We start from the raw sequence: 50,616 nt of genomic DNA, 5'->3' as shown, positions 1-50,616 counted from the left end.
TAAAACCATAGCCGGAGAGAATTTTCTCTGTTCCACTCATCCTTCATCATAATATGATGACGCAGAATTTCTGCACGGAAATATCATATGTACTTCGGTACATCATAATAATATATGATATGCGAAAAATAATCACTTAGTGATTTAAGACGGCGCTTATTCCGTCGGATCCCGGCCACTTAGTCACTCATGACGAGTGCACCTCTGCACATGTGTGGACATTGTGCCACTGTCATACATCTATGACGCAGTGCATGAGGGCAGGCCACTAGAGGGAACCCGAGAGGTGGAACTTAAACTGAGAGGATTCGATCCGACATCGGGATGGGAATCCGGTGTGGCTTAGTGGATAGAGCGTCAGCACGTAGAGCTGAAAACTCGGGTTCAAATCCCGGTGCCGGAGAGAATTTTTCTCCGTTCCACTCATCCTTCATCATATGATGACGCAGAATTTCTACACGGAAATATCATATGTACATTATAATAATACATAATATTTAAGCTTCTGTAAAAGAGTTGCATGTGAAACTGTGTCGAAAGTCTTTGAGAAATCATAAAAACTACTATTAACATGATAACCATTTCACTGCCCACAAAACATCGTTTCACAAAGGACAAGGAACGAAAGTTACTGGTACCATTTGCTTGGGACAAATCGTCGTACATTCTTAAAACTTACACATAGCAGAAATTCTTATAATGCATTTGTTTATTTCGCTCCACTTGTCGCCATACTTTTAAAATATCATATTTCTCTTCACACGTCAAATCGTATGTTCCGGCAGAAGGTGAAGCCGTCATCTGCGTGGTGCTTTTCTCTTTTCTTGTGCAAAGTCCACACCCCATCGTTAGCGTTACATTCTGTTTTGAGGAAACGCAAAAACCTATATTAATATAACTTGCTTTGACAAACACTTTAAAATAATTGTACAAAACGTTGAAAACAAGGTAATATATATAGTTTATTATTCGGTAATTTATCCACTGATTGAGACTGACTGATACGTACAGTAGTGGAAAAGAAAAAAAAAACCGGACCGACCCTTGTAGCTGATTTCAGAGCCTTGTTCACTCCAGAGCACGATAGACTGGTAACTAAGACTTTCGTGGTTCGAATCCTGCCTGGGAAGGAAACTTTTTTTTTTCCTTATTCAAATTTATTCCCAGTAGTTTTCGATAGCTAGTAAAATTCATGTTCTAGGAATAATAAGTTAATTAAGTAGTAAAATATCGCTGCAATTGAAAATTATTGGGAATAAATTTGAATAAGAAACAAAAAAAAGTTTCCTTCCCAGGCAGGATTCGAACCACGAAAGTCTTAGTTACCAGTCTATCGTGCTCTGGAGTGAACAAGGCTCTGAACTCAGCTACAAGGGTCGGTCCGGTTTTTTTGTCACTACTGTACATCTATTATGAGGCAGTACATCTCACTTGACGATATGCGTCAGAGGAAGAACAATTGTTTGTATGCATCTGAAGTCTGACTAGTGTAATAGCCCTATGTAGCTAGTGGGCGGTGTATGCAATGGACGGGGAAAGGAACTGGCCAACCTAACTCATTATCTCCTGGCTTAGTTGCCTCATAAATGGCGCATTCTTGGTATCACTTATGAGGTTCAGACCTGTCTTCGGACAGTTGACTAAACAACAATTCGGTAATTAAATAATTAGTCATGATTTCGGATCATAACATTTGACAGACATCCTCAAATAATTAATTGTACAAAACATTGAAGGTTGCGTGTATATTTTTCTTAAGCCGCGTATCTACAAAGCGAGGCCGCCTCATGATGTTTGCTTCGCTCAGTGGATATCTTACCTCACAATAGTGCGCGGCTATCCCACCCGTAAGCCAATTCCAGTAGGTTTTTGGACCCGATCAAAGGTGCCTCGCAATCATTAACTCGCCCTATGTTGATTGGTAAAGATACCATCATGCAAACAGATGTTATTGCCACAATTGCCGCGCACTAACTGGTGGCTCACGTTGCTTTGCGTTCTTGCCTCGCAACCGAAAGAACAAAACCGCGAGGCAAACAACAAGCGAGGCTGCTGCGCGTGGCAGTCTCGCTTCGTGGATACGTGGCTTAGTAACCATTATTTCTTACTGTAAACCACAATCTCTTCAGCATAAAATGAATTACTGTACGGGGTGATATCTAGGGAATTCATCATGAGTTCGTACCATAACATTAGAACTCAGAACGACCTTTGCCGTATTTCTGATCAGTGAAGCATGTTAAGATTCTATATCAACGTCAATAATTAAGTTCTTCTAATTTCTTTTATTGTAGAAGAAAATAAAATTCAGAACTAAATAATCTATAATTTTAAATTACTTGTAGATATCTTAAATACTGTGATCTAGTTATTCTACGTAGTCTGGCAGTTAGCATGGATCACCGAATTTCGTAAGTTAGAACTCGGCTGATGGCATTGGAATTTAAAGAGCGGTTAATTTCTTAGGATGGCTTCCTCCGAGAGGGAAGTGACTCTGGTACACATCCTTGTTACAAATTCATGGCATGTAAGGAAATCCCGGCCCTAAGAGAGCATTGCAGGTAATATCTATCTGCCATTTCGTGGCTAAATTATTACGTGAGGACTATTCCATCCTTAACTTCCATTAGCCACCGGCGTAGCTCAGTCGGGTCAGACGCTTGCCTGCCGATCCGGAGTTGCGCTCGGGCGCGGTTTCGATTCCCGTTTAGGCTGTTTACCTGGTTGGTTTTTTCCGAGGATTTTCCCAACCGTAAGTGAATGTCAAGTAATATATGGCGAATCCTCGATCTTATCTCTCCAAATATCATTCCGCTATCACCAATCCCATCGACGCTAAATAACGTAGTAGTTGATACAGCGTCGTTAAATAACCAAGTAAAAAGCTTTTATTATATGCCACACCATACTATACCATACCATACATTGTAGTATTAGAAAGGCATGTTGCGTCCTATTGCTTCTAATTTGCTAAATAACGTAGTAGTTGATACAGCGTCGTTAAATAACCAAGTAAAAAGCTTTTATTATATGCCACACCATACTATACCATACCATACATTGTAGTATTAGAAAGGCATGTTGCGTCCTATTGCTTCTAATTTGCTCTTATTTCGTGCATTAACGACTTCTGTGGTCTCACGAAACTCTGTAGAGACATTTTCAATCGATAATATATTGGCATGCATTAAAAAACATTGACAAAAGAAAAAAAATATTCAAACTAGTAATTTTGCCTTCATCAGAATATTTTTACAATCCGTAAATAAGAGATGTTTTCTTCCTAACGGAAATAATCCATGCTAAGAAATAGTAAAGGTTATGTCCAACCATGTGTGGATTCCAGAACCCCACCTCTAATGAAAAGTATGATTCCATTTTAATTCTAAAAGTGCTGTTCATTTCTTTTTATTATACTGTAGATGTTCGCCAGAATCCTCATTCAAACAATTTATTTGCTTGATACGTTATCTGTTGTGAACTTAAAGGAGAGTTTATGTTATCAGCATTAGGAATTACGTGCTGCATATCATTCGAAAAACTAACTGCAAATGCTACTTCCTGCTTTTAGTGTCATAAATTCTTTTCACGATGTACCTATAATTTATAATGCACTATTATTATTATTATTACTATTATTATCATTATTATTATTATTATTATTATTATTATTATTATTATCATCATCATCATCATCATCATCATCTTATTCACTGTCAAGTATTAGATCCTTGTGGATCAGTCACGATCTCAAGCCAGCAGTTTTTCTTCTTCTTCTTCTTTGGCACTACGGCCCTTGTAGTCTAGCCTTGGCCTCCCTTAGGATCTTGGTCCATTCCTGTCCAACCAGAGCCTTCTGCCTCCATCTTCTCACGCCTAGAGTCCTCAAATCTTCCTCCACTCCATCCAACCATCTTAGTTTCTGTCTGCCAATATTGCGCCTGCCTTCTGGTTTTGTGTTTAGAATCTTTTTTGGTATTCTCTGATCATTCATCCTGATTACATGTCCTAACCATTCCAACCTACGGGCTTTGATTTCAGCAACAATATCTGGAGATTTATATTGAGTTTTCAGTTCTGTATTATATCTAATTCTCCAGTGCCCATTCTCATATTTAGGACCATAGATTTTCCTTAGAATTTTCCTTTCCCATGTCATCAGTTGTTGTTCCATTTTCTTCGACAGAGTCCAAGTTTCACTGCCATAAAGCACAATTGGTCTTACGACTGTTTTATATAATGTAAGTTTTGCTTCTTTACTTATGCATCTTGCTCTCAAAGTTTTGTTAAGGGCTCTCAGGCATCTATTTCCCCCAGCAATTTTTTGCCTCATATCCGCATCTGCAGTGTTTTCTTGGGTAATTATAACTCCTAGATATTTAAAAGAATCTACTTCCTCATATTTCTGTCCATTTATTATAATATCTTTATTACAAACGCCACTTGGTCTTACGTTTCTCATATATTTAGTTTTCTCTTTATTAATTTTTAACCCCATGTGCGCCTTCAGTTTTTAGGTCTTCCTAAATTTCGGCGTCCTTTTGGAACACACAACAGAATTTGTTTTGGCCATCTATCAGGGTTCATCCGCAAACAATTAGGTCATAACAGACTGAACATCTACTAGGTACTAGAAGATAAATCTGAAATTATTTATAAACTATCAATATTTAATATACTGTATAAATAAATATATATCTCGTAACACAAAAGAAAAAATAACAGTAACACTAGCACACAAGAAAAAAACTTCTGCCAACCTAAAACAAAACTTCCACACACAGAGAGAAAACTAACAATACATGACGCGATTTTCTAAAGCCAGGGAGAAAGAAAGAGAGAGAGTTTGCCAATACAGCAGAACATGGCCGAAAGCAGTCGAGACTAGCACTTCACTTGTCAGCGGTGAGTAGGATTTCTCCAAATTCGCCTCCTCTCATGGGTTCTAGTTAGGTTTAAAAACTCCACTAACCAGCTATCTTATTGGTTGAACTGCTGTTGTCATGGTTACCAGGAAGAAGAATCACATAGTTGTCTCCGCTGTCTTCCCTTGATGTCAATTGTAAAGGTTACAGTTCTATCTGTTTTTTTTTTCGGTACGAATTATTTGTACTGGCTATAGCGATCGGGCATCACCAGCCGGATGTGGTCGGCGTCATGTAATTTAAATATTATTCATATTGAATAATAAAATTAATATAAAAGGTAAAATGTCCGTCATATGCTATAACTTGTCTATGATCTTAATTCAGCTGCAATTAATACTGTCATATTGTATTCTGATAAAATATTACGGAAGGCATGACCTCCCTTGCCTCTCCTGAAAATCTGTCGCTGATAGTGTCTTTGCGTTTTCAAATATTATTTTTAAAAACTTTCCTTCAAATCTCACATTGTTTCGTCTTCTATACATGTGATAATTAACCTTGTAGTATTCAGATATCATAATTAAATCTATTCTTGTATTTATTGTTACAGTCTTGCACCTGTTTCGTGGTACATGCGTCGTTGTATGGCAGTGTTCGTACATTTCAGCACAAAATACGAAACACTATCGGAAATATTGAATTATGTAAGTTACAAAAATAAATTCTATTTACAGTATGTCTTAAAATCAAATTTAATTTTCTAGTTACAAATGCACTGTCGTCTGATGTATAAATTTGTCTGACAAATAAATAAAAATTATCTTAAAGGATTCTTGTGACTAACAGATTTTAACGCAGATGTAGCATATTTTTGTTAATTTTTGTATTGGTATTAAAAATTATATTCTGAAATGATATATTTCATATTATTAAATCTACTTACCCATTCTGAAATGATATATTTCTTAGTATTAAATCTACTTACCGGTACATTGTCAGTATAGAGATAACAAATACACTCTTCTCTTGCACTGCCACGTCTTGACAAAAAAAATTACATTTTCTAGACCATACAAGTTAATTAAACTTTAAAATAATATTTTTCATCATTCAGAAGCCATAATGTTATTAAAGCCCAAAGCTTCTATACTCTAAAGCCTATCATTGTAAACAAATGAATGAAAACTTCATAGAAGGCTTTGACTTAACACAGAAATGACCATTGCTTACATAACTTTAACAAAGTTAGGAAATCTGACAGTAAATGCACATCAAAACATATCTCCAAGCATTGCAGCAAATACCTATAGTAAAGTAGTAAGGCAGTTTTGTAATGCCTGCTCGGTTCCATAATTCTGTCAATTTAACTGAGTGAGTAGAAACCAAATAACCTCACTTTTGAAATTAGCCCCTTAAGTTCAGTTTTAATTTACAATGGCAACTTAACATGCTGAATTTTATCTTTACCTTTTATAATTAAGATTTTTATTGTTTGATTAAAATAAGACTCAACATACATTAATTTGCTCACCTTGTCCCTCTAGGTAAATCATCAAATCTAACACCATTATTCTTAAGACAATCAGAAATATACAGGGGTGGGCATAAGTCGGTATACAGTCGTTAATATATATATATATATATATATATATATATATATATATATATATTAGATGGACTGAGATGAGTATTTTGACCATATGTTTGTGGCTACAGAAAAATTTCTCTATATTAAGTTTCCCAGCTTTGCTCAGTTTGTCTTTGTTTACTAATTGTTAATGTTTAATTTCCATGAACAACGAGGTCAATTGACTGGCCTACAAGATCTCCAGTTTTTACTCCTATGGATTTCTTTTTCTGGGGTGTTGTTAAAGATACAGTAAGGTATTTGCAAGAAGACCACGTACTGTTGATATGATTCTGTTCATAAGAGAGGCATGCCAAGAAATTGATGGAAATAAAGATCTGTGTTGTCAAGTGTGTGAGAGTGTCAAATCTAGACTACAAGAGTGTGTAAATGCCGAAGGCCAACAATTTGAACCTTTCTAGATAGTAATAGTAATATTCAGTGTTACATGTTTCTTCATAAAACTATATACTATAGTGGAATTTACCGGTAATTCAGTTTTCCTTTGTCTCCATACTGTACACTTATGCCCACCCCAGTAATTTGAATTGTAGCATTAGCATCAATTTACATTTAGTACATTTTCTATTGTATGTTGAGTTACTTTTTCTGATGAAAGAGTAATGGAACGGAGAAAAATTCCCTCCGGCGCCGGGATTTGAACCCGGGTTTTCAGCTCTACATGCTGATGCTTTATCCACTAAGCCACACCGGATACCCACCCCGGCGTCGGACAGAATCGTCTCAGTTTAAGTTCCAACTCTTGGGTTCCCTCTAGTGGCCGCCCTCTGCACTACGTCATAGATGTCTATGAACATAGGACTGAAGTCCACACATGTGCTGAGGTGCACTCGTTATGAGTGACTGGTTGCACCTCAGCACATGTGTGGACTTCAGTCCTACGTTCATAGACATCTATGACGTAGTGCAGAGGGCGGCCACTAGAGGGAACCCAAGAGTTGGAACTTAAACTGAGACGATTCTGTCCGACGCTGGGGTGGGTATCCGGTGTGGCTTAGTGGATAAAGCATCAGCACGTAGAGCTGAAAACCCGGGTTCAAATCCCGGCACCGGAGGGAATTTTTCTCCATTCCATTACTCTTTCATCATATGATGACGCAGAATATCTGCATGGAAATATCATATGTACTTTGGTACATTAAAATAATATACTTTTTCTGAGACAAATAATTCCTCATTCATTTCTCAATGTTTAACATTGTAATATTTTTTTTCTGCCATGATTGTTTAATAATGAGAACAATTGAGAATGGAATGGGAATAGTACATAGAAAAATTAGTAAACAATAGAAGAAAGAACCTGCAGGAACTAAAAAGATTGACACAATCCTACAAGTAGCCTTCTTACCTTTAGACTTCTAGTCATAGATTTTTAAACATACAAGTTTCATGAAATAATGAGTTAAAAAAATAATAGTAAAGTATTGTTCTTGTTGTTAATGTCCAATGACATTGGAATTAGGTAATTTGCATTATTTTCCCTCTAACTTACCAGCTATGTTGTCACTTCCAAGTTCTTTGCACATCTTCAGGTAGTTCTTGTTCTGCACTGCATCTTGCATTTCATACATTTATCAGCTGGAGCACATTTTATACTGTACAGGTGTTAAGTCAGACATTTCCAACCTGAAGGGAGTAACTTCTGTCTTTCTTGGCAAACTTCGTATATCATTCCTAATTTTTCTGTTGACATATTATTGTTTTTTTTTTTTTGTAGTAAGTTAACCTTATGCTCTCTTACATAATGTTGTTTTATGTTATTAATTTGCTTATGTAAGCCTACCTTGTGAGTTCACATTATGATGTTACTGTCGATCTGCAAACTGTAAGCTTATTTCCTACTTTTCTAACATGAGCAGAAATCTATGTCAGAACGAATTAACCATTTCTTGCTCTTACTACTTCAATCAAATTTCGTATTTCAGTTATTCCGAGTGTTTTCGTGCTGTTATAGCTAATGATATTATCTATAACCATTTTTGATTCTGTTAAAATTAGGTGCTGAAACTATTTTTTTCCTTGATGTGTGGTCTGTATAAAATTTTAAGTAATCTATGGCATGAAAGGTCAAGACGGACTAGCTGACTGCTGGCGTCACATACACATGTCTCAGTAGAAGTGAACGATCATCCAACCAGTAAAGAGGTATCACGTGGTCAGCACAATGATTCCCCCAGCCATTATAACTGGATTTTGAAATCGGATTTCGCTACTTAGCATAGCTCATCAAATTCATTATGATGCTCGATGGGCACTGATCCCATACCCTGATCGAAATTTCATGAGAAAATCCCTCCCCCACGAGGACTCGAACCAGCGCTCATTCCGTAACTCAAGTCCAGGGTTGATGCCTTAGTCCACAATGTTACGGCTAGGGTTACCAGTGATGAAGCTCTTAAGAGGTTTTTGAGGCTTATTGTACTCAAAAAATTTTGATTCATTATACTTGTAACATTATGCCTATAAATTCGTAATAACGATGTATTGTAACACTTGGTTTAGTTCCGATTCTTCCACATATTAAGTTCACTGTTGGCAGTCATTCCAGGATCCGATTAATGTAAAATTGCTTCTTTAATTAGAGAATTTATAAAAATGCCTCTAAAGGCATGGCTCGTAAGCATGAGGGAGAGCTGGGGAGGGGGTATTCATTCTCTAGATCTCTGTGCTAAACGAGGCTAGCCTTGTAGCCTATTGTCACAATAATATGTCGCGCTATATTGGTGTTCTATGAATGGGCTGTGTTGTTGAGTGTTAGTTTAATCAAAAGTGTGTGTGTATGTGTGTGTGTGTGTGTGTGTGTGCGTGCGGGGGTGGGAGTATGCTTACAAAGATAGGAGATATGACACTACACTACAAATGTGCTCATTAAGAGACTGTGACCTTCAGGTGAATGTAATAAGTGGGACAGCGCTATAAATGGGAAATGATTTATGAAATGGGGAAAACAATTCAGATACCACTTCATAGGAAACATATTTTACTGTGCATTAGTTACAGTGCAAAATGCAAATAAGAACTCATTTCATAAGAAAAAATCTTTGATTATTCTTTGTCACGTGTTTGTACTACTGTTATGAATACAGTAGAGCATCGATTATCCAAATACCTATCAACCGAAACATTCGGTTTACTGAAAATGTTCCAGTCGGAAAATTTGAATTTGCGAGTGTGCCATGTAGAGTTTCGCTAGCGCGGTTTGCGGGATTTAGCGGCAAAAAAAGCGAGTCTCAGCTATGAAGAAAAAAAAATAGTTTGGACTTCTTTTCCTAAACTGTAGGCCTACTTTAATGACCATTTTGAACATGTCAAATAGGCTAGTCAGTTCTCTGTGTTATTTGTAAGACGTATGATACAAAATATATACTGCATGTACAGTTTTGTGTTTAATATCAGTGTTTCTTTGTTTCATACTGCTCCTATGACACCGATACAATTTATTTTCGTAAATGATCGGTTATCCGAAAAATCAGTTATCCGAACAACTTCTGTCCCCAATTGTTTCGGATAGTCGAAGCTCTACTGTAGTAACATTTTTATGCAGTTCAAAGAACTACAGACAACTTCACTTGATACACTGCTAGGGGCAACACTAAAGAATTTGCGGAAACACATTTACTGCTCTGAGGGCTTCTTTCGGTGTGGGGAACTTTCCTCTGCAGATTCAATTTCTTCATCACTGTGGCGTTACTGTTCTCCAACCAGGAGATCAACCGTGAAAGGAATGTGCTTACTACTGCGTCATCTATTGGAGCGAAGTAGATAGATAATATTATCGTTATAACGTCAGTTTAAAAACCATGCGCTCTCCTGCATATGTTATTTCCTGTATGGAGGGATTAAAAGACCAGGAGATTAACAGTGATCTAATTTTGTAACTAGGGTAGTATAAATATGTGTGCATCAATGTTATTGTTTGTGCTGTGAGAGCGAGCCAATAGAGATACGAGTACCCACGTGTGTGACCTTATGTCATCTTATGACATCAACATTCATTCACAGCATTACCCCACTGCGTTTCATTCCGCAAAGACTTTCTCGTGGTTGGAGCACAGTAGTGGTAGCATGATCCACAATCATGTCATCAACACCGCGGATTTCTGTTATCACTAGATCATTGTCAACTGACATAAAATCCTCTATTTTAACTTCCCTCAGCTTCTCCTGTACAGGAGCCAAATCTTCGTCATCATCCGTTATAAAAGGGCATTCATTTCACAGGTTGTTATGCCATTTTGCATTGCAAACTTACTGCACACTCCACAGAATTCAAAGGATGACTAAATTTTACAGAAATGACAGGAATGTCTTGATAGAGAGACTTTCGAGTGTTAAAATCCTTTCATACAAAGGAAAGTACCAGTAAGTGCAACTTCCAACAGTGCCCACTGGACAATTTTTCCAGGTAGAGGATAAATTTTTTGCAATGACCTTTAATACAGTCCCAGCAACAGGGTTCGATCTCAGGTGGTGACAGGACTTTTTCTCGTTGCCAAACTTTCAGAACGGCCCCGAGGTTCACTCAGCCTCCTATAAAATTGAGTACTGGGTCTTTCCTGGGGGTAAAAGGCGGTCAGAGCGTGGTGCCAACCACACCACCTCATTCTAGTGCCGAGGTCATGGAAAGCATGGGGCTCTACCTCCATGCCCCCCCAAGTGCCTTCATGGCATGTGACGGGGATACCTTTACCTTTACCTTTACCCAGCAACATATTTTTTCACTATGCGTTTAACACATTACAAGTTTAACAATTTATACGACATTTTTTTAATCATTTCTGCTCTGAAAAAAATACTGCAAGCAGGATTTGGAAATGTTACCAGTACAATAGTGTAGAATTATGCAGGATTATATATTAAATATCCTCTGATTGAGGTTCTGGCTGATAAGTAGCCTACATCTATTATCAGGTAGTAGCTACATCTCATTTGACGATATATGTCAGAGGAAGAACAAATTGTTTGTATACATCTGAAGTTTGATTAGTGGGTAATATGTAGCTAGTCGGCGATGTATGCAATGGTGGGGGAAAGAAACTGGCCATTCTACCCCATTATCTCCTGGCCTTGTTGCCTCATAAGGGCTGTCTTCTTGGTAACGTATTAATGAGGTTTTTTACTGTAGTGTAGTTTTCTATAATATACAGAATCTATAATAATGACAACGAAAAGTTATATTCGGAATATATAGTTTATTGCTTTCACGTGTTAAATATTAGGTTACGATACCTTATTGACTAGTTTCAGAACTCAAGTTCTGAAGATAGCCCACAACAGGCTGAAACTAGTCAACAAGGTACCGTAACCTAATATTTAACATGTGAAAGCAATTTAAACTATATATTCCGAAGTGATCTAGTGTTGAAAGTTGTGTAATCAAGATGTGGAACAGTTATATAAGTTATTTTAATTCTTCAAATTTTTACATTTAGTGTTCTTCTGTAAACTACATAAACATAAACGTATTTCAGAATGAACATTTTAAGAAATTTTCATCACATCATGCTTATGTGTTTATATATTTTTTTTCAGTTTTTGCTACAAACAGTAAAAAAAACTTGCTTCAGATTTATTTAAACCGCTGATAGTGATATCCTTAAAAACTTTTGGTTCGGTCTGTTGATATCTACTCACGTTGACAGTGAGTTTATGCTTTCCCTTGTATTTCCACATGTAAATGCTTATCTTATTAATGGTCTTGATCCATGCTATCTCCGCCATTGCTGTCAAGACAGTATTCTCTCTGAGGAAGTGTACCAAGGAATATGCCAAACACTGTCAACAGAACACAACTTCAATTAGCCTACATTATTTTAACAACATTTCTCGAATACTGCTTTATATCGTCTGGCATAGCCTCAGGGTAAGGAGTGAGGCTCGTGATCTCAGGGTGCATTCAGGCATTGGTTTGAATGCGGCTTGAGTTCATTGCCTGGTTAGGTCTTCTCCAAGGTTTTCACCAACTATGAAATAAATATGTTGTTGTTGTTTTCTAATGCCAGGCGTTTGACAATAAAGTAATTTGACCTCTTGCACTCCAATATTTTTCAAAGATATTATCATGAACAGCCACTGAAGCACAGATTTTGAGGTGTTCCGAATCCATTTCTTGGTTTGAGTTGCACAATGGGCAGTTACGGGACTGATATATTCCAATTCTATATAGGTGTTTGGCCAAACAATCATGGCCTGTTCCCAATCTAAATGCAGCTACAGACGATTTTCGTGGTAAATCGGGAATTAACTGTGGATTTTGATGCAGAGAGTTCCATTTTTTCCCTTGGGATTGTGTTATCAAATTTTGTTTGTTGAAGTCTAAGTATGTAGATTTAATAAATCTTTTCACAGAGTAATACGTAGATTTAGTAACAGGTCTGTAAGTAGCAGTGCTGCCCTTCTTTGCTAAAGCATCCGCATTCTCGTTTCCCAGGAGTCCTCAATGGGATGGTATCCATTGGAATACAATTCTTTTATTGAGTGATATTAATTGAGAGAGCATTTTAGTTATTTCTGCTGTTTGAGATGAAGGTGTGTGTTTAGAGACTATTGATAGAATAGCTGCTTTGGAGTCTGACAATATAACTGCATTCCTAAATTTATTGATGTGGCATAGAAGATTCCTGAGACTTTCACTTATTGCAATGATTTCACCATCAAAACTTGTTGTTCCATATTCAAGAGATCTATAAAGTGAGAAAAGACAGCACGTAACACCTGCACTGGCACCTTGTTCCCTGGAGATCAAGGATCCGTCAGTGTATAAATGAAGCCAGTTTTGTGGAGGGTACCTAATACTAATAATGTCTCTAAAGACAATTGTTTCAGTATTTCAGCGTTTACTTCTGATTTCAGTATTTCTTCTGTTAAATTTAGATTATATTCTATATGTAATAGAGTTAAAGGGTTTGGTTTAATTTGTAAGTTTTCTTTTAAATTCGGGATATTGATTTTCTGTTTTAATTCTTGAACAATGGATATGAAACTTTTTTGAGTTTTCAATCTACAAAGAGGACTGTATGAATGCCAATTGGATGAAATAAATATCAGGTATTTCACATTACAGTCATTCCATAAAAGAGGGAATTTTTACCTGAAAAGCAAGTTAACCTTCCGTCGGTCACATGTATATCAGATTGATACAAGCGTACTTTTTTCTACCACAAATTGTTGCAGCTTTCCCATTACTATACCTTCCTATCTTCATACTTACTACAAGCCAGTGTCGCTCAACTGCTTTAGCCGTTAAGCTGTGTGAGACTGTAAGCGTCTTGTATCAGATTGATACACTGCAACATACTATAGTGGATCAGATAGAGGCAAGTATATAATTTAGAAGATCCAGGCGATTTAAAAATGGTCCTAAATGTAATTTATGATAATTAGACAGCGGAAAAAAGTCAAATAAAAGTCATGTTTACGGTTTACAAGTACTGTACGCATAGACTATGGCATGAGGTGTGCATGCATCCCAAGTAGGTACTACACGGTGCCGTCCGCAGAGAGCACCACGCGAACACCGAAAACAACTGCCACTCTGCGTTCTCAGTCAGTCCTCGTCCGTACATGAACAGAGAACATTGAGATACGTAAACATATTCTTCATTTGTGTTCAGTGAAGTGATCATAATGCCGAAGACAGATGTTAAAAAAACATAGGGTGTGTTCTTTAATACAAGAATATGGTGTCCACATTTTTAGTAGTGATACTGGTGAAACAATTAAATGTCGGTTTTGTATGTGTGCATTAAAAAAGATAACAAAACAATCGATAGAACATCAATGTAATACACAGAAACACATGAAAAATGTTGCTCGTATGTTAGAAGAAAATAAGAGTTCAAGTTCAAATTCCGCCTCAAATATGAAATATGACTTTAGCCAGGATTTGTGTCGAATGATGATAAGTTGCAATATTCCATTCAAAACGTTGAACAATCCTCACTTTAAAGGGTTTAAAGAAAAGTACACAAAATATGCCATTATAATAGTTATATCAACGTACAACCAATATTCAGTTATTCCGTGTGTCAATTTATATTTCCCCCGGTCTGCACCTGCACGCGCCTCTAGTGTACCTACTGTGTTTACGTAAACAACAACCCTCTGACGAGACAAATTAGTCGCGTTGTAGTTACCTTCACATCCAAATGACTTTTTTCCGCTTTCTAATGATAACAATGTAGAGGACGAAAATCCCGCACTAAAAGTAGATTTTCAAGGTGAAGATGAAACAGATGTGGATGAAGAGCCAGGAGAAGAAAGGATGGGTAATTCTGATTCTGAGGTGAGTGGAATTGATGAAGAACCTGATGTGAACAATAACTTGCTGAGGAAGCCAGACCAGCTATGAGAGATAAAAATTCCACTCCATCTATGAAATGGTGCCTCTGCATCCTTGTCACATGTCTCGGAAGACAAGGCTACCGTAAACTGGGGTTACTTTGAACGTTTTTTCAGAAAATCATATTTAGGTTTCTACGTGCTGCACTTGTTATACATGGAGGTAAATTTGGTATGAGAATGATTTTATGATAATTTACCTCCATCTATAACAAGTGCAGCATGCAGAAACCTAAATATGATTTTCTGAAAAAATGTTCAAAGTTTCCTCTCTGTTCAAAGTAACCCCAGTTTACAGTAACTAAGATCATTTGCAAAAATTGTAAACGATGTGTCTGTGGCCATCATACAGCCGAAGTCTGTACATAATGTTATCCTCGACTTCAAGAAAAAGAAGATTGCTTGAGTGATGACTGACAATGTAACTGACAGCATAAGACTGACATACTGGTATTTCATGTTTCTCTGAGTAGCCTACACTTTTACTTCTGTGTTTTTACTCTTTATTTGTAGTTTGCATTCTTTTTATCATTTCTGAATATTTGTCTCTAATTTTACAGTAAAATCGCTACCAGTAATGAAAGTTATGTGGTGAATATCTTATTGTGCAATCTATTTACAGTTATACTTGATATTTTGAAATAAAAAAAATTAATGATAAAAAGAACATTACAATTACTAAAATATGTACGAGTATATGTGACACACTTTCTCAGAGTCCATGTATCATTTTGATACATTGCGACCGATGTTATTATTCATGGTTATATATTTTGACGTGAACTTTTCAGATATGAAATATACATAAATTAATATATTTATTACGTAGTGAAAATAAACATATTAAAGTACGCATATATAATAAAAATAAATGTCAATATATATCACAAATAATATTTTCACTTGATAAAAAAGAAAGAGAATTCAATATCCAATGCAATGGCCAACACCTTCCTAGAACTTATGAATCCAAATATCTTGGAGTTATTTTTGACAGTAAGTTAACATGGAGCAACCATTTGAAACACATTTCTGAAAAAGCTCGTAAAAGATTCTCCCTTCTAAAAAGACTAGCAGGAAAGAAATGGGGATGCTCTAGAAATACTTTGAAAACTACTACATACAAAATGTTTATACAGCCAGTGTTGACATACTGCGGAGAAATTTTAATTACTTCACCTTTCATAAACGATATAGAATATGTTCAAAACCAAGCTCTCAGGCTCATTACTGGTGGAATTAAAACAACTCCAATAGATTCTATGAGATTCCACACTAATATTAACAGCATCAAAATTACAATAGAAGAAAAAGCACTGATCCAGTATGAAAAACTTATCAGATTACCAGGAAACAATTGGCATTCATACAGTCCTCTCTGTAGATTAAAAACTCAAAAAAGTTTCATATCCATGGTTCAAGAATTAAAACAGAAAATCAATATCCCGAATTTAAAAGAAAACTTACAAATTAAACCAAACCCTTTAACTCTATTAAATATAGAGTATAATCTAAATTTAACAGAAGAAATACTGAAATCAAAAGAGAGAGAGAGAGAGAGAGAGAGAGAGTGTGTGTGTGTGTGTGTGCGTGCGTGCGTGTGTGTGTGTGTTTTTTTTTTTTTAACTGCATGCCCCATTACATAGTAATACTACATGCTTTGTAATTTCAATTCATCAGTTTACAGTATCTAACGTATTGTAAACTGATGAATTGAAATTACAAAGCATGTAGTATTACTCTGTGTGTGTGTGTGCGTGTGCGTGTGCGTGCGCGCATGGCGCGCGCTCTGGATTTAACAAAGAAGTCATCATCCTTCTTGCTTCCCAATATTTTGATGGAAGGTCCACAAATGTCCTAAGAGTTTCACAATTAGCCAGGTGCTCCATCTCCATGTCCACAGTAAGCATTTAGGTGAATTCAGTACTCCAATACGATGGAGGTGTTTACTGAGGCAATCATGACCAGTAATCAATCTAAACATGGCCACGGCAGATTTTCGAGGTAGATCAGGAATTAGTTTTGGATCTTTGAATGATTATTTCCCTCGGGGGAACCTGTAACCCCTAGAGGGCTCGTCCCCAGGTGGCGGATCGGGGAATGCCTCTCAGAAATGAGTGGTAGGAGAGAAATGAAATATCTCCCGCGGACCAACAGGTAATTATCTATGCTAGCCTGTCATGGCATAGAGATGCGTCTCACAGGAGGCAGAGGTGGGAACGGTCGGTGGACTCAAGTAAGCCCTCCCGGCTAGGTCCGAAGGACCCGCTGACCAAAGACAGGTGTGGTCCTCCTTTCATATAGGAGGTTGAGAAAGGACAGTACAACCGCCAACTCTTAAAAACATGGTGTCCTTAAAGAAAATGGTTCAAATGAGCTCATTAAAATGTTGCTGAAATCAAAAGTAAACACTGAAGTAATGAAACAGTTGTCTCTAGAGACAATTAATATTAGGTATCAGCCTCCTATAAAATTGAGTACCGGGTCTTTCCCAGGGGGTAAAAGGCAGTCAGAGTGTGGTGCTGACCACACCACCTCATTCTAGTGCCGAGGTCATGGAAAGCATGGGGCTCTACCTCCATGCCCCCCAAATGCCTTCATGGCATGTTACGGGGATACCTTTTACCCTCCACAAAACTGGCTGCATTTATACACCGACGGATCCTTGATCTCCAGGGAACAAGGTACAGGTGCAGGTGTTACGTGCTGTCTCTTCTCACTTTATAGATCTCTTGGATATGGAACAACAAGTTTTGATGGAGAAATCATTGCAATAAGTGAAAGTCTCGGGAATCTTCTATGCCACATCAATAAATTTAAGAATGCAATTATATTGTCAGACTCCAAAGCAGCTATTCTGTCAATAGTTTCCAGACATACACCTTCCGAAATAACTAAAGTGCTCTCTCAATTAATAACATTCAATAAAAGAATTGTATTCCAATGGATACCACCCCAATGTGAAATCCTGGGAAATGAGAATGCAGATGCTTTAGCAAAGAAGGGCAGCACTGCTACTTACAGACCTGTTACAGTACCGGTACTAAATCTTTGTATTACTCTGTGAAAAGATTAATTAAATCTACATCCTTAGACTTCAACAAACAAAATTTGATAACACAATCTCAAGGGAAAAAATGGAACTCTCTGCGTCATAATCCACAGTTAATTCCCGATTTACCACGAAAATCGTCTGTTGCTGCATTTAGATTGGCAACAGGCCATGACTGTTTAGCCAAGCACCTGCATAAAATTGGAATATATCAGTCCCCTAACTGCCCATTGTGCAACTCAAATCAAGAAATGAATTCAGAACACCTCAAAATCTGTGCTTCAGTGGCTGACCATGATAACATCTTTGAAAAATATTGGAGTGCAAATGCCTGGTATTAGAAAACAACAACAACATATATCACAAATTCTATAGCCATTATTTTAGGCCAAAGTGAAATGTATCAACATGATACATTGCGACCAATTCTTATCATTATAATGTAGCGACCGATAGAAGGTTAAGGAAAAGTCTACATATGAGTAGTCGAATTCTCGTAACTTATAATCTTCCTTCAATATAATCCCTGTCCTGTGCTTGGTGCTACGACACGTTCGGTTTGCAACAATGCTATCTTTATTATAGATATACCTACCACATAGTAGTACTGACCTTGTAATAAAATGAAGCCAACACAATATGAAATTTAACTTATTGTTTGTTAAAAATTGGATGGCTGTGATAAAATCACACTTCAAAGATTTTATAATGATATTCATAAATATGTTCTACTAGAACATAATATAATATTAATAAATAACCATGACTTAATAATAATAATAATAATAATAATAATAATAATAATAATAAAATACACTAATATTTCACCTAAGCACAATACTTGAAGCCGGAACAGGCCAAAGGCCTAAGCCATGCTGTTGATGATGATGCTGATGATGATGATATTGATGATGATGATGATGATGAATAAAATACTTACTTACTGGCTTTTAAGGAACCCGGAGGTTCATTGCCGCCCTCACATAAGCCCGCCATTGGTCCCTATCCTGAGCAAAATGAATCCATTCTCTATCATCATATCCCACCTCCCTCAAATCCATTTTAATATTATCTTCCCATCTACGTCTCGGCCTCCCTAAAGGTCTTTTTCCCTCCGGCCTCCCAACTAACACTCTATATGCATTTCTGGATTCGCCCATACATGCTACATGCCCTGCCCATCTCAAACGTCTGGATTTAATGTTCCTATTTATGTCAGGTGAAGAATACAATGCATGCAGTTCTGTGTTGTGTAACTTTCTCCATTCTCCTGTAACTTCATCCCTCTTAGCCCCAAATATTTTCCTAAGCACCTTATTCTCAAACACCCTTAATAAAATACACAAAATGTAAAGTATCTGTACCGATAATGTAAATTGTAAACAACTTTAATAATGACTCACTCCTTGACAAAATTGTGATGCCTATAATGGAAGAATGAAAATGAAGTACCGGTACCGTAATTTTCTAATTCTTGTCTTACCGGTACATTTACAATTCTCCTTTATTTCATGCTAAATATGTTTAATTCATGATGATTCTTAGATAATGAATTCCATTTACTTAGTATAAAGAAAATGCATATTAACTATACCACTGTTTTCTGAAGACGTCCTAAATAATGTTGAAATAGTTACACTAAATTACAACATAACCTCTATTACTAACTTCGAAGTCTTGCCCGCTTTGGTTCCTATCCAGATAGATTTGAGATATGTGGTCTAGAGCATCACTGTTTTCTTTTGTAAGATTCTTCACTATGTAATCCATCTCTTTGAAGAATTCTTCGGCTTTATATTTGAATAGAGGGTTTTTGCTGAGAACATCAAGTGGCTTGTCTTTGAAATATGACATTGGTCCACATTCTGGGTGATTGAACTGGGAGCTGGTGCTCATAAACCACAAGAAGAACTGAAGACGGTAAAAAGAACATTTCTCATAGAGATACTTCCAACTCTCTTGTATGGCATTTACTTGATCTTGAGTCAGACTAAGGATATCTCTGGCTAGCACACAGTTCCTCTTCTTAAAATAACTGAACACTATGCCCATCTCAAGATTCCAAGCTGATATTTCTAGTACCGGTATAATAATTGCTTGATTCCCAAATACCCAAGAAATAACACTGTACTAATTTCATAGATGTATTGTTAACACTATGAGTCATTGTCTCTTAAAATTCCTTAATGGTGCAGATGTATTATAGAGGCAAACTTCCTTATTGGTTGAATGGTATGAATGTTATTATCGATATCTATTGTTGTTACAATCGATATAAATATGTTGCCAACTTCTAAATTAACTTCAATGAATTAATTAAAAAATTATTTTATCACAAATAGGCTGTCAGCAGGGAGACCCTTTAGGGCCTTTACTCTTGTTTTACAGTCCACTCCCTCATCCAAAAATTAACTAGTGAATTAAATCTCTTTATTTGGATGATGGGACTTTAGCTGGAGATTCCTATGATGTTCTTTGTGATCTACAGAAAATCATTCATCTTGGGTCCGAACTTGGTCTTGAGATTAATCCTAATAAATGTGAAATTCTTTTTTGTTCTGCTATTCTTTCCAGAATATTGCTCCTGGAATTAAGACTATCACAAAGTCAAATCTGTCCGTTCTGGGTTCTCCCATCTTTTTAGATTCTGTTGATGAAATAGCTACTCAAAAATTGGAGCTCCTGAAAACTCTGTTTGGTCGTCTTGAACATTTTTACCCCCAAGTCTCTTATTTCATTGTCAAAAATTGCCTATTAATCCCAAAATTCACTTATTTTTTAAGAACTACACCCTTATTTCTTTTTCCTACTTTTCTCCAGCAGGCAGATGATTTATTAAAGCAGTCTTTACAATCTATTTTAAATACTTCTTTTGACAACGACACTTGGGTACAGGCTTCTTTCCCAATTAAATTAGAAGGCCTTGGTATTCGTACACTTACTGATATTTGTACACCAGCTTTTTTATCTTCAGTCTTTGGCGTTATTGACTTCATCAAATTTATTTTCCCTATTTACAGTGATGCTGTCGACATTTGCCATGTTCCTGAAGTTTTAAATAAGTGGTCCGAAAAAACGAATAACTTTGCTCCTCCCCAGAATCCAGCCATTCAAAAAGCCTGGAATGAGATTATTGCAGGTCAAAATACGTGTACTTGATTCCCTTATTTCCTCTTTCACATCTGACAAGGACATCGCTCGTATTAAAGCTCTCCAAGAGAAGGAATCTGGATCTTGGCTCCATGCTCTGCCTTCCTCCTATGTTGGTACCTTGATGGACGGTAAATCTTTCCAAATCGCTATTGCATTGCGTCTGGGCTGAAAAATTTTCTTCTATGATTAGTTCGATTATTCTATTCTTGTAATGTTATAATGACGTGTACCATCCATTTCTTATTACTGACTTAATTTTAGGTTGACATTAGGTTTATATGATGAATAAATAATTTCTTTACATTATCTAATTACTCAATGTGTATTAACGAATTGATCTACAATATTCCTTATAACAACATCTTTCTTTAATATACAGAGCGATCCAAAAGTAACTACCCATTATTGAACTTAGATTATATTATTTTCTATCTCTCCATGGATTTCAAATTACCTGCCTTTCATTTTCATCTGACAATTAGTTACTTTTGTTCATGTAAACACTATAGTGCATTGCTATATAATTAGTCAATCAAATAATCAATCAGCTGTCAATAAAGTATAATTCTACCATTCTATCCGTGTTTTTTTTTTTTTTTTTCATTTTAATGGATATGATTTTTGGGCCGCTCTATATATACTGGTAGCCACCAACATAGCTCAGGCAATAGCGTGTTTGCCTGCTGATCCGGAGTTGCGCTCGAGCATGGGTTTGACTTCCGCTTGCGTTGATTACCTGGTTGGCTTTCTTCCGATGTTTTCCTCAACCCTATGGCGAGTGTCAGGTAATCTATGGCGAATCCTCGGTTTCATCTCGCCAAATACCATCTCACTAACACCAATTCCATGACGCTAAATAATCCAGTAGTTGATACAGCATCGTTAAATAACCAAGTATAGCTTTTTTTTTCTCGAATATCTTGCACAGCTTATTCGAAATGAAGTTGGCAACTTTGCCTGATTTTCCTCCCACGCAATTCCTAAGGTGGCAGCTCATGGCCATAACACAGTATATATAGTCACGAAGTTTGAGGTGATGAGAGTACTAGGAACAATAGACTGTGCCGGTACGATTTCGCATTGTCTGTGATGAGGCAATAGTAGCAATCCTAGTGGTTAGCAACTATCTATGGATGCATATTCCCTACGTATTGAGCTTCGTGACTGTATATACTAAAATGTGGCCATAATGTTCTCACTCCCGCGTGAGTATTTCAATTGTTAACATTATTAAATGGTGTTTGGATTTGCAGTACATATGTATGAATCAAGTTAAAGTGTGATAACTGATATGTACCTATATATTTATGGTTTGTGCGTCTTATATTTTCAGTGGATTCGTGATGCATGGGCATGCATCTCATTGAAAAGAGCTTCAAAAAGTTTGGCACCTCCAATCAGCTGGCCAAAACAGAGGACGATTGTGTACGAAGTGAGACTGAAAACGAATGTTCGGGCGACGGCGATGATGGCGGCGATGAAAACAACGCAGAATGAAGAAGTTAATAGTGATGACAGGTATTTATTATAACAAACCACGTAGTATCATACAAATAAAGGTAGTTCATTACTGACGTGTGCTATTAATAATGCAGGATATCGTGTAATTGACTGATTAAGCAAGGCAACTGACATACTGTCATCCTCTGAGGAGTTTAGTGCTGACAGGAATGCGGTTCCGACTAGTCTAGCGCGGTACTGGAGTGGGAGGGAATAGTGACAGCGCCAGTCTGGAAGGAAGTACAATCATACTGAAAACATTCGCCCAATTTACGAGAGTTTCTAACGTGTTCAGAGAAAGAAAGTATTGTAGAAAATTTTATTTATTTATTTAGTCTATTATTTATTTATTCTGGTAAAGTTAAGACCATCACACCACCAGTAATACAAATACAATAAAATAAATAGAAAGAAAAATCATAATAAAACTACAATAATATAAATGAAAACAAGAATCATACTATAAAATTAGTGATTAGTAGAATTGAATTAAATTTGTAAAGTAATCAATTTAAATATACTGTACTGCTGAACTCACTTGAGCAGTAAAACTACTTGATTTGTATTTTAAGATATCACCAACAAATAATTTTCGCATGACATTATTGGACTCTGTTTTTCACGATACCAATCACACATATTCTAAAATTCCAATAGAATAAAACCAAAAACATTTCCACAGCATGTTTCCTTAAAAATGACTTGTAATGGTGAAATATTTAATATGAGTAATTCATATAATATTAACATAGCTAACATCAGGGAGATGTTTGAGCAAAAATTGCAATAATATATTTAATATATTAATAACAAAACCATATAGGCCTAGGTAAACAATATGTATAGGCCTATGAAATATTCACACACTACTACAAACTGAAGACTGCATATTTTTGGACGGTTAATACTTCCCACTCCGCTCGGCTCGGCTTGTCTGTAGCAAGAAAAGAATCTGCCTGCAACCCTCCCACACCGATGGTAAGAATACCTCAGGTCCCAGTGCTAAACTCGTTGGAGGAAGACAGTACATGTAGTGCGTGCGCATACAGTAGGTTTTTAAATGCGTCCTGTTCTAGAATAACATTTGTTAACTGAATAGTATATGTGTTTAATTGGTTTTAATTCGTCATGAATACATTTGTTGAAGGTTTTAATTTTTGTAGTTTTTTTATTTTTCCTATTTTAAAAGTGGGCTGCGCGGTTTATTCGAGAAAATACTGTATGTGTATATGTATATACAATACACACACCACTACTGTTAAGATCTATTTCCCTGAGACTTATGAAATAAACAATCTAGGCCAGTGGTCGTCAGCATCTGCTGAAATGGGTAACGGGTAAGCAGTGTACCAGTATGCAATATACACTGACGACTTGCAGAAGGAAGAGGCAGAAAGTATACCTGCTAGCAGCCATGGATGCATGATCGTGCAGTCTCTTATCTGCGGGTAAAAGATGCTAGCCTGTGCTGATCGCTAATCTAGGCCTATCTGACCATTTTTAAAATGCAATGAATTGTCATTGAACTAATGTGACAGTACGTGCAATGATTCTGATGGATTTACAGATTTGAGGTTATAGCGCAAACAAAAACAATAACCACCAGCAGGCAGCAATAAATTATATGTAGCCATAGGCCTAAGCCAAAATACGCATACACAGAGTGTAGGCCTATTCAAAATGATCCAACGAACTTGAGAAGTTGTTCTACACACAATATAATAAACAAATCATATTGACCTACAAAGAGAGATGACTAAATCATGTGGTGTACAAGCAAAGCCTCGTTTTGCACATATCATGTAACTATGTTGCATATGTACTTTCTCAGAAAATCTTTGGGAGGTGGTTCTACGTAAAATATATATAAACCTCCATATATCTATATAAATGTCTAAAATTGGAGTGTTTGTGTGTTGAAGTTCTGTGATAAACAAGAGTGCCTTACATAGCATATTTCAGAGCAGATGTTAATTTTTTTGGTTAAAATATTAACACAGCTCCTTGAAAATATACCTTAGCACATAAAGAAGGAAATGTGATTCATTCATGATAGAACACAGACCCATTTCATATCAGTGTTCGCCATCATTTTCATCATATTCTTTCTGGAAAATGAATAGATTATTGTTGTATTATGTGGCTTCATTACTTATTCACTAGATTATAGTCCAATGAATTTTTTCTTGTGGGGACATGGGAACTATTTTCTTCAAGCTGTCCAAATGAATAATGTGAAGATTTTTACAATAGATCATTGAAGCATGAGTAAGCGTTTGCCAAATCACTGGGATCAGTCAATACAAAACCAAGTCCAGGCCTGTATTGAGACAGATGGCACACACATGCAATATATCTGTTGTGTTTGTAAAATTGGGTATTGTTCTTACAACGTATAATTTTTAGTCATAGGTACGTTTGTATGAACATTTTTCATTATGTTTAATGAAGAATCGGTGGAGCGGAGAAAAATTCTCTCCAGCACCGGGATTCGAACCCGGGTTTTCAGCTCTATGTGTTGACGCTCTATCCACTAAGTCACACTGGATTCCAATTCCGATGCCAGATTGAATCCTCTCCTCTTAGTTTTCCTTTTAGTGGCCAATCGTCATCCACTGTGTCACAGATGTGTGACAATGTCCAACACACTAATGTGCAGAGGTGCACTCATTATGAGTGACTAAGTGTCCGGGATCCGACGGAATGAGCGCAGTCTTAAATCACTAAGTGATTATATATGCATATCATATTATTGTGATGTACCGAAGTGCATATGACATTTCTGTGCAGGAATTCTGCATTATCGTATGATCCGGCATTGGAATTGGAATCTGGTGTGGCTTAGTGGATAGAACGTCAGCATATAGAGCTGAAAACCCGGGTTCGAATCCCGGTGCTGGAGAGAATTTTTCTCTGTTCCACCGACCCTTCATCATATAATAATGCAGAATTCCTGCATGGAAATATCATAGGTACTTCGGTACATCGCAATAATTTCATTATTTTTGTTTGTAGAACCACATCAAAAATTTGTTGGAACTATTTGGGGACACTTTATAATAAATAATACGGGTAGCAATCAGGACTCAAACTGTGAGGCGAATCTCAGGTAATCCATGGGGAGTTTTCAATCTCATCTCACCATAACAATCACCTAGCTATTACCAGTTACATTGGTGCTAAGCTATAGCATCATTAAATAAGAGATTTCAAAGTGAATAAATAAATTATAAAGTAACAAATATACAGTACTGGTATAAATTTCCTTTAATCATAAAAACAAATACAGTTTCGAGCATGTGTAGGTACATAGCATTTAAAAAATGTTTAATTTTCTAATTTGAATAATAATGTGAAATGTGATAGTGTAGCTAGGCACTTTACATAACAACTCTTTCTATTATGGTATAATATTTAACTCTACAGTATATTTCTAATACTGCCACATTAAAATCACAATATGTTTTAGATACAGTTTTATTTATTGGTGTTTTGAAGAACATGTGTTTTTACATTTCAAAGCCTCCATTCAGACGTAACAGCTTGGAGCCTGTTTCCAAAACGTGCGAATTCCATTCTCAATAATTTTATATGAAATGCAGAGTGCAGTTGTCATGTGTAATATTGTATATTAAATAAAAGAAGTCCAAGCCTAGATGAAAATTGTTTAAGTTAGTAGCTGTTTTTGATAAAAGTAACAATGCATGTTTTAGGGGTTAGGTACAGCTTACAACAGTAACATTTTTGGAAATATTCAACATTTTTTCCCTCCGTTACTGTATCTTGTACAATAATGAAAATTATATGAAAAAAATATTTTTACGATTTAATTTTTTTTTTTTTTCAAAATTCAAAATATTCATAATTCATAAACTTGTTAACTTTTCATGTCCTCTCTCTTTTATTTTATTACTGAAACTCGTGTTACAATATCATTCTCTTTCAACTATATTCCTTAATAAATATTTTTTTTTTTTTTTTTGTGTTAGAAGAAAATACTGATATTTGACCATTTTTAAAAATGAATTTATTTTTTATCAGACAATCTATCGAAGGCAGAAAAGTGATATTGCATCATATTGTAGATATGACATGCATAAATACATACAAAAAGTTTTATCACACAATGTTGGATAGTTTTTTAGTTATGTGGGAAACGCTTCATCACTGCACAGTGAACTGAATTTTGAAAAAAAAAAAAAAAAAAAAAACAAAAAGTAAATAATTTTTTTAATCATAAAAATATATATATTTTTTTTCATATAGCAGAAGGACAGTGTTTTATACATACTAATTTTCATTATTGTGCAAGCTACAGTAATGGAGGAAAAAAATGTTGAATATTTCCAAAATTTTACTGCAGTAACCTGTACCTAACCTCTTAAAGAGCTTATTGACTTCGGAATAGCTACATTATCTAACTTTGTAAAAGAAATGACATTAGGCAGATTTTGAAAATAACTTCCTGAATTTCTATTTATGTAGTGGTTTTGAAATGGAATTTATTAATATGTTACTTCAAAAAACTTATCAGTGATACAGATATTATGTAATGAAATATATACATGGTACCGGTAAATAAAAAAGTAATAGGTCTACTTAAGTGACAGCATTAATATTCTTCAGTTCAGCTGCCAAAATAAATCATTACCGGTATATATACAAAGTGGAAGTGAAATAATCCTGTAGATTGAAAGGGATGATAGGGTACACTTAAATAGAAAACCTATATTACATTTTGTGATTAAATGCATGGTTAATTAGAAAATTAAGTTGGAAGTTTCAGTAGTCTGGCAACATTGCCGCTAACACACTGCTCTTTCTTCTCGTAATATAGATGTAAGAGGTCAATGAACTCAGGTCTATCTTGTTACGCGAGCCACCTTTTCTGACTACAACATTGCAATGTGGTTGCATCATTAAGTGACTTGAAATAAGTGTTTTTTAAATTAAATTTTCACGAAAACCATCCACGCTATTGAAATATACCAGAGGGATAATGATTCTTTATTACATTTTCTATCGATATGGACAAAAATCACGATCCTACTCGCAATAGTTACGGAATGAGATGATGTTAAAAGTTTGGGGGGGGGGGGGGAAATCTGAGAAAACTATGCACTTTCCTTCAAAATGGTATTACACTTTTTTTGTTACATACAACATGAGCTATCTGCTCTGAAAATCTGCAGGGTTATTTCACTTCCTACTAGGTAAATGAGGGAGAAAACAATGGTGGGATTAGAGGTGTAGCTTGAACTTCTTTAATTGCTGATGAGATGATAAATATAAAACTCTCAAAATGTTCATCACCAGCTACGAGGTTGTGAGGATTACAAATACCAATGAGTGTAATATCTATTAATGTTTGTGATTTATTTATCAGTATTAATACCGTTACATACAAAATCTATCATTTATCTCAGTAATTGCTCTTATCTGTTCATTCCTATCTAAATAATCGCTAAGAATTTAATCCTATTGTCATAATTTCATAAACCACCAGTATTGAATATAAGGCGCACATAAGTGATAGAAATATACAGTAAAATCCCTTGTAACCAGCACCAAAATAACGACAATACCAAAACAACGACACTTTTGGCTGTTTAAATCTTCCACATTGATAGTTTGGGTCATCAGTTTTGCCACATTAGGAAGTTCGCATGAACTTCCGTTTTCAGTGAATATTCGAACTTAAAATTAATGTATTATTTGTGTTGTGTGGTGTGTTTTAATACAGAAAATCCACACAGTTTTTATGTTTGTTTAGTTATGTTCGGACTGTCAGTGTTGCCACATTAGGAAGTTTGCACGAACTTTCGTTTTCAGAGAATATTCGAACCTAAAATTAATGCATTTGTACTGTGTGATGTGTTCTAATAAAGAAAATCCACACAGTTTTTATGTTTCTTTTTATCCATTTTTAATCTTTCGTACACTACTTTTAACACTTGAATATAAATAATTGATTACATAGCGAACTTACTTGTGTTCATTATGTAAGCATGTACGGCTTACAGCTGTTTCGGTGCTACTTGACACCATCCTCAGAGTCTTCTGTGTCTCGGCGACATCTCGACTTCGCTGCCTGTTGTGTGGGCAAATTCTCAACACACAGATCAATTTCAGAACACACACACTATTTGACTCAACTCTTCATCACATGAACGGACCCACACAACAGGCAGCGAAGTCGAGATGTCGCCGAGACACACAAGGCTCTGAGGATGGTGTCAAGTAGCACCGAAACAGCTGTAAGCTGTACATGCTTACATAATTAACACGAGTAAGTTCGCCATTTAATCAATTATTAATTTCTTTTTATGTTTATTCAGTTATGAGCAAGTGATAGACAAATAAGCTTCACATGGCTGCAGTTTCAACACTTGAAACCATGAAATACGAACTTTTTTTTTTGTACATACATGTTTATTCAATTATCCGGCAAAATCTCGTATCCGGAACTAGCCTGGTCCCTTTGGTGCCGGTTAAGAGGGATTCTACTGTACAAACTTATTCACTGCGCTCGTCACTGGATGAAGCCCCTTTCTTTCCAGCATACTATTCCATTCATCTGTTGTAAGGGACACCGAGCATGGACAGATTTAAAAAGCTCAAATCAAAACGAATATATTAAGTGCTTAGTTCCTGTTAAGTTCTGTTGTCGAAGTAAAGTGTATTCTCGAACAATAAGCTGCTATTTGTGAGACATTCATATAGTGATCTCTGTGGAGGAACGTCGGAAGAAAGAATATTTATAGATGGTATATATTAGTCCCCTTGAGGGGAAGGCCACGGAACTGAGGGAAATGCCCTCACATGTAGGCTGCTTGGCTGGGCCCACTGTACTACCTGGAATAGAATGATGTGCATACCCTAAGGCCCCCTGCGCTACAGATTCCCCTGCAGGCTACCCTCAAAGTGCTCTACAGTCTACAGAATCTCTTTTACCTTTCCATGTAGGCATTACTGCGGTCCCTCAACCCCAGTCACCGAGCCCCAGAGGAGAGCCCATGGTACATAGCACTACCACCAGCAACTAATGACCACATATTACGGAGTCCAAGTTTGGTAACAGCCAACTCTATATTGGCTGCAAGCTCGAAATATGGGAAAGAAACACAGATGATGATGAAAGAGGGGAAGTGTAGTAATTATGATGGCGAAATGAGGTTCTAACACCGAAAGTTACCCAGAAATTCTGCTTGAGTTGGTTGAGGTGAAACTCGGAAAAAAACCTCAACCAGGTAACTTGTCCCAACCAGGATTTGAACCCGGACCCGCTCTTTTCACAATCAGATATACTAACTGTTATTCCACAGTGGTGGAATGGTATCAGTAGTCCAATGAAAACAGTTGATGCCACTTCATATTTTTGAAGTTAGGGTTGCCATACATCTCGGAAAACTGGGAGAACTCTGAATTTTAGTAGTAGGAAAAATGTCTTGTTCATTGAGTAGGTAGTAATTTTTTATTTTGAAAATTTTTCTCATTCATATTGTATTGTAATGGAATAAAATTCAAACTGAAAATACAAAAAAAGTCGATAGCTTTTTTCTAAAAGTGTGTTTGAGAAGAACAATATTCTGAGGTTCTGGCAGCAGCACAGTTTTATGTTTTTATCATGGCCAATGGTGAATAAACGTTTTCATTAATGTATGTCCATTTGAGACACGACAGAAATAGGTTAACTCTACCGTCCCTTAGAATAAATTTGGATATTCAATTCCAGAATGGCTACAGGTACGAGTACACTCAGCCTCTTATCAAATAGAGTACAAGTTCCTTCCAGAGGTAAAAGGTGGCTGGAGCTTGGTACTGACCACACTACAGTCTTGTCATGCTGAGATCAAGGAAACATGTGAGCTTTACTTCTATGCCCCTCATATGTTGCACAGTGTTGAGAGGTACTTTTACCTATCAATACAGTATGGAACATACCTGAGGGGACTCAGTAGCGTAGGTACACTATAAAGCAGAAGTTTGCATGTTCATTTCCCTATGTGGTCATCAATTTTTATAATTAACCTGATCTTTCCGGAAGGCTTCATTATGACTTTGAAGTCAATTCAGACTCTGACAGAAATGAATACCAGGGAATTTTCTTAGGGGTGAAGGTGGCAAGTATTGTAGAAATAAATTCCTGTAGCTAATATAGATTGTTTGCGAAGGTGGGAGTGTTAACCTTCCACTATCCTGTAGGCTTCTTTGGCCTGTAGAAGGTAGAACTTTACATTTAACCTCATGGGACAGGACAGTTCTTAAAGTTTCTATTATATGAAAAAAAAATCTTAACTTACTCAAAAAATCTTGCAAATATTAAATTTTACACTATATCGAAATAAATTTGCTTCATGGTGCTATAGCACTTGAAGCACGGTTTAAGCCACAGTCGCATTTGTCGTATTTTGCTACTCGACCTCTAAAAATGCAACAAACTTTAAATGTAAATGTGCAAAAATGCGACAACCACATCGGACTTCAGTAACAAAGATGGTCATGGAGATAAAGAAATCAGAGATGTGTCCGAATTAATCTGAATTTAAATTAAATGCTAATGACATGGGCAATGCTCAAAAAAGTATTGAGCAAAAGACATTCAGGAACTGATTTCATGTAAGTTAAGTGACCAATTTCTTCTAATTGATTTATATAATTCCATCGCATACTGTAAACTGTGAGCGAGGATTTAGTTGCATGAATCTTGTAAAAACTGGAATTAGCAACCACCTTTCATTAAAAAGAGTTAGCACTGTGCTAACAATAAATCTTGAAGGGCCTACTAGTAAAAAATTTCAATGTTTAGAGTGATCATAAAATAACGTATTTTAATGTGATGTAAATTCAGAAGTAATTGATTCTAAACATACCTACGCCTAATGATTTACTTACATATGTATATCTAGAGTGTGATAAGATGGATTGAAAGTATTAAAACTCGAAGTAACAAATTACATAACTTTTGTTTCTGCATACTGTATTAATTTGATCTTTCTGCACAATTATTTATAATATTGCACAAGTATTTCGCAATTTGCAGAAATGTAATTTTTCATTTGTGCATTTTTGCGACAATTATTTATTTTCTAGCTTAAACCCTGACTTGAAGAGTCCTGGCCACTTCACTCCTTTTTCAACATTAGACTAGACAGATGCACAGCTGAACTCCCAGAACAAAGGGTCAGTATGTTGCCAGGCCGTCACCTAAGACAGCATAAAACACCACACTGACAATGGAATGACAAGGATCTGAGCTGTTAGCCCTTGTGTCACTGCAGCTGACATATCAGCAAACAGTGCTATAATTCCTGCAATATTTATTTTGTTTATAAATTTTTATTGATGCCTCATCCAGACCCCTACATTTATGTTATGGTTTTGTGGAGAAAGATTATGGCAACCCATTTCTCAGTGATTGCTATTCGTTAATATAACCGTTGCCGAAGACCAAAAATCCACTTGAAATGCTGGAAATTCCTCTACATATTAAAAAAATTAAGAGCAGGTATGTGTGAGATTGGGTTGAGAGTTTTAAATATCTGGGCACTCTAATACAGAACAAACTGAGATCGAGATAGAAATTAAAGCAAGAATTAATCAAGGAAACAAATGCTATAAAGCACTGGCACATCTCTTTAGAAAAGATATTTGTCACAGAAGTTAAAAGAAAGATTATATATTCAGGGCTGGGCAAAATACTGACATCCAAGTATTTCAAATACAAATACAAAATACTTCAAAAAAATTGTATTTGAAATACAAATACAAAATACATTTGTATTTCAAATACTCAAAATACGTTTGAATTTCAAATACTCGATACAATATGTAGGTCTAAAGAAATAAGAATATTGCTGAAAATCTAAAATATTATATTAACATTAAAAGTATTTTTATCTCGAAGTTTTTTATAAACACTGCAACTGAACATTCTTCTTTTCCCAGTCAGCATTGAAATTATGCTATATATGAATAATTACTGCTCCCTTTCAAAAAAACCAGTTTCTCAAGAAGTTTTCAGATAAGGATCCCCTTGCTGGTGAATGAATAAATCCTGCAAAACAGAACAGTCTTTCTACAGGCGCAGAGGAACACGAACTTGTATTATACTTTATAAAGCTTGTTTCACTGTTGGGTAATTCTCTAGAGTGCACCGGGTTGTCCCTTTGCCATTGAAGAATTGTATGAGCTCATATTCCGCAGTAGAAAAGTTCTTTTCTTTTTGCTTTTCAAAGTCTGTTGTACTTGACTCGAAAACACAAAAATTGTTTTCATTGTCTGAACTGACCAAAGGTGTAGCAGAGAACTGCTCAGCTGATTTCACGCACATATTCTGTATCCTCTTCTTATCATTTGGTGAGGCAGTGTCAGGTAGCCATCTCATCTTCAATGATGGGTGGAAGCAAGCTACCAAAATTGCTCAATTTACTTCTGGGGTCAGATCAAACATCGCTTTAAATCTTGATGAAAGCAAACTTATTAGGATTGGAGTTACTTGGAATACATGGCGTAGATTGTTAAGTAACAGAAAATTTAATCTGTTTTTGAGGGAAATTAATGTGGACAAAAGTCGACCGTAATACAGTAGCAGGTCTTCTCATTTTGCATTAAATCAAGGGCTACGACAATGGGTTTCAGAACTGCACAATATTCTTCAAGGTAATGAAACATCTTTGAAGGTTGGCAATCCCAGTTTTTCACATATACTGTTTATATCATGTTTGAATTGCAATATTTGAGAGATTGAGTCATAAAGAGAATTCCATTGAGTTGGGCAAGGAAACTTTAATGAATATTTCAAGACATCTGATATAATTTCTGAGGATTTGGGTCTCCTAGACGCATTCCATAATGCTGAACATTTAGCAAGTTGAAGTGATGGATCCTTGATGCTGTTGGAGATTTCTTTATGGCATTAAGGAAATCAGTTGTGGCAAGAAAACTAAGTGTATGGCTAGCATATCTGAAATGGGCAGGCAAATAAGACAAAAGTTCATTCTTCAAATCCAAATCCAAAACTTGACGGACAAGAAGAAGAAAAAAGTATTTTAAGTATTTGAAATACAAAATACATCAATTTTATGTATTTAAATACAAAATACTTTAGAAAATCCTTACAAATTACAAAATACAAATGTATTTCAAATACTGCCCAGCCCTGTATATGTTATATAAAACAATTATAAAACCTATTGTAACATATGGATCAGAGTCATTGACTTTAACAGACAAGTCAAAAAAGGAAAGGAAAATACTTTTAAGAATTTACGGTCCAATATATGAAAATGGCACATGGAGAATTCGTACAGGCTCTGAAATTATGAACAAATATAATACACCAGACATTGTGGCAACAATAAGACCAAGAAGATTGAGATGGATGGGACATGTACAAAGAATGAGCCAGGATAGAGTGGTGAAGAAGATTTTAGAAGGAAAGATGGGAGACAGTAGAAAGAGAGGAAGACCCAGGCTTAGATGGAATGATGATGTGGAAAATGATTTGAGAGAGCTGGGAGTAAGAAGGTGGAGAAACAAGACTTTGGATCGAGACATATGGGCATCTATCACAAAGGAAGGCGAGGCTAAAATTAAAGGGACGTAGAGCTATAGGACGATGATGATGTGTGAGATTAGTGCTTGCAGAATTACAAGATAAATATATTTTTTGTTTCTGAAACATGAAGTAAACTCGGAAAGATACATTACCTTCATATTGACTCCACTCTTTAGTCGATTTACAGAGGAAGATATTTTATGCATGATAACACCACCATATATCCTGTCAACAGTGACCACAATCTTTTAAGTCTGTGGTGAATGCATTATGAGTTAAAGTTTATAGTTTCTCAGTTTCCTGGATTTGAGTCTGTGCAGTTTTGATCTATGGAATAAGCCTAGAGGAAAAGATCTCACACTTTTTTGATGAACTGAAAGAAAATAACATGTAAAAAATTCTTAACATGACCTTCACCAAGTTTCGTGGAGCACATTCCAAACATAGGCAAGTGGTCATAATTTTGAACTTCTAGTATAAAGAACAGGTACACCAGTATGTAACTTAATAAAACGTAGGTTACAATTCATTGGCAGATGGTTCATTCCTTCAGCATAGTTCCGCTGTAGTACAATAGGCTTCATCCAGTGGCAACTGCAGTGAAAGACTCAGTAGCTATATTTTATGCCAATTTGCTTAAAATAGCCACGTGTTAAGCATCTAGATATGATGCTATTGTCACTGCATTTTTAATAAATACATAAAAGAAACTTAATTGAATGGGTAATGAATTCTGAAGGTATACAACTGCTCTAGAAATGTCGGATTTCTTCAAAATTTGGTAAATAATGTTTTGCCCCATATGGAAGCTAGTTTTAAAAGTATATATAATTTGTACCCATTATCTCAATAATTTCATAATTATTTGGGCATTTAAGTTAAAATATAAAGACACTATACTTTCTGTACCTTACCGTCATCTTCAGTGTCTGTTTTCTCCTATTTCACATTTTCCGCCATTTATTATCGTTCCAACGGACAAAAAGTAGACTTCCAATTGGACAAAATACTTCATTGATGTACCAAATTAAAGTATGAACATGTGGCTATGTTGTAAACTTTTTCACTCGATTAAAATTATTTTATCACAATATATATATTTCTAAAGTGCTTATATTATAATGTGGCTTATTTTTTTAATGCTTCAAGATAAATAAATAATTTTACTTTATAACATTCGCCAAACATAGAGGATCATTTTGGCGAAAGAAGTTTTACCCTAGGTCAATTTCCAATGGAGTTAGGTCGATCCAAAATTTTATTAACTTTTCACAAAAAAAAAAAATTCTTTGGGTCCATAAATTCGATTTTCATGTTTGAATTATATGAATTGCTTAGTTTACTCCCAAGAATCATGCCACCAAAGTTTGAAAGACATTAAGGGGAAAAAAAAAGTGGATTTTTATCCTAAGATAGGATGTGCATCCTATCAACGCCGGCCATGAAAGCCTACATTCCAAGATTTATCCTAAGAGTCTATGTATACCTTAATGAAAGCATAAAAACATATCTGCACCATTCATTAGTACATTTAGAAGAAGTTAGGTTTTGAAGCACCAGTACCATTACCAGTATGGTAAATTAGCTCATAAATTAAGTTACTACTTTACCTTATAGATTTATCTAAATTTAAATAAATGTGTAGTGAAGATTATTGCTGGAGAACCTTTTAAGTGAGTGTAATGAAAATATTTGTAATTTAAATTTATGTATTGTATTGATTAAGGCTGGTTGAGTGGAAGAGAAGGCCTTATGGCCTTAACTCTGCCAGCGAAAATAAAACATTATTATTATTATTATGGTATTCGTAATCCATATTTATAAAACTTAAGTAGGTAACACTATATTATCACAGAGCTAATATAAAGAATGATGAGGAAATACCATCCAAGAAGAACAGAGGTAGTAGAGGGCATCAAGACATGCTCGTTTGACTTTGATGTCTCTGTAACAAGTGAATGTGGAGTGTTCATTCCTGTTCTTAAATGAAACAGTATAATGCCCTCTGTCCTATGGAGTTATTCTTGGACAACATTTTATAGATTCTGTGTATGCTGATATTCACATGCACGCACACATACTGGTACATACAGGAAACATTTTCAAAAACAGTGATTAATTAATAAGATATATCTTACTTCCACCTTAATTTTTTTTAGATATATCTTACTTCCACCTTAATTTTTTTTAAATAATCACAACATTCACTGAAAAACAATTAGACTATTTTTTAAATTAATCAACAGCTCTCTGATGCAAAATATGGATCGTCATAGAACTAATCCAATGTTACATTCAATGATTCTGATTAAATGAGATTTGAGGTTATAATGAGAACAGCAGAAACCAATAACATTAGTTCTAAGAAAGGTCAATAACATTAGTTAAATATGTTGTGAGTTTATTTAGCAAGACAATAAATATACAAACTTGATACAGTTATGAGCAAGCAATTTATGGCAACAAAGTCAATATTTGCAAATACATAACAACGAATGATATAAATATGTTGATAAAAATAATTATTTCTGTGTCTATGATTATTTTAAAAACTTCCAGAAAGAAATTCTCACCTTCCACCTAAAAAAACTTATTATCTACTAATAATTTATTACAGTATTTCGTGCATATAAAGGGTTGAAATATATGGAATGATTAAAATTACTCATACCTATCACATGTAGGTTCCTCTAAATGCGTATAATAGGCCTTTTTTCAGTGCAAATTAATTGTGTAATTGACTGAGTCACACTTATAAGTCGTACTTGATTCAGTTCTTCATTCCATTTCATCACCACACTATAAACTACATAAAAGATGTCACAGATCATAACTATTATAATCTATGCCGGTACTGTTTCATAAGTAAGGAAGTAAAATTGAATTGATTCTAGTTCACGTTAACACTTCGTTTAAAAACTTAAAATTGTATTAGTCGACACGTTAAAAGTGTTAAAATATAAAATAGGTTATGTACCTTAGACATACGGCCCGTTTTGACGCCGTCATCTTCAGTGTCCTACGAACTACTGTTCAGCAGGAACAACAGTAGTTTGTAGGTCACTGAAGATGACGCAGCACCGCGTCAAAACGTGTTGACTAATACAATTTTGAGTTTGTAAAATTGGAGTAATGTAGAACTGTTTATGATAATTTCAGTCTCTCCAATATTAATTTTTCTTTTTTAAAGCATTATTCTAGATGTGATCTTGATCTCAAAATCTTATCATCTAATGAACAGCAGATTATAATAAATTGACGGAATTTGAGTATCAGTTGGGTAAGGGGAAATTATAACCCTTTTCTATTGAACTCCATAGACTCAAAACATTTACACAATGGAAATAACAATTGCCATCAATTGCCATCTATAAATATAAATTCAGAGTTACATACTACCACAGTCTAGTATATACAGTCACGAAGCTTGAGTTGTGAGGGTACTAGAAACAATAGACTGTGCCGGTACTATTTCACATTGTTTGTGATGAGGCAATAGTAGCAATCCTAGTGGTTAGCAACTATTTATGGATGCATATTCCCTACGTATTGAGCTTCGTGACTGTATATACTAGACTGTGGTATTACCCATTTAAAAATCGATATACAAAATAGCATATCTATACAAGAATGAAATTATCTCAGAAATAGAATACTGAAGTTAACAATAAATAATTCTGCCCTGCTGCTTACGAGGCATGTGCAAGAGTAATAATGTGGAATATTTTGTTGTGATTCGTGTAATAAATGAATTAATTTAATACTGGAATATACTGCATATAGTCTACAATCACTTCTATATTAAAATATACAATAATTTCAAAAGGTCATTATTTGTTGAAAAGAGTATGGCGTCATGTAGAACATGAATAATGAGTTAAATTGATAAGAGGAAATAAATGAGGTTACATTTATCAAGCTGATTTCCTACATATGCAGGAAGAACACTTGATAAGAAAAAAAGTACTTTTGTTGGTTGCAGTTGGACCAAGTATCTGAATACTTTGGCGTGAACGAGTTAGAGGAAAATTATATATCCATAAATAAATTATTATTATTATTAATATTAAAGTTGTGGAATTTTTGTGATGCAACAAAGTGTCATTAGTATTACATAATATGGCTACTTCCTCATTTTTATTTTTGAAAATTATTAATAGATTGCTTGTACCTGAAGTCTCAAACGTAAAAGTATATACAGTAGAGCATCGATTATCCGAATACCGATCAACCGAAACATCGGTTAACCGAAAGCATTCCAGTCAGAAAATTTGAATTTGCACATGTGCCATGTAGATGTTTCGCTAGCGCTGTTTGCGAGATTTAGCGGCAAAAAAAAACGAATCTCAGCTCTGAAGCAAAAAAAAAAGTTTGGACTTCTTTTCCTAAACTGTAGGCCTACTTTAATGGCCGTTTTGAACTTGTCGAACTAGGCTAGTCACTTTTCTGTGTTTTTTATAAGACGTGTGATACAAAATATATACTTATGTACAGTTTTGTGTTTAATATCGGTGTTTTTTTTTTTCATACTGCTCCTATATCACCGGCACAATTTGTTTTTCGTAAATGATCGGTTATCCGAAAAATAAATTATCCGAACAATTGTTTTGGATAATCGATACTCTACTGTAGATAACAAACACCTTCAATAATAATAAAAAAAAACATCAGCTTGTAATATTAACTGAATATCATCTACTGAAGAAAATTCTATATACTGATAAATTGTAACCATTCATACATAACAAGTTTATTACTTCCAGACATGTTACATATTACATTTCAATATTGTACATAAAGGCATGGTTCAGTTACCCTAATCCACATTATTGAAATTAACACAATAAGTTAATATATTTCAATAAATGAGTAGTTTAATATCAAAGACGGACATTTGTCGTCTCCATAGTTTTGATCTACAGGCACTTTTTTTGTTTCACAGTGTTCTTTGTAGTATTTTAAAACAATTTATTTTTATAAATGTGGTGTTAGAGTTTGTATATAGTTTCACCATAACTGAAAAAAGCATGAAAAAATGTGTAATAATCCACATTATCTAAATTTCATCTGAAGGTCAGATGTCTGCCTTTGATATTAAGCTACTCAAATATAAATTTATATTAAACAATGGAAATGATGGAATGTTATGAGAGATGACTCAATGTTTTATTTAAGTTTGTTTGATGAATGGATAGAATTCAAAGTTAGATAAAATTGACTTCTTCAAACACACTCCACTCTTTTAATATACATATCACAAACAGATTAATATCGCACATACAATAATGCATAAAAACATTTTGATTTATATCTATCTGTTCAATTTGTATAACACATTTATTTTCACAAATTCTTGTATGACATAAACTGAATATAATTATGTATCACAGTCCACTTCAAAAATGACATTTCATTAACAAGTAACTTATAAGACGTAATTTTGAATTCACAGACAAAACTGAAAGTGTTTTTGAAAATATGCACATTGATTGGTTATGTTAGTACCTATTCTAATTACACTAGCAAGAAGAAGGTTCTAATTTGAGTTTTTAGACTAAAAATTCTTGAAATATTTATATACGTAGTTTACGTCTTTCCTGTTCCTAGAATGTGTAGTTAACAACAACGACATAATTACTAGATCACCTTGATGCAACAGAGAAAAACTGAGCTTAATACAGCCTAAACAACCTTGGTAATGAAATAAAGTTAAGGTTAACAAAAGTTGTATATAAATCGGAATACAAGATGTGGGAAGCTTAGAATAAAATTGAATAAAATATTTAAGTAATATGAAGTAAAGGCATGCTATGAATACTGTATTATGTGAACTCAAAGCCTTGGCCAGGTGAGGACTGCTGTTTTGGAAGCTACTGTACTAAATAATTTCTTTCAAGACATAATAACTAACAGCTTAAATGCGACATGCTCATGTCAGTAGATTTGCTGGCATGTTAAAGAACTCCTGCGGGACAAAATTCTAACACACCAGCAATGCTGATATAACATCGGAAGTTGCAAGTGTCGTTAAATAAAAAATAATTTACAATTTACATATCTGATGGATTCTTCCCAAGAGTTGGAATTAGGGTCCAGTAATCAATTTACATTCTTTTTGAGAGAAATAAATCGGAGAAGGTTACAGGAGACAAGTCAAGGTTATGCTTGATGGAATCCTGGAAAACAGCTCTTGGTAATTTATCTAACAGATTTCCCCTTTCCTTGCCATCCCTGACGTTGGAGATGATACCTGGCTCTGAAATGTTCGATTTTCTTACATCTATGACAAAATGCAACAATAGAAAATTGCGTACCATGTTGGACACCATGCAAGTTTTAAATCATACTTAATCACTTTATAAATTGAGCTAATCTGTATTTTAATATTATTATTTTAATTACAAATAACTTCCAAAGATGTGTGTTATCGAATCATTTTGATTTGATTAAAAGGTTGAGTTAATAACTGACATTCACCATGATTTTGTCCACATCTGTGGAGTAACGGTCAGCGCGTCCGGCCGCGAAACCAGGTGGCCCTGGTTCGATTCCTGGTCTGGGCAAGTTACCTGGTTGAGGTTTTTTCCAGGGTTTTCCCTCAACCCAATATGAGCAAATGCTGGGTAACTTTCGGAGCTGGACCCAGGACTCATTTTACCGGCATTATCACCTTCATCTCATTCAGACGCTAAATAACCTAAGATGTTGATAAAGCGTCATAAAATAACCTACTAAAAAAAACCATGATTTTCAAGACCTATTGTGTGGCTAATACCTTAACCTAGGCACATCTTCAGCTCAGCTACTTAGCCTTTCTGCAAAACGAACTTCCAATGTCGTTGCAGGAGGTTCTCTTGGCTACAAGGATGGACATGTTCTTTGAGAATGGTGGAGTTCCTGTACAGTTTAATCATGGGGCACATCACCTAAATCTCACATTCCCCGAACAATAAATCAGTTACGGTGGTCATGTGCATAAGTCAAGGTGTTAAGTCACATGCACTTCAAGTTCATATTTTAAGTCACACTAGTGCGAAAAAAGTTTGTCAGTTGCTGACACTCACAAGAAAAGCTCACCAAGTGATAATTGATCTTTACAACTATTTTTTTCCCATAAGTTCCATTTGAAATAAGAAATCTCCCTATAAATCTTTATATCCAGAGGAGGCCTTGCCTTAGAGATATGAGTTTTCAAAATAATCACTTGACATATAAGTCTTATATCTCCATTACCATCGTGAAGAAGAAAATGTTTAAAGCTCCAAATGTTTATGCATTGCCCTCATAATCTGGGAAGCTTGTGAAAACTCACCTCTTCAAGCGATTTCAAGAAGTATACTTTCCATCTATCAGTTATTGTACCGGTAGCAATCTTTTGGTAGACTTGTGGACCAGTTACCGAGGTAGATAGGTTATAGAAATAATAACTCCAGAAGGTAAAACAGTGGAAGTATTAACTATTTCGAAGCACACAGCTCCGAATATTCAGCCTCTTGACATTTATGGCTTTAGGCTTTGGAAAAATTTCATTCGGTAGTTCTCTGATAGTGTTTTGTTACTTGGCACGAATACTGCATTGCATCAGAGATAATGTGGTAAAATTGCAGTCCTTAACACATAATCAGCTTTCATTTCCTAGATATGTCAGTAATTTAAATATGGCTGGTTTAAAGCTGGGTACCTTGACAAACCTGATAAATTCGTCACTCCTGTAGAATTCTGTTTTCACGTTAATGTACAGAACTGCTCTAAGACTGACTGTGAGAAACTTATTTTTCTGAAGTGTTGGTGATGCAAAGTTTCACTGTGTTTTGAGCATTTTCACAACGGCTTTCACTACTGTGATCAGTACTGTGAGTAATTTCAGGTATGCTTACATTTTCTTATCATTTCTTCATAGACTATTCTATAATCAATTTCATAAATATATCTGACATGTCATTTTCGTAACTCATATTATTTAAGGAGATTTTTACAGTTGTTGTTGTTTTCTAATGCCAGGCGTTTGACAATAAAGTCATTTTTACAGTATGGTATACAGATAGATGAGATTTAATGCCTGATACATCTAGCACATAGCGCTGTTTGCATTAGCTCTGAATTGAAGAATTTGAAAAAATCATATCTCGAAAACTAGGCTTTCTCTGTATGTAAAAATCTATAGGGAGGTTTCTTACTTCAAATGGAACATATGGGGGAAAAATTGTTGTGAAATGCCACTATCACTTGGTGACAGTGACGTCGCCAGGATCAGAGCAAGGGGAGTGCTAGATTTAAAAATGGGGTGCAAGCTGTAAAAATGTGGTACATAAAAGATCCAAAATGTTCTCTCATGCACTTGCGCGCATACTATACATCTGTTTATTATTATTATTATTATTATTATTATTATTATTATTATTATTATTATTATTATTGTTTATCACATCCATAACGATACACTAAGGGACGTAGTTTTTTTCACATCCAAGAAATTGTTTTTGTTCTTCAAAATAACTTATGCCTAGTATTTTTTTAATAAATTACCCTTTGGGGTGCGGAAAGGGGTGCTCCGATCTTTTATGGGGTGCTCGCGCACCCTTTCGCACCCCCCTAGTGACGTCCCTGCTTGGTGAGCTTTCTTGTCAGTTTTTGAATGTGATAATGCCAAGAGCACGAGACTTAACGAACAGTTGTTATGCTGAACTGATAACAATAAGGAAAAAATGTCCTAGACAGTTGATATCACCATTTTCAAAATAGGTTACGTTATATAACACTGTAAATGAAACAAAGCAGTGGATCCAGTTTACACTTGAAAATGACTGATGACTTTGGATGCTAGCAGAAGATGAGTTAGAGAAAACTGAAATTCTTCTGCAGATCTCTGTGTGAATTTTATGTGTGGAAACTCAAAGAACGAAATGTAGAATTACAATTCTCAGTCTTTAAATCAACTGAAGTCAATATTAGGAGAAAAGCTGTTCAGTGTAAATTTCAGCTTTGCAGCTTTTTAAGGAAGTATCAGTTATGATATGCCAACAAGGAACATTTTGAGCAACTACTGTGAAGTGCATGAATAATGTTAATTATTTACACAAATCTAACATTAACTGCTTTTCTGTTGAGACCTATTCTTTGTGTACTGTTGGTAGATAGATGGCTGTTGCCATTATGTAGGTAACTTGCTTACAAGTTTTGCATAGCTGAAATAATGGTATTAAATTTATAGTTTATAAACTTACGAACACATATTTTAAATAACTTATTATGGTATTATGCAAATCACACTAGAAATCTTGTCACACAATTTCTTTTCCGATTTTCTTGCTTACTATAATTCATAAATCTTAAAAGCACTGCATGACGTACAGTACACTGGATTATGAACAATTTTCAACATAATAAAATTACCAGTACTGGATGTACTGCATAATATGGGAGTTAGCCTGCTTTGTAAATTTTGATATTTTTTTTTTTGCAATTAGTTTTTTTTTTTTAATTCCTAAAAATTTATTCAAGAGTAGCCTACGAAAAAAAATTGAGAACTGCTATCTAGTTCTTGCTATGTGCTCAGAATTTTAGTGGTGACTGTATTGAATCTGTCTCCTCTCATCTTCTACAGAGCTTTTGTGTAATTACGTGCTCTCTGATTATAAACAAGTAGGAAGCACTTCCTTACTGAATAATTAACGAATAACTGACGTCATAACAACAACAACTGGATGTAGCATCTCAGAAACACAGCATTCATTGATATATGACTCTCAAATCCGAGATCATGTAGGTTCGAGTTAGTAACTCGAATTCAGTTTTGTGTTTAGGAGTTAAGGTCACAATTTTGAATTTATTTTAAATCCTTCAGAAATCAGCTCGTGTTTAATTTCTAAACAGATCTACCATAGGTGCGACTACATGGGTGCTCCGGGGCTCAAGCACCCAACATATTTATTTAATGGGTGCTGGATTTTTTAGCTGAAATTAATTTCGGTTTCGATTTTAACTTTCATGCCAACAAGAGCTGGAAAAATAATTATCATACATAATGTAATGTGGACTTTACAAAAGAATATAATCTATCCAATTTACATGATGCAATTTAAAAAAAATTGCTTTAAATTGCGTTAGCTATTGATCGAGTTCTTTATCAGAGTAGATTAACTACCCTACCATCAATGCGCCAGTGTTTTTTTTACTTGGTTATTTAAATATTCTATATCAATTAGTAGGTTATTTAACGTCAATGGGATTTATGATAGCGAGATTATATTTGGCGAGATGAGACCCAAGGATTCGCCATAGATTACCTAACATTCGCCTTATGGTTGAGGAGAACCTCGGAAAAAACCCAACCAGGTAATCAGCCCAAGCGGGAATCGAATCCACGCACGAGCACAACTCTGGATCAGCAGGCAAGTGCCTCAACTGACTGAGCTATGCCGGTGGCTTGCGCAAGTGTTAAATTTGCTTATTTTATTATCCACTTCTCCAGACTATTGAAGGTATAATATTGAACTTTTTATAGGATAAAGATATAAGGTTTTTCAGGAGCCTATTCCACAAGGGTATTGTTGTACATTACAAGTTACTGATGAAAGATGTCGATTTTATTGTTATATTTTATGCAAATGTTCAATTTTCTCAGGAGCTATAAATGATGGAAGGATGAAATTTTAAAGATATGTTGACAACATAACAACAGTGAAGTGGACGCACATTAAGAGATTTATTGTTTTTTAGTTTGATCAGAAAAAATCTTTTACATAATAAATAACAAAATAAAATGATACTACTTTAAGAATCACATTTTTTACAACTTGTATTTTTTAATAAATCTATGTTCGTTTGCTTAGAAAGTTTGTATCTTTATCTTCAGTAGTTCCTGAGGTAATGGGACATGAAATAAGCAAATGTCATATTGGCAGTACAGAGTTGTTAATTTCCCCTTCTCCGCAATGGTAGCATTCATTAGCATTCTCAGTTGAAGTCGATATGAACTTTTATTATTATCTTATTATAGTCTTACAGATTGCTCTAGAAATTAATCCAAAACTTGCAACTTCTGTTGCAGACCAAAGAGCAATAAAGGTGTTTGTCCTTGACATATTAAAGCTATTAAACAATTTAAAGTGCACTAAAGGAGCTCCTTGCATAGGTCACGTGTCATGGTGTGTTCCTTTTTTGAAAAAGAAGTTGATTTTGTAGCTTCTAACTCCACTAGTAAGCTGAAGGAAATGAATGCATCAAGAATTTACTTTTATTGATTTATATTAGTGCCAAAGTGTGAGTACCTATTGATAAAATTAAAAGTCAGTGTCTATGGTACCTACAAAAGACTAAATCTACAAGTTATATGTCCTTTCTCCTCTCTCCTCTTTCTGCTGCAGGTATAGACATTTAAAAGAATTTTAGGAACACAAAACATGATACAAGATACTGGTAATCTTTCTTGTTACAATCTGCAAACTAAGACCATTTTGCATTTAAATTACTGGTATTGGTTTAATAATAATTTTATCAAACAATTACAGCTCAAGAGTATTAGTTCCAAAATGCATTAATTTCATGCATACCAGTATACGAGAAGATAATAATATCCTAACATTAAAAGTCCACATTCCTAAACAAAGTATGGGATTCAAGAAAGCTAAAAATAGGCTACATTCTTGCAAAATTATGTCTTGGTTGAACATCATACATGCATTGATTGTGCATGTAAGTTCACATGGGAAAATATTTTGCACGTATAAATTTATTTCTATAGAATATAGTTTTACTTAATACTGGTACCGGTATCTGTCTTTTTAAATGATTTTGTGGCATTTTGTTTGATGGTAATGGTTACTGGAAGAAATGTCTTAATCATGATTGATGATAAATCTGGCAATCCTACTCTTTTCCATTCCTGTAATATCTTGTGACATACTACACTATTTCCTCCACTAAGGCTACTAAGTAATTTTTCAGTAACAGAAGTAAGCTTAGAAGTTTCACTCAGGCAAATCTTGAAAAAATTCCATTAGGCCAAAATAGGCCTTACTTAAATTGCAGAAAATAAGGTAATTTTATTTTCCATCGTCTATTATAGTATAATTACGTATTTTATCGGTACTTTATTGTAAGCTTACTTGTAATTGGACATTTTATTTATAATTGGCTTAATATTTTAGTACCGGTAGGCTACAATTTTGTTCATAGCCTATTTGCATCCATGTTTGAGTTTTATTTCTGTTTTAATTTATACATCCGAGCCAAAGTAATTATAATGGAAATTTATTTTAAGTTGTATTTCCTTGTTGCTGTGTTATGTCACTGAAATAAATATATAATTAGTTTATGTCCATTAAGTTAAATATACAAAATAAAGTGCAGCCTAATCATTCATATTAGGGCCTACATGAAAACTACAGACAGTAGGAAATGTTGCTAGAAGATTATAATAGCCTACAACCTATTTCCAATCAATATGCACAATTTTCATTGTAGTACTTATTACAAAATCGTTTTTAAGCATATAATACTCTACTGGTACTTCCTTTTGTGGAATTCGTCAAATAATTTCTGCTAATCTATTTTGTCTGTCAGACGAGAATACTTAAAAACATTAGCTGCTAAAGGTTATGTTATGTTACCTGTGTATATAAATGAGGTTAAGTTTACTTTTATTTAAGGTTGGTAACTGCTTATATTGTGCAGTACTTCTTATTGACATTTTTGGTGTCTACTGACGTCAGTAATGACTCATTAAGTCCTTTGAAAGTCGTCTGACAGTGATTATTGTTTCCCGGTACCGGTACCTTATTTAGAGTACAGCAAAATTATAACAACATCTGATTTAGATTAGGCCTAATTACATTTTAAGGCATACATACAAAGAAATGTGTGGTAATTTGGTAGAAAACGTTGGTCAATATGGCGGATATCGAGGATCAGTGCCAGATTAGGTTTGGTTTGTTCAGGCTTTTTGGTATTTCTATATAAAAAAAAAAAAAAAAGTATGTGAAAGACATACCAAAAACCTCAACAAACCAAACCTGACCTGTCACTGAACCTCGACAATGTTATTAATGTCCATCATTTTAACGTTTTCTACCGAATTACCAAATTTGTTGCCTATATTGGTACATAACTAATTTAGTTGTGTGTGCTCTTTAATTAGGTCGGACATAATGTCGGCCATTTCATTGCTATACCGTAAAACAAATGCATGATCAAATTTATTTTCACAAAGCATACATTTTACATCAAAGTGCTTTCGTGTCATATCTTTCCAATAATCCAGTGGCACCCAACCATCTGTAGTACCATAATAAAGGAACAATAAACTACTAGCTTCTTTTAGGCCCTTTTCATCTAGTTCTTTAACTTTTTCCATTTCATCTAGTGCTAAGAACATAACATTTTGTAAGACAGTTGGATGTACCAAGTTCATTGTTGGGGTCACGTGATATGTTGGCATTCTTCTTACCATGAAGTGGACGGCAAGTAAGAATTTCTGTACAACAACTGGAAGAATGGTAAACACCCAGGCCAGAAATAACATAGTTGGTATTAAATGCTTTACAATACCCGTAATTATTTTTCCGTTTGGCGATAATGCCATACGTTCTATTGTTGGGAACAGGAGATACGCCTTCATGACTCTGGACTTAATCTCAGAATTTTTCAGCATTTCAAGAATGATTTTAGCACCAATTGAATGTCCTATTAGAATTAGTTTCACGTTCTTTGGAACGTATTTCTCAATAAATGCCAATTTATGTTCAACCTGACCTTCTAAATTGTAGAGATCTGGATTTTGTTCTAGTGGTGGTAGATTTTGTCTTGTTGGCGGCGGTAGAACATGACCGGCGTGAGAAACTGCCCAGATGGGAACTCCAAGCTGAGAATGCAACTTTGTCAAGAATGTCGTGTAATAGCCAGCCGATCCTGGATTGCCAGGAATAAGCAGTATCAGTTCCTTTTGATCTTCATTCAGTTTATCTTCGATCCAACCTCCCCAAGTGATGACATTCGTTGATACACCATTGACAGTCACAAAACCTTCCGTCGTTTTGCACGCCATGATACACTGTAAAATCAGTTAACACCAAATGTCTACATCAGACTGACAGATCGAAGTAACTGCACGACACTCACTCACGACTGCCTGCTGTTTGCACCAAAGCCGGTCTTGGTCGATGCCCCTTCGCAAGTGCTGTAATGAAGACAGAGAGGTACCGTGACAACAGAGACAGAGAGAACAAATGTGGAAAAGGTTTCACGTTACAACGTTAGATGGTGTAGCTGTCTCTGATTCGCTTCCTCGCAGATTCCAGCAATGCACAATGTTTTATTAGTTTTATCATTGAAGTTTGTTTTTGCTTTGGCTTGTTCACGTCCTTGATCGCCAGACATACATTATCGGTGATCATAGTTCACAATGTGTTTAATTTTTCTCATTGTACGAAATGCAAAAGAGAAAATACAGTAATGTAATAATACTCATAAAAAAATTGTTTCAAGCTTTACACGAAAACAGACTTTCACAGTGACTCTGATATCAAAATAGTTAATAACTTGTGTAAAAAGGAACTTTATAGCACACGAGTGCAAGAAAAACTCACTTCAAACACGTTACATACATAATTAGATTTATTACCTAACCATAACAAAAAGACCTATTTTCTATAAATGTTCTACTCTAATATCCTACGATATCCAAAGAGAATAAGAGAACAGAATTTCTAATAAATCACAAAAAGCCATTCTTCGATTTTTAACGTTTTTACAGTAATGGCATATTTCTGTGATGACAACTGACATATAATACGCGAGAGGCCATGAAGTGTGCTATGAAGTAACTTTATTCTCAGTGTTCAGAAAATACCTATATTCCATACGCAAAACTCTTTAGAGACCCCTACTTTTTGTTATGTTAGTAAATAATAGTAATATGCGTTACAACAGCGGTATGTTGAAGTTTTCATGTTCGAGGAGAAGTTTGAAAAAGCGAAACGTAGTTGAGCTTTTTTAATTTCCGAGAATTGAAAGAAAACATACGCTCGTGTATCGTACATTATTTTGTGCGAAGATCGTTTATTACATACCTGAAAGAGGAATTTCTAATTAGTTGCAATGAAATCTCCATCTTGGTTTCTGTTCAATGACGGTAAATTTGCAAAACAAAAATATCTATCTTCAACATTGTTGCTTTAAAATGTTTTCTGTGTTTACTATACTCCAGCAGGCCGTGATATACGTCTGTCTTCCCCCCCCCCACCCCAGTCTATAAATGCGAACTTAAAACAAACGGTAAGGTTATGTAATGATTTATTTTTCATTTTAATATTTTAACAATATTATTTATATAACATATTGCAGTAATAACATCGGCATCTGGAATCTTGTTGATTTTTTCACGGCTTCCTTAATGTTACTTGCATCACGAATGCAGTAACTTTAGTGGAGTTGTAGAGTTTACTTAATTTTTGCAAATATTTAAAAACAATAATTAACAGTGCAATTTAGGTGAAATTGCAGTGGTAAGTTTCCAATTTATAATTATTACTTTATTGAATGTCTCTAAAAATAATATGTTAAAAGCCTAAAGCAGTAAAATCAATATGTCACTTAAGCGGTAAGAAGAGGGAAATTGTTATGTGTGTTAGGTTGGGAATACTGAATGTGGAATTTTAGACTTTCCGCGGATTGGTTTTGTGCGGAAATCAAGCAAAAACGCACGATCTCGCACAAAAGCAATTTTCATTATGCTGTCTATCTATCTGTAAAGGTGCTTCTAAATCGTTCAATTTTCCATGTGCGTACGCATGCAATCTGCGAAAAATATTGAAAGAATAAATTTTAAAACGCGCGTTCAATTAAGATGCATGAAGACTTTGTGTCTGCATGGTGCGCTGTTTTAAACGTCGTATTCACTACGTATATATATTAATTAGTGTTAAATATCAATATTGCATGCATTGTTTGAATGCGTAAAATTGAAAGAAAAGTTGAACCGTGTAGATGCACCTTAATATACTGCGATTTCAACTGGAATGTTGGACGAATTTTTCTCATATTCAGTAGACCTATCTAGAAACTAATTTAAGCGGGAATTGTGCACGTGAAATGTAATAATTTTTACAGAAAAATAAATGTGTCTATTTGAAATTAAAAAAAAGCATATCCATTCATTCCAAACCGGCTCTAGCGATCTTCTTCTTTTTGCTGCTTACATAAATAGTATAGTGATAAACGAAGTAAGGCTGCATAATATTTGGAATATATCCAAAGATGTTAAATGTCAAGGGTAATTAATTATCACTGTACACTTACATCTCCAGTCTAAAAGTTCTTCAAATAGAGTTGGGGGCTTAAACTTTATATTCGAAATAGAGGAAAAGTTAATATATATTATCATAGTCGTCTTAAGATGGCTGTGGTATTATCACAGTCTAGTATATACAGTCACGAAGCTCAATACGTAGTAAATATGCATCCTTAGATAGTTGCTAACCACTAGGATCTCTAATAT

At 35.0% G+C, this 50,616-nt stretch overlaps 1 protein-coding gene and 1 non-coding gene across 2 annotated transcripts; both read right to left on the bottom strand.

Moving 5' to 3' along the window:
* Positions 1 to 7,138: 7,138 nt before the first annotated feature.
* TRNAY-GUA (transfer RNA tyrosine (anticodon GUA)) lies at positions 7,139 to 7,210 on the bottom strand. Its single transcript has one exon. It is a non-coding gene; the product is annotated as a tRNA-Tyr (tRNA).
* A 21,761-nt stretch (positions 7,211 to 28,971) lies between these two features.
* On the bottom strand, positions 28,972 to 48,538 carry LOC138701735 (lipid droplet-associated hydrolase-like). Its single transcript, XM_069828954.1, has one exon. It carries the CDS (start codon positions 48,163 to 48,165, stop codon positions 47,230 to 47,232), a length of 936 nt encoding a protein of 311 aa, XP_069685055.1. The 5' UTR covers positions 48,166 to 48,538; the 3' UTR covers positions 28,972 to 47,229.
* Positions 48,539 to 50,616: the final 2,078 nt, after the last annotated feature.

Source organism: Periplaneta americana, chromosome 6 (genome assembly GCF_040183065.1).
Source record: "Periplaneta americana isolate PAMFEO1 chromosome 6, P.americana_PAMFEO1_priV1, whole genome shotgun sequence".
Lineage (NCBI taxonomy): Eukaryota > Metazoa > Arthropoda > Insecta > Blattodea > Blattidae > Periplaneta > Periplaneta americana.
Note: the sequence above shows the minus strand (reverse complement) of the source record. Positions and strands in the feature narration are given on the sequence as shown.

Coding starts and splice junctions, on each gene's coding strand:
- LOC138701735 (XM_069828954.1), bottom strand. CDS start 48,165: ATGGCGTGCAAAACGACGGAAGGTTTTGTGACTGTCAATGGTGTATCA.